General features: G+C 31.3%; 2 protein-coding genes and 1 long non-coding RNA gene across 5 annotated transcripts; 2 read left to right on the top strand and 1 right to left on the bottom strand.

Annotated features, from left to right (window-relative positions):
* Positions 1-11,384: 11,384 nt before the first annotated feature.
* LOC127722240 (uncharacterized) lies at positions 11,385-19,225 on the top strand. Its single transcript, XM_052229137.1, has 8 exons — positions 11,385-11,396; positions 12,901-13,025; positions 13,862-14,013; positions 14,826-14,886; positions 16,242-16,404; positions 16,615-16,741; positions 17,535-17,827; positions 18,957-19,225. The coding sequence occupies exons 1-8, from the start codon at positions 11,385-11,387 to the stop codon at positions 18,987-18,989; spliced, it is 966 nt and encodes a 321-aa protein (XP_052085097.1). The 3' UTR covers positions 18,990-19,225.
* A 5,508-nt stretch (positions 19,226-24,733) lies between these two features.
* LOC127721219 (uncharacterized) lies at positions 24,734-28,981 on the bottom strand. Its single transcript, XR_007991078.1, has 3 exons — positions 28,825-28,981; positions 27,429-27,541; positions 24,734-24,853 (listed from the first exon to the last, which is right to left on the bottom strand). It is a non-coding gene; the product is annotated as an uncharacterized LOC127721219 (long non-coding RNA).
* Positions 28,982-39,863: 10,882 nt separating this feature from the next.
* LOC127721212 (uncharacterized) lies at positions 39,864-57,935 on the top strand. Of its 3 annotated transcripts, none has more exons than XM_052227897.1 (4): positions 39,864-40,198; positions 44,711-44,849; positions 52,530-52,727; positions 55,090-57,935. In XM_052227897.1, exon 4 carries the CDS (start codon positions 56,125-56,127, stop codon positions 57,304-57,306), a length of 1,182 nt encoding a protein of 393 aa, XP_052083857.1. In that variant the 5' UTR covers positions 39,864-40,198; positions 44,711-44,849; positions 52,530-52,727; positions 55,090-56,124; the 3' UTR covers positions 57,307-57,935. The 3 variants fall into 2 exon arrangements, with proteins under 3 accessions (XP_052083857.1, XP_052083858.1, XP_052083859.1); XM_052227899.1 differs by lacking the exon at positions 39,864-40,198 and having other exon boundaries at positions 44,359-44,849.
* The last annotated feature ends 14,154 nt before the right edge of the window (positions 57,936-72,089 follow it).

Genomic DNA, 72,089 nt, shown 5'->3' with positions numbered 1-72,089 from the left:
ATAACAGTACTAGTTCCGCATGACATTTTTGCATTTAGATTTTAACTCATCGGAATCAAACATACTGCTTGCTCATAAGTTACGATACATATTAATTTCAATGTGAGGTAAACTCTTACAGCCATGTATATGTACGTCTGTAAGTCTGCGCTAAAAATAGATACACCGAGAATTTTAGCACGCTGGTGTTAAGAACTGGTAATTATAAGTTTCATAACGATTGAAAATTGGATATCGCTTGATGGTCAACTCGAGTTTTTTAATTTCAATATGATAATAAACGAGCTTTCGGCGAGAATATTATTACTATTTAAATTAGATAACGAGATCTTTTATCAAACGTTAAATAAAAAAATCTGCGAATCGTTGGTCTAAACTTTTGCCATAACACTATGACGTGCCATGTCCTGTTACGGTGCCAAACTTTAACATCAGACATTTTAAAACTTTGTGTACGTTTCTGAATGTGAGAGAATTTGACAAAAAGAAGATTTTTAGGTGAAAAATGGGAGTTGTTTGTTAATTATTGCAGAAATCACATTTTCATCGTCTTAACCTTTGAAAGTCATCAATGGCCTAATGGATAGCCAATGAAAATGGTGTAATATCGTCTCATGATGCTGATTAGGCCAATCAAATTAACGCAGTTTTCGTAACACTTTAACGTGCAGTGTGATACGAGAAATGTCTCTTCATACAAGAAATAGATAACAGGCCATAACCAGAAGAGAATATACAAGCCCAAATTACATTAATAAAAATTTAGCAGTACGTGCAGGAATTCTATGTCAACGTTTTTATCAATTTTCAGTTGGGATCACGTTAACAGCTATGGCAAAGGGAATTCTTGGATCAGACTTATCTGTTGGATCAGGGGCATGGTGCTAGATTTCTGCTTGTATGTCTGATAATGAAAGAACCATATGGATGGCTATTTCAGGAAAAGGATGGGAAATACTTATGTATTTTTCTTGTCTCTGGTTTTACATTCTTCTGGAATATCGACAAAAGTGTGAAATGATCAGATCTAGAAGGGTAATACACAATTTAACATTAGAAAAAATATAGAATGTATCCTCAACCAATAAAAAAAAAACCCAACTATTTAACAAATACAGACCAAGCAATAAAAAAAAAACTTAATTTACGAATACAGACCATAGCAAAAGGCAAGCAAGGTTTCAAAATACACTGCAAATAATAAAAAACAAAAGAAAAAAACAACACTACATTGATAAAAGCATTGCGAAAATTTTACCATGAACACAGGTGTCCAAGACAAATAAGTTGATAATGCTTTACTGGTGCCTTGTCATGCTATATGCTAAAGACAGGAAACATCAAAGTATCGTTTGATAATGCCATTAATAACTACAAAAAGACAAGTTGTAAGACAAAATTACTAATTAGTGTTCACGAAAATTCTGTTTGTCTTTTTGCTTGAATAATTTCTTGTATAACTATTGCTGTTAAAAGGTCTTTATTCTATTTGCAGCAACATTTGCAAGTGGACAGTACAACACCGTTAATTTCAACTTCAAATCGACAAAATGAAGACATCAGATTCATGTATTTATGGTTGATTGAACTGTGTTTGAGATGCTTTGGAACAGTTCGATTTATTATGGCCGCAATAAGAAGGCATACTGGATATAGATCGGTTATTTATTTTGAACATGTAGACACCTATTTAATGCATTTTCAATGTTTCGGCGACAGTGCTCAAGCTTTTCGTTCATGTTTAATATTTTTTTGGCTTCCAATGAACTATTTTTCATGTATATTAAAATGTATAAAACATATGTTTTTAATTGGCATACAATTTGTGTTAGATCCCTACAATTTTCATTATGGTGTTTAATGTCCTTTTTATATATCGGAACTAAATGCAATAAAAATAAAGAAATGTGGAAAGATTGATTATCAAACAACTATCAAACAGAGAACACAGGACGTGGAATGTAGCAAATTTGTGTAACCGGTATTCATCAATGCGCAAATCATATTTGTATAGTAAGCAATAAAAAGTCCCGACAAAATGCAAAGTAGTTCCAGCGAAAAGACCTGTTCTTGATTATGATAAAACAATGACAAAACAATGCTCTTATGTGTTTTGTATGCTTGCTTTGTTTTTAAATGTGCTTATTTTAGTTTTGTTTTGTAAAAAGACGGTATGCAAGCTCAATAGAACTGATGTTTTTTGTCTATAAATAAAGCTTTGGAACCTGAACTTGAAAAAACGAAAAACAAATACGACAGACCAACGATTAGCACTGACTTCTTCTCTTGTGACAGCCACATACAGAATGTGGCGGGGTTAAACATTTTTGTGAGAGCCAAGTCCTCCTTCTTATCTGGGACAATGATGTAACAGCACATAAAAAAGAACAAACTGTAAAATAACTTGGAAAGGAATTGACTGATCAAATTGGCACGAAGCACAAGAAACAATTCACAACAAGACAGTGGACACAAAATATCAATCTAAGAGTACTCGCAGTTTGACAAAGCTACTTTTAAGCAACTAAGAACTAATAATTTAATCATGTTTCCCAGACTAAAATATCAATCAGCACATTCAACACAGCGAGAAAATCCCGCACCCGGCGGCAGGCTTCAGCTGGCCCCTAAATAAAAATTATGTACAAGTTCAGAGAAAATGGACGTCACACTAAACTTCGAAACATATACATGATATAGATGAACCAAAATTAAAAAAACATACAAGACTAACCAAGGCCAGAGGTTCCAGATTTGGGACAGGCGCAAAAATGCGGCGGGGTTAAAAATGTTTTGTGAGATCTCAACCCGCCCCCTATACCTCTAGTCAATGTAGAATAAACAAACACATAGCAATACGCACAGTAAAACGCAGTTTAAAGGAAGTCCGAAAAACTTCATGGGTACCATACTGTACGGAACTGATTTTAAATAAAATTGATTTGAACAGGAATAATTTTACTTATCTTCTTTTTTCTTTTTTTTTTTGTTGAAAGAAAATTAACTACTGTGGACTCATCATTATACATTGGTTACAATTTCTTTTTTATTTTGAAAGTGTATACCACTGTAGGTAAACCACAAATTCAAATCTTCAATTAAAACTAAATTTTCTACAGGCTTAATTGTGTGCAATGTTTGGCAAAACCCTAATATTTAATCTCAAAAGTTGTTTGAACATATCATAAAGAGCATGTTTTCAGTTTATAAATTCAAATTTGATTTAAGATAAATATGCATTTTCTTTCATGTGTATTAGACAAAAAGGTTAGTTCTATAACAATATGTGCTTAAATACAATAAAAAATACGTTCCAGTTTATCAAAACCTGTTTTATTATTACAGAAACATTTATACCTAGCCTTACTATGTGCAGTATATGTAGTGAATGGCGTGGATCCGTCAAGAAAAAATGGTATGTCTATTTCAAATTATACACAATTCTTTAATATATTTACCCTGCTCAAGGTAACGAACAATTAGAGAGCAAACAATTAGTATCTGAATCTGCTGAACACAGTTATATACATGTATATAAGATATAAGATACGAGATTAACACCAACAACACAGCAACCAAACGACTAAATCAATCGGTTACAGGTTCTTAAAGTTGACATCAATATAGAGTATCAACATTTTGTTATTTGTGGATTTCTTTATGATAATTTCTACAAACACCAGAAGAGTAAGCAGATCGGAACGAGTGAAATAAAATCAATGCATTCCGAATGTTCGTTAATGTGACAGCAGCACGATACGTACAGCTTAAAATTTTCCCAGTTTTAGAGAAGCTGATACCGATGGTTGATCGTTAAATGGACATGTCAATTTAAAAGCAGCTTCTCTTAACTCGAAGCGATTTAAATCTGGACTTATGGTATAGACAGTTGTCAATTGTTGAAGACTAAGATACATTAAAATATCCACTCACGATATTCTAGACACGGGAATGATGGGTTAAGCTACACTTTATTTTATCGTGATTAGGGCCTGAGATTGGAAGTTAAATACTTGCTGCGTGTTTGTTATAAGCTGCGTGTTTATTATAAGCATTTCACGGCCTTGAACAATGGGTTTAGATAAAAAGTAAAATATTCTCGTAAACAGCGATTTTCTCCGAATACGCGGTATAAAATCAATCCTGTCTTATAAACTGCCGTCTTCATCCCATCAGACGAATCTCATCTTTTAAAAGTTTGTCTGTGTTGTATTTTCAATGTATGTGTATTGTTTTGTTTTTTGACAGTGTCTACAAGCGAACTTTTATGAAGAATATCACATAAACATACTTAAATAAAAAAATAAGAATCATCGAAGAAATCAGTCTTATAATCTAGTACGCTAGACTCTTACTGTTATAAATAAAAAAAAAAAGACTTAGTCTAATTGTTTTATATTAATATAACACGAATTCCACTCTTTACCAAATTTTGAACATTTTGTCATCCGTTAATAACAAATATATACTCGATACCTTCCACGTATTTTCCTAATCATGCATATATAATATAAATTTATTGATCTCTTTGCCTTAGAACAAAGAAAGATACGCAATATAATGGTCATTAAGTCTGAATCAGCACCTACTAAGACAAAACTACAAGTCATCTGGCCAGGACCAGATTCCTTGGCAGGAATAGAAGATTCAAATACACCCCCAACACAAATATTAAGAAACGGTAAACCAACACCTAGTCCATCAGGAAACACGAGACCAGCACCAACACCAAGTCCAGGACATGGACCTGACTTATCGCCAACACCAAGTCTAGGAAATGGACCTGACTTATCGCCAACACCAAGTCCAGGACATGGAATTGACCTATCACCAACACCGAGTCCATCAGGAGTAACATATCCACCAACACCGAGTCAATCAGGAGTAACATATCCACCAACACCTAGTCCAACAGGAAACTCAGGATTATCTCCAACACCTAGTCCAACAGGAAACTCAGGATTATCTCCAATACCTAGTCCAACAGGAAACTCAGGATTATCTCCAACACATAGTCCAACAGGAGACACAGGACTAGCACCAACACTTAATTCATCAACAACAATAGGATAAGCACCCACACCTTCGCCATTTACATCCATAGTATCAAACGATGCTCCAACATTTAGTCTGAGTACAGAATCAAGATCAGCAAAAGTCACACCGACGAGTGTAAAAATTTCAACGACAGCACAAAATGGAGCTGAGAAAGCTGGATCTTTAAACTATTATCTTGTATTTTATTGCTGTTTGATAGTTTTTGTGAACAATTAAAACACTGAGAAATACTTATACACACGGACATGTATATTTAGTTGGTGTTCAGGTTTTAAATGCTATCATTTTTAGACAGGTTGAATTATTTGTGAATGTGTCACATGATCAGAGGAAGCAGAATAATAGTTCATATAGACCAATATATCTTTCTGCAACATTAACAAGGAGGCCAATTTCACATCTATTGTAAATTAGTTTTTTTTATCGGAATGTTTCAGTTTTGTCTGCAATGCCACTTTTTTTCATTATGCATAACGACATGTACTTGTATTACAAGCATCTTGAAACAGCAGCAACTTTAACGAAATATTCCATGACAATGAATAAATAAATATTTCCACAATCGATAACACATTTTTTTTTAATAACATTATTATTGTGATGTTAGTAATTAAATTTTCTTATCAATCATATAATTATTGCAGAGACTTAAAGAGAGTCATTTATTTCAATAATTTATGATATAAGAATGAACTTTGTATGGTAGCTTTTTGAATGGATATTTATTAGATAAAACATCATTTTGTGTGTTGTCATATCTGTATACAAATGCCATATGGAAAAAACATTTTTTTTATAAAGACTTGATTTTTAGTTTTGTATAATATAAGTATGTTAACCTATTTTCCTGCAAAGAAAATCCTACTAAAGGATGCATGGTATTTCACAAATAAGACAGACACCCAACTACACAAACATATCATCTTTCAAAAGACATCTAGATGTCAACATACGATCTTCATCAGTACACATATATTTATATAATATATCAATCTGTAATAGTTCAATCTTAGTCTAGATAAGATGTAAATACATACAACAACAAGAATGTGTCCATAGTACACGGATGCCTCACTCGCACTATCTTTTTCTATGTTCGGTGGACCGTGAAATTGGGGTCAAAACTTTAATTTGGCATTAAAATTAGAAAGATCATATCATAGGGAACATGTGTACAAAGTGTCAAGTTGATTAGACTTCAACTTCATCAGAAACTACCTTGACCAAAAACTTAAACATGAAGCGGGACAGACGGACGGTCGGACGGACGAACGGACGGACAGACCGAAAAATATAATGCCCCTAGGTGGTTCATAAAAAGTATCAAAGATCTGACATTAACACCAAATTCATAGAAGGAAAACAACAATTGGCTGTTTTTTTCGGAATCTAAAGGACTTATATATACTTTTTGATGTAAGTATTCACATCTTATCTAGACTATAAAGAACACAAATACACATAGAGCGCAAAATACATCTTCAACAGTAGGCAAGTTTTTATACACTTTGTCAAGTTCTAAATCCCCTTACGTCTATGATTATAGTCAAATAGAGTTACCTTATTTTGGAATAAAATGTGACTTAAAAAACCAAAACATTAAGAACCCCCCTCCCCCCCAAAAAAGAAACAATTTTACAGAAAACCTGTATGTATGCAGCGTCATTCACATCAATAAAACAAATAATTCATTTTTTTCTGTTGTTTCTTTTGAATTGTTTTATGCGAGGTAACTTTTACGGAAACAAATTATATATAGCGCGCACAAAGTATCATATTGTGCGCCCAAGGTATTATTTTGTGCGACCAATTTAATAATTATAAGTGTGCACAATATTGTATTTCCTGGAAATATTATTTAATAATTTGTGCGCATAATATATGTTTATTTTCTGAGTAAGTCCCCAATAGGGTTTCGCAAGATTCTGGCCCTTTTGAGAATCCCGTTTTTAAAGTGTTACCAAAGAAACGTGACCTAAAGCTCTGTGCGGTACGGCTTTCAACAAATAAGCAAAACTCGTCGGCTATAAAAGCACTTTTTAAGAACACGTAAAACAAATAAAACGAGAAACCCAATGGCCAGACAAAAACATGACAAAACAAGTAACACAAACATATTTGACAGACAGACAGCAACCAAGCTCTTATTATAGGCATCATGGTTTGGAATAGACACACATATATGATAATGCTTTTGTGATAGGGCGGGGGCATGACGAGTTTTACTTCTTAACGGTTGCATGAATGGCAGATTATTTGTTTTTGTTCCAAATATTTATTATCCACCTTGTGCGTATTTATATCCTGCTAATTGATATGCAGAATTTATTTATTATCATTCTGTTTTGGAAATTTAAAGATTATATCATCACTTAATTTATCAAGAAAATTAAATTGTCGTCATCTAACAGTTTCAAACGACTGAATTTAATATAAACATTTTCTCGTCCTGAATATTCATTGAATAATTGCCACTGGACGTGAATCAAAAACCAATTAATCAATCTAAAAACTAATGACAATTTGTTTTATAAAGTCTTTATAGGTCGTCTTTCATCTACATGTATCGCTAAATAAACTTCACTATACAAACAATACGTATCATTGACTCTAACTCTTTGCGCTTTATTATATACGGATTGTTCTTATGTCCAAGACATCATAGCTGATTACTTTGAATTTGAATGTTGATAGACAGTTACAACAGAACATTCAGTATAATAAAATAACACAAAGATGAGAGGTTCACTGAACAGATTGTTGTCCCTAGAAAATTCTTCAACACATATCCATGATAAATGATAATAATAATAATAATAATGTAAAAAATATTGATTATGTGTCTGTAATAAAAAACACCAATACTTGGCTTTTTTATGTTCACAGAAGTTATTTGATTAATTTCACCTATAATTAAGTCAACAGCAAATTATTAGGGCTGTGAAAATCAACATGTGACCAAAGACACGTGATTAAGCAGAACAGAGACAGCTAGTAATTATCGGTATATTCTTTTATCTAATTAATTTGATTATTAATTTTTATATGATTAATCTTGTTTTTTTCGGTGACCATATGTCGCTGAAATCTTTTTGACATCATAGATTTGATGAAGACAGAGGTAAATAATGTTTTGTTATTTGTTCGTATGAAATATATTTCAAATGTTTATTGTGAGGATTTTCCTTTTTAATATATCAATCTTTTTAAAAGTTTGTAATACATTGATAGTGTATAAATAAAGGAACCAAAAAAACAGCAGAAAAAGAAAAACAGAAAAGGCTGTTTCCTTGTTTTTGAGATATAAATGTAATCAATTGGAATTTTGAGGGAACTTTTCTCTAGATTTTTCGTACATTTAACCTTGGCACTTTTTTTCTTTCAAAATATAAGAAAAAGAACAAGAATTTGATAAGATTGAAAAAGATGCCTTTTTTTACTTGTATGTAATAAAAATTATAAAAAGAAATGTAGGGGTAAAGCGGGCGACTGTTTTAATTACACTATACACCGATAAAACCAGAGGATTCCGAATATCTGACAAAAAGTCAAAAACAAGAGTAGCGACCATCTTTAACATACTTACTGCTGCATTTGCTTAGAAGAAAGTTTTAATTTTGATCAACAGCTATTTTAGAAAATAGTTAAATTAAATTTCTGTAAACAAAAACAAGTGTCATACAACTGTCATAAAAGTGGGAGGTTTACCTGGCTAGAAAGTTTAAACCCGGTTTAACGCCTGTACCAAGTCAGGAATATGGCAGTTATTTTTCACTTTTGAAGACGATGTTAGAATATGTAACAGATGAAACTAAGCAAAATCAACATAATGAAACAAAAGACTACTAGCAGTTATTGACATGCCAACTCCAGACCTCAATTAAACTGATTGAAAGATTATGTCTTAATCATATGAAAATCAGACACAATCCCTCCCGTTATAGGGGTTTAGTATCATACCATCATAAAATATATGAGAAGAACATAACGCGTATCATGCCAACTGGCTTTAGAATAAATGTATTTATTTCCGATGCAAAGACAAAAAAAGTTTATATATAAGCGAAATCAATTTAAAAGCAGATAAATGTATTTTCAATCATTTCATATCATTTTTCTAATGATTTTATTAGTTTGGTCATTTTTCCAATGTAGTATGTGAAGGTAAAGTTATGTTTAGTACTTTTATTTCCAGAAAAATGGGCGGTTTTAAAGGAGGATATATGTTTCTTATCACATTAATAATTGGCGGGGTAAATTCAAATTTTAATCCAAAAGGTATGTACAATGCTAAATTTTGTTATTATTGTTTGTTGATTTTATTGCTAGACTCAAGCTATACCAACCACTCGCTAACAGTCAGTATTCAGATAAACATGTGACTAGAAACATACGATGCAGTCCGGTAATTCCGCCCACATAAGGCTTTGATCGTATGTATTTCTGCTTAAATATATACAAATTGTATCAAATTTAACATAAATCTATTCACTGACATCTTAATTTTGAGAATTTTATCTCATTTCCCCAAAAATATCTGAAATAAATTTAAAAATCAACAAAACAAGTGGGTCATCTGTGTTTTTATCGGAAATGTGTTTGTCCGGTAAATCCGCCCATGCGCAGTAAATGTGTATGTAGGGCCAGTTTATTACATAATTATGAAAGGAAAGTGGTGATTTATTTATAGACCACTTATAAAGGGATTACAGACAATCGAAAAAAGAAAAAGAATTTCAAGTCAGAAATAATTTTGTAAGCAATAATATGATTATCAATTAAAATTAGCTTTAGGAATTGTACTATAGATATCACTCGATATTTTCTTAATAAAGGATTTTTCTTTAAAGTTGACATACAGTGAGGATGAGTACAGTTCCTATGAATAAAAAAGCAGACGAAATATTCACGGAAGTGACAATTACGGAGGTAAATGGAAGTGGGCGGGTTTACCAGACGGGCGGAATTACCGGACACTACTGTAAATGTTGCAACTTTGAAAACGTGATATGACATTTTTTTTCATATGAAATGTACGCATTTTATGTTAAGCAACAAAAATCGTCTCTACAGAAACAGGCGCGTATGAAAATCCAGAAAAAAATGGGAACCAAAAAAGATCTTACAGTTTAATGGGGAGATTTTTTAAATTTTTTTCAGTGACTGTACACGAATGCAGCAAATCTAAAGTGACACTTGAAGTAGAAAGGGCTGCTGAAGGAGGAATCATTTATATTCAAGGTCAAGGGTCAGCATGTCTTCAGACGACAACTTTTACTTCCCGCCATTACGAATTCCATTTTGACATATGCAATATTACATATGTAAGTCTTACCTACAATACAAATTAGGGAAAGGAGACTGTATAAAAACACCATTGCGTTTGACTAGCTGCTTAAAGTTTAATATATATATAAAGTGCACCACTTCGCATCAAAAGATTCCACCGTACCATTCGGAGATCGAAGCTGGATCTCCTGGCACAGTCATTTTAAGACACTTCTCCTTTTAGCGTTCATGTAAAATACTTAAATAATCATTTAGTTTTTAGAATATTTGAATTAATTTTTCAAAGGTAAGTAAAAATACAATCTCACTATGCGTTTATCCTAAACATTACGCATTAAAAATGTGTAGATACATGAAATACTCTTCAGACGCAATTTGCCGGTTTAGAACTTAAAGAACTATGGATGATTTCATAGTTTGTATCCCATGAAAATTGTTCACGACGTTGTTATTCGTTGATTGATTGATTGTTGGTTGCTAAACGTCCATTGGCAAACGTTTCATGCATGTTCTGGACGAGAACAAATTAAAAAAAAACAACAATAGTTAAGTCCTATCAGAGAGGCCGTCCGGGATGAAGGTGGGGAAAATTTAGACTGCCACTGGAACATGAGGGTATATTGGATAGGGACAGAAATATAGCATTGCAATAGGCCACCTACAGACTTCTCAAAGAGTTGTTACGACAGATTTTAGCGTGCATAGAGCATGACACACATTTTACACGAGGCATCAGATTTAACATCCCATTCTTACCTGACGGAACTGCGTACTTGTACATCCCGCACAGCCAAACGGACGCCCAACTTTAGCAAGGGATGTAGTACCGGCCGAAAGAAGACCTGTAGTTACCATATTTATATTCCCCTGTCACCTTTGGGGGTTGTTTATCATTGGCTAATCACAACGTTTTGGGTTTTCTGTTTTGAAATATTACCCTGAGTGCCTTATATAATGAAACGGTGAATTAATTGCTGTTGAATTTAGATGAATTATCATTCCTTTGTTGGCGAGATAAAACGTCTGTTTACTTTGCAATGGTAGCAATGGTATATCTCAAAACCCCATTATTCTCTGTTCTTTATAATATTCTTTTGGACTATTTTTCTCTATTCTTTATTTTTTGTCCAATATTTCTTTATTTTTTGGCCAATTTTTCTCTATTCTTTACTATTTGGACCCTTTTTCTGTAACGTAGGTTCTTAATTCTCAGCCATACCCTTTACTAGTGTGTTATATGGAATATCAAGTGTCAATAGTATTAAAATTTATGCAAAGCGAAATTAACTTAGAAACATACAAATACGTCATCTATCGTTATGACAAACATAGTTTCATATTTTTCATGTCGGGGCCTTTTAAAGCCGATCATACGGTATGGGTTTTTCTCATTGTTGAAGGCCGTACGGTTGCCTACAATTGCTTACATCCACTTCATTTGAACTTTGGTGGATAGTTGTCTCATTGGCAATCATACCACATCTCCTTATTTTTATATACACAAATATTAAATGTCATGCACAGAAATATAGTGATAAACTTTTTGTTTGGATATATATCAGGCCAGTTAAAACATGATTGCTATAGCATTAACACATGTACGGCATATGTGCACGGAGTATCCATTCATAATTGCGTCATTGATGACAATCAATTTGCAGTACACCTTTGCATCAGAATTGCTTCATTTTTGACAACCAATTTGCAGTACACCTTTGCATGATATGTTTTCGAATCTTGCGTATTCCTTTAGATTATTGTGTCTCTTTTATTTTCTAGATGAAAATATGTAGTTATATAGAAAATATTGAACAGATCCATATTTTGCTCTGTGGTCTCTCGAATGCGAGAGGTCTTGAGTTCGATCCCTACCTGGACAAAAAAAGAAAGAAAAACGGTCTAAGCGAGTCGATCTCGTGTAAAGCAGGGTTCATACGCATATACATATCCTATTATCATAATATTGCCACGAATATGCATGCGATACTTGCCGCTGGAAAATAATAAATCAATAAAAATGTCACCCTTGTGATAGCAAAAAGGTTCTTATTTAACTTTTGAGTTTTCATGTTTCATTCTCCTTTTTTCAATTTTTTTTAATAAAAACGTTACATGTGTCCTACAGAGTGAATAATCAGTCAACTTTGAATGATAAATTTATCTATATTGATGCACGAAGAATGAACTATTTTATTCCAATTTTTCAAATACCAAAAAGGATAAACTGCCCAGTAGTCAGCACTTCAGTTTTGACATGAATTATCATTGATATGGTCACACTAATGTTCATTATAAATTAATTTAAAAAAAAAAAAAACTTTATTTAAATAATAAGGATATTCGATCCCAGAAATAATTACATTAGCTTTATTTGGCAAAACTTGTCGGAATTTTGGTTCCTCAATGCACTTCAACTTCACACTGTTTTTGTATTCTTTTTATTCGAGCGTCACTGGTGAGTCTTTTGTAGACAAAACGCGCGTCTTGGGTACAACATTTTTTGATATCTTTGCTGAGTTTAATATTAACACCTAGTTAATTGTTGTTTTGTAGGGTACAGTATTCCGTGTGATTGTCCAGAAATATCCTACAATCCAGACCGGATATGACAAAGTTATTCCGGTCACGTGTTTAGTCGATCTAGCAGAAATAGCAGTAATCGAAGAGGTTCACCCAAAGTGAGTTTTCTACAAATAACAAAACAATGTGTAACAGATTTTACATAGCCGACTATACGGTATGGATTTTCTTATTGTTGAAGGCCACAAGGTTACCTATAATTGCTTACATCTACTTCATTTGAACTTTGGTAGAAATTTGTCTTAATTGCAATCATACCACATCTCCTTATTTTTATATTTACATTTATATTCAACTTGCAATGAAATATAATATACGAACCTTTGTATGCTTCTGCATGACGGATATGAATGTGAAGTGCAGGTCATGTTTAACATTTGTCATTCCGCGGCCTTTTAAAGCTTGTTATGCGCAATCGGTTTTGCTCATTGTCGAAGGCCGTAAAGTGACATAAAGTTGCTAACTTCTATGCCATTTGATCTCGGATGGCGGGTTTTCTCATTGGCAGTCATACTACATCTTCTTGTTTTTATATTTTAATTTGAGTAATGACTTACAAAGGGTATGTGAATTGCAGTCTTCTGAGTGATCCCCACATGCCATAGTTTTTCCCAATTTGAATGCATATGATGCGTGTTAATGTGTTACTTGGTTATTTGAAAGTTAATTTGTAAACGTCCAGTGGCAAACATTTCATAGATACTTAGGACGACGAGTGTTTCTTTGATGTATTCAATATTGTTGATTGACGTCCAGTGGCAAATATTTCATTATATCTAAGACGGGTGCTACTTGAATAATTATGATTAACTTATCGTGCAGTGGCAAATATTTCATGTATATTCAGTACGACGGGCGATGATTAAGTAATGTTTTTTTTATGATAAAATGCAAATAAATCGGAATACCCTGGATTCATGTATTACTATTCCAGAAAGGACGATGACATTGGTGTTAATATTACTACAAAACCTGTCGCAAATCTACGAGTTTATACCAGCAGTAAAAATGACATTAGCGGAGGCGGTGTAGTCAATCTCAACGACTCAATTGCAATGACAATTACACTGGCAGATGACTTTACGGGTATGTACTACATCGACTTAAATATTAAGTTTTTAGGAAGTTCGCTACTCCTGTTTTGGCATAGTGTAAGATATTCGGAGTCCTCTGGTTTTATCCATGTAGTGCTGATCAATAGTTTGCCCGCTAACCCCTACTTTCCTTTTCATAATTTTATTACATATAGTTTAAAAAGTCATATTTGAAAATCTGATAAAATTGTTGTTATTTTTTGATAGTTTTTGAAAGAAAAAAGGTGCCAATGTTAAATGTATGAACAATCTAGAGAGAATCATTTCCCGCCAATTTTTAAATGGTTCATATCTCAAAAACAAGGTGACGGACCCTTCGTTTTTTTTCTCCGTTATTTATATCAAAGTATTTTAAAGAGCTTGTTTTTTTTTCAAACAGAATAGAGAACATCCTTCAATTCAATGTGGTTATTTAGTGGATAAGTTAAAACGACGGTAGTTGACTGTTGTTGGGTTATTCTCATGTGTGTGCATTATTTAGCAACAGTCACTGCTTTGTACGAATTCTGATACTCTAATACTCGCAAACTATCTGAGATACTATTTCAAATGAAACCTAATACGAACATTGGTCAAATGAAAGCTTAACCTTTTTTTCTTTTTTTGTGTTTAAGTTATACTGCTTCTTTTCAACGAAAAGGATTTTCAAAATGAATTTTAAAGTTAGATTATTATTTACTTTTGATGCACAATAACCTATTGAGGAGTAAAACATGTTTTATTACGTATATAAGAATGTTATATACATTAGTACCTTAAGTTTCAGCTTTTACAATCATTTTGTTCTTCATTTAACCATTTTAGACACGTATGATATAAAAGCAATAGAGTGCACTGCCGCTATGGTTAATATAATAGAAAACGGGTGAGTACATATTCAAGGGAATCAACTCCCCAATGCTTACCTTTCCGAAACACTCATCGTCTTTTGAGCTGCTGTCGATGTTGTCTTTGATCTCTCGAATCATGACATTATACTAGGTATTCATACCTACCTCATATAAAATATCAATACATTAATTGGTAAGGGTCTTTATTTGTAGGTGAGTAAGGAAAGGAGAGATTCTCCATTTTTTAAGGTTTTCGTGCTATTTTTTTTTAATTTCTTTGCCCATACGTCTTTTATTTTTTATTATGTATATTATAGCTCCCCATTATACTCTATTCCTTATTTTTTGGCTGCCCATTTTCTCTATTTTTTATTTTTTGGCTGCCAATTTTCTCTATTTTTTATTTTTTGGCTGCCCATTTTTTCTATTTTTTATTTTGTGGCTGCCCATTTTCTCTATTTTGTATTTTTTGGCTGCCCATTTTCTCTATTTTTTATTTTTTGGCTGCCCATTTTCTCTATTTTTTTTTATTTTTTTTGCCTATTATTCTTTATTCTGTCAAACTAATCTAGACATCCATTATATTTGGTAGATAAACAAATCAATAAATGAATAAGATTTGCACTTTTAATACAATTGGAAATACGCATAGCAATTTACGTCAATAAGACAGCAACCAAACGATACAAATACTATAACATTTTGTTCATTGTTGAAGGCCGTACGGTGACCTATAGATGTTAGTTTCTGTGTCATTTGGTCTCTTGTGGAGAGTTGTCTCATTGGCAGACAAACCACATCTTATTTTTATTGTCAATAGCATTAACTTATGTTTCTACAAGTAAGTTGTTTTCGTAGGCTTAAAATCATAGAAATGAATAACAGAAAAGTGAGTAAATTAACCTCACATTTTGATACAAGCGTTTATCGTGGTCATACAGTTAAATCATGATTGTTAAACTTAATATTTACATCTCCTTTATATGTAAATAAGTGATCAATTTCACGATTGGTTCTGACTTTTTTGTTCTATATGGCTTTCTTTAAAATTTGTTTTACGATCTATTATCCAATCTGCAGCCTGAATTTAGTCATTTAAATTGAGTATGGAAATGGAGAATGTGTCAAAAAGACAATAACCCGACCAAAGATCAGAAAACAGCCGAAGGCCACCGATGGGTCTTCAACACAGCAAGAAAATCCAGCACCCGTAGGCGGGCTTCGGCTAGACCCTTAACAAAAATGTTAATCACTATACAATATAAAAAAGAAGATGTGGTATGATTACCAATGAGACAACTCTCCACAAGAGACCAAATGACAAAATTCATTTTTTGTTCTCTTTTTTCTATGTCATACCATATATTTTGATATTTTTCCTGTATTGTAGCTGCTCTGTCGACATGGAACTATTTCCAAATTTTCAACATTTATCCGATGGAAAGTTGACGTCAAATTTTCAAGCATTCCAACCAACTGATTTGACAGGAAAAGAGGAAGTAGATGTCGCTTTTTCTTGTCGTCTGGCTGTATGTAAAGGGAAATGTGATAACGTAAGTCGTAATTTGAAATAACCCTAGAATAACCGTTTCAATTCAATAAAGAAAAGAAATTCGTACACCCATCATGAAAGCGTATTTTGACTTTCTTCAACAGAATATAAAAAAAAAACAGTTCTACCTAGTTATGAAAGTATATACATTTAATGATATGAATTGCACGCATCACATACTAGTATGAGGCATATATATATTTATTTGCAGACTGTCTGTGACAAGAATATAGGTCGTGGGAGAAAAAGGAGAGATACAAAGGACAACAAAATTGACGAAATTACATGCGGAACGTCTATAAAAGTGGCAAACCGCCAGAAAAATTACAACCTGCAAGGTAATGTATTCCTTTTCTTTTAATTCAATTGCTATGTTTTGCATTTGATTATCATAATTAAGTAGTTTTGTTAATTATTAACAATAGAATACATTTCATAATCAATCAAAGTTATTAATCAATTTTACTATGTAAATCATAATAAAACTCATAAAAGGATAAAGCTGATGTCCAGTAACAATCAAAGGTCCTTTTTACCAAAAGGGTACTTGGCTAAGATGTGAACGGGACTTTTTACTACTTTTTGTTTCTATAAATATTTTAATGTGTTCAAGATAGGAAAAACCAAGAGAACTGTTTCGAACTAATTTTTACATGTTTATGTCTAAAGAAAATAAAACAATTCACGGACTTGTATAATTTTTCAAATTTTATTTTGATCTAAATGTATTATTCCTTTTCTCTGTTTGATCTATTTTTCTTTTTGATTAGTATAAAATGCACCCTTCAGAGTGCATGTTGATCTGTGTCCTTATTGGTATGTCTTTATTTTGGAGGAGTGAACGGTTGCCGCACGTAATTATATATGTATTATATTTTATTATAACCAATTAGAAATATAGCATGAATCTAGGGCAATATGTAAGGTCATGTCAAACCAGACACCGTATTTGTACAGACATTGCACCCTTTGCCAAATAGGTCTAGCTCTTCCCGGGTCTTAATGTATTTTATTTTCAGAGGAGTGAGCTGTGGCCGCAAGAGGTTATATATATATTCTATTTCATTATATCCTTATTTAAGTATAGCAGGAACGCAGAGAAAAGATAAAATTTATATATAATTATTTCAGAAAGTCCTGTCGAACCAGATACCGTATGTGTACAGACATTGTCAGCATACTTTGGTCTGACTCTTGCCGGAATCCTGTTTTGTTTGTCATGGATGCTATCAGGATATCTGCTTCGACAACGACTCGTAGACAACTCTGAAAATAAGAGAATGAACGTTGCTAGGGCTGTTGGCAGACGGCTGACTTCTATGTTGAACCTCCCGACCGGATATGACCTTAAAGAATCTAAGAGATTTGTTACTATACCTAGCTCTACTGACTCTACGCCTCCACAAAGAAGAAAGTCGGTTACGGTATGTTTTATATAGCGATAGTATTATTTATTTGAATAGGGGTTTCCACCTGTTTACTCTCATAACCGTTGTCATTTAGAAAGTGTTTTTTGAATTGTTTTATCCGTTGTTAAATTTTGGTAAACCAACAACCTTACTTCAAAAACTAAACAATCTCTATCGCATACAGCATTTGTTTCTCATTTGTTCAAGGTAAAGTATTAAACGTTAGTGAAATTTATCAGTAATAAACGTTTAATAAAAATGTCATTTAATTGACAAAAACATGTGCATGTTATTACATTAACGTCAAAAGTAAAATAAAAAAAATACCGAACTCCGAGGAAAATTCAAAACGGAAAGTCTATAATCAAATGACAAAATCAAAAGCTCAAACACATTAAACGAATGGATAACAACTGTCATATTTCTGACTTGGTACAGACATTTCCTTATGTAGAAAATGATGGACTAAACCTGGTTTTATAGCTAGCAAAACCATCTCACTTGTATGACAGTCGCATAAAATTCCATTATATTGACAACAATGTGTGAACAAAACAAACACACATAGTAGGTACAAATGTCAAAAATAGGGGTAAGGTAGACTACCAATATCGTGAAAGACTGTTTGTTGCCTTCTTGAAGTTTTTGGGTTATTTTTGTCTTTGGGTGGTTACTGTCTCATTGACGTACATTTCACATTTTCTTTATTCCTTTTTATGGGTTTTACATTTTTGACCAATAATTTGGAGTATAAACTGTGTAAAAGAACCCAGGAACTTTAAAAGACAAATGTCAGTGTAACAGTTTACCGAGATCAAACATACAATATTGTAAATTTTATGTTTAATATATATATACTGTAAATTTAGATATTATTGCGAGGTTTTTATTAATGAGAATAATGCGATTGGCTGGGTATCGCAATAAAAAATACTCGCTTTCTGATATCTGATGCATATATCTGTATGCAGCTTTTCTAGAAATCACCGAAATTAATCTCGCATTTATTATAAATAAGAAGATGGGATATGAGTGCCAATGAGACAACTCTCCATCAATTTATGTCCACTCTTCAAAAATCACAATAATAAATGCACGCAATAATTTCAGAATTTACAGTAATGTAATATTTGTTTACTTTCAGGCCACCAAGATTGATATTAAATCCGAAGATTGACGACGCCGTATTCACCATCGCCTCGTGTTTTTTGTGTGTGTAGAAAACATTTATAGTATTAAAACTGGAACAAGTACTGTCTGACTGATACTTTGTCAAAAATATGTACATTAATTGTCTTGATCATTATGGAACGTTCAAGATATCAGGGTTTGTGTTAAGGTAGATGGGGGTCTAAATTAAAATCCATAATTTTTTTTAATAATATGCCAAAATGGAGTTTATATTATTCTTTTTTTTCAAAAAAAAAAAAATAAAAAGTATGGGTCACCAGGCTTTTTTTTCACACTACATTTAGTTCAAAATTGTCACTTTGTATAGATTGTGCATGTAAAACCCAATTTTGTGTGATAAAAAGAAATCGTCATAGTCCGTCGTCGTTAACGTTTAAAAAAATCTTCTCCTCTGAAACTATTGGGCCAAATTTGACGAAAATTCGCCACGACCTTCAATAGGGTATCTTGTTTAAAATATGCATGATGACCCTGTCTACCAAACAATATGGCTGAAATGGTTAAAAATAGAACATAATGGTAACATTCAAGTTTTGTCTATTATCTTAAAAACCGCTGTAGATAGAGAAAATCTGACAAAATAGAAATGCTCTAAATGATGTGATCTTCGTATTGTTTATTTCATCAAAACTGTCAGACGACTTCTTATTGGAGTTATTGCCCTTAAATGACGAAATTTAGCAATGTTTTATATTTTTGCCTATTATATTGAAACTTATAAAAGATAGAGAGAAAAGTAGATAGAGAAAACTAAAAACAGAAAAAAATTATCAACAAAAAGAGATACATTCTATTTTAGTCCACATTGTTAGAGAGTGTCCATTGTTGAATATTATTATTTTCATTAATTATCAAGGAAACGTTCAACTGAAATATTGGTTTATATGTAAAAGTCAATATAATTATTTTTAAACGTTTAATTTATTGTTCTATCTTATGGTTTCTTGTTTTTCATTAGAGACGGAAAAACGAAATAACTGATGCATTTTTCATACTTAACACTTTGACTTAACGTATGTATTGGTTGTATACTGTAGTGCATTAATAAAAGGCGACGAAACAGGATTCAAATTGAATTATCTACCTTTTAACCAGAAAAAAAAAATCTGAACATGTAAACCTTAGTCAGGAGCCTATTGTTCAGTGGTTGTCGTTTGTTGGCGTGGTTCAAAGATGTTTCTCATTTCTCGTTTTTTATATAGATTAGACCGTTTGTTTTCCTGTTGGAATTGTTTTACACTAGTCATTTTGGAGCCTTTTATAGCTGGCTGTTCGGTGTGAGCCAAGGCTCCGTGTTGAAGGCCATACTTTTACCTATAATTGTTAACTTTTCATACATTGTGACTTGGATGGAGAGTTGTCTCATTGGCACTCATACCACATCTTCTTATTTATAATAACTCTAACGAGAAAATCCGCAATTGCTACAGGACAAGAAAAAAGGAATAAAACGTTTGGAACCATATACATTGAAAACAATTATAAACACATATATTTTGAATTAGAATAAAACAAAGATCCATTGAGACAATTATCCAGAAGAGTTCGCATGACCTGGGTTTTTAAGTAATTTAGGTTACTCTACGGTTTTCGATCATTAGGAAAACCTATACCATAGATTGAGCTTTAAAAGGCCCCGACATGACAAAAGTGTAACAATTCATACAATAAAGGCTGTTAAGACTGTTCCTACATTTTTTATACTTCGTGTGTATTGCCATATCATAGGTAATACACATTAAATATAAACAATTCAAACATAATTCTATTTCTTTGTCCTATCTGTTTAATATGCAGACATATACTTTTTATTCCTGATGTACATTAATGATATTGTCAATTACATATATCTGTCAATCATCGTGTTTTACATTTCTTTGTTACTTGTCATTTAAAGGGTTATGAAGTTTCTTTAACCTACATTTTGTCTAGCTAATAACGTTGAATTATTCATTTAGTCTACTCCAAATAATTGTTGATACACGTAGTATTTGAAAAGAAAATTCGTAGTAGATTTCAATATACATGATGATCACTGTTTTCATGCCGAAGGTATGCGGTTCTCTCCGGTCACTCCAGTTCATCCACCAAAACAAAAAGACAAAACTGGCCGCCGCATAATAATCAATAGGGCTGAAAGTGACGTTAAGCATGAAAAATAAATCAATAAATCAATCTATACATGTAACTGTATATTGTACACAGATAGGTATTTTCACACTCTTTTAACCCATCATGCCTGATATGAATCAATGAAATGATTTGTTTTCAATTCCTTCCGTTGGTTCATACTGTCGAGCGTTTGATTTTGCCAGGTTTTATTGAATTCCTCCTTTTTTGAATTTATCATGGAGCTCGGTATTTTTGTTAATATTTTTTTTCCTCCAAACGTTCACTTATATAAAAAAAAAGATTGCCAATGAGACAACTCTCTACAAGAGACCAAATGACACAGAAATTAACTGATATAGGTCACCGTACGGCCGTCAACAATGAGCAAAGCCCATACCGTATAGTCAGCTATAAAAGGCCCCGAAATCACAAATGTAAAATAATTCAAACGGGATAACTAATGGCCTAATTAATGTACAAAAATGACCGAAAAAAAAATATGTAACACAGCAACAGTTAACGACAAACACTTAATTACAGGCTCCTGATTTGTTTTTATCCTACAACTAAGTCCTAACACTATCACGTGGGGTCCATATGTTTGTTTGCTGGATCATAACAAAAAGTTAAAAGCATTATGATGCAACAACTGGGAGACAGTATTACCTCTCAGATCTATTCTAACCTCATTACATGTCAGAGATAGCTGATAAACATCATTGAGGACATACTGTTTTGGAAACTTCTGCTAAAAAGAAAAAATTTACCTACATTTGTTTGTAATAGATAATTGAGATCAGAGGTTTTTCATTTTGAATTTAATTAAAAGTAAAATCAAATACACCGAAAGAAAAGGATATTTAATATTAATCAATTAATAAAAATATTGCACATAATTATATATTTCGTTACTACAATGTATGTCATTAGAACACGCTCTAAACATCCTGTCATTGCTACATGGCAAAGTCCAAAATGTCCATATGTTAACTACCCAAAGAAAGAAAACCGTCTAATTGTTACAAAATTATTATAAAATACACGTTTAAAAAAATCAACATTGTGATTCATCTTAACCAAAAAAAAAGGGAAATGTATTGTAAAATACCTTAGAGTCTTTTCTTTTATACAAACGTACGAAAAAAGCATTTTTTTCAAACCTGACAGATTTTGTTCTTCTAAAAGACACTATCAGATTTAATGAAAACTTAAAATCAGTTTCATTAAAAGTCTCATATCGAAACTTACTTCCAAATGTGAATAAAACATTCCAATGAATAGAGTAATAATTCATAAATAGCCACGAAGCCATTGCATGTTGTCTCGGCGAAGACTACTATATAGTGACGATACAAAACCATATGTTTAAAATCAAGTACATGTTACGGAAAGGCCATATCCTATCTATTTTGTGGTTATTAACAAGACAATGATTAATGATTACATGTTTGATATATAAAGGAAGACCCAGATCAAACACTTATTATTACAAACGATGAGCGAACGGTATTTTTTAACATTTCTGTCTTTGTATCACATATCAATTTGAGGTCCTTGTCGCTGTCCGCATTAACGCAATGTCAAGTTCTATAAAAATCATACCACATTTCCTTTTTTTCTTGTAAGAAAACCAAGTTTTTTGTTAAAAAACTAAACGTTATAGTGTAAGGACTTAGTTTCCGGATAAAAAAAATATTTATTTTCATTGTCGAAAAAATAATAGTGTACTCGCTACAAAACAAGAGTACAACTCTGTAGGAGTCGCATTTCGTCTTAATGTAAGGCTGTTACATTAACTGATATATTTTATTCATAATATAATTGTTGAACAAATACTGTCTACATCAGTCACAACTATGTAATAAAATTGTCGGCCGTGTCATTTCAGCTCCCGTTATATCAGGGGCTGACATTAGCGGTATGTAGTGATATTTAAGTTTTGTTTTGTGCTCCTTTTAAAGCAAATTTTGACTCCCTTGGACGAAGTATCAAATGTTATATTGATTCCTGCGGCTGCGAAGGCGGCGAAATGTCAACATTTTGTTAAAGTTTGTAATTAGTTCAGTTTTAGGGGAACTTGTAATGGTATGAACATTCTATTTGGAATGCAGTTGAAGTAGGATATGCATGTCTAATTTTCATAGAGATTGTACTAGTTATGGTTCATTGACCTATGAATTTTAAAAATTGAGAATGAATATTGGGAATTTGTCAAAGAGACAACAACCCGACCAAAGAGTAAAACAAACCAGCCGCAGGCCACCAATGGGTCCTCAACACAGCGAGAAAATCCCGCACCCGGAGACGGACTTCAGCTGGCCACTAAACAAAAATGTGTACTAGTTCATTTAAAATGGACAGCACACTAAACTCCTAAACTAAAATTAAAAAGCATAAAAAACTAACAAAGGCCAGAGGCTCCTGACTTGAGACAGGCGCTAAAATGCGACGGGGTTAAACAGGTATCCCAGCAAACACAAAAACATCTTTAAAATGTTTTTAAAATGTTGTGTCTAATGTCATGAAAATATCACAAAAAAACGTGAGAAAAACATTAAATGTATGGTAGAATATATATCGCTAAAACGTTGAAATATCATGATAATGTGAAAAACAATGGCGTATAAAACATTTTGATAATCTTTTAAAAAATATTTTCTAGAAATATTTTCTGAACGTTTGAAAAACATCATGAACATCAAATAATGTTATAAAAATGTTTTTTGGATGTTTTCTTGCAAGTGAGACTGTGCCTAAAAAATGTTTTCAAAATGTTTTAAGAAGATGTTTTTGGTTGATATCTAGATCATATCAATATAAAAATTTCTGTACTTTTGATTGAGTTTCCTGCTTTTTTAAATAACAAATCATTAGTTAAATTAATTTATACACAGTGATTAATTCTATATACAAACAAGAATAAATCAGTTGTTTTGCTAAGCATATGAAATTCACAATTCAAAGTCTCTAAAAATTAGAAGTATCTACAAATTTTGACACATCCAAAATGGCATACACAACTCATCATGGTCAAGCCACTTACCAAATATGAAGTCATTCTGTTCATCAGCATTACTAATTAAAGTAATGAAAAATTTGAGAACATTCAACATTTTGAAATACAATGTATAAGCAAACAGGAAACAGGACTGAGGTGCCAGATATAAAAATGTTCACACATCACAGTTCATCACTATGAAGCAGCTCATTAAATATGAACTCATCTTTATCAGCAGTTCTGGGAAAAACAGTGATGAACATATTTGTTGGACAAAATCCGACAACTATAGGTGGACAGACGACAGACAGTGCAAGAAAGCCCACATTCCAACCACAATGATATAATGTTTAGTTTTTCACTCTCAACTTTTATTACCTATCTCTTATACACATCATGCATATGTCAACCTGAACATGCATGACATATATGCCATTGGACATTATACAAACATTATACACATTTTTAAGTTCACGTTACATTGACTAAAACTTGTGTCCCAAATTCAGATTTTTCAATACAACTTCTCTTTCTAAACTCAAACTTAACACTTCTAATAGGGTTACATCTTAAGTCAATAATCATTGATAATTGGCTGAAGAGATGAGAACAAAACACCATTTTACATCAACTATTTGATTTATTTAAGAATACATTGAAAAAGTCAACCAATTGTCTTATTCAAAATCACTTGGAATGTCTTGCAGTGTCTTATATCTTTTTCTTGCTGTGCCATGCTTCTGAAAAAAAAATTAATCTTACATTCATATATAAACTTCTTGCACATTCCTTTATTATAGAACGATTCACGTTGCCTGAAGGAAATACATCCCCTCCCCTTTAAAGTTTTGAAACACATAACGATGATAGTCTGTCGGAAGGGGACGATAAATGGCTGACCGTGTTAAGAGAGAGCAATATGCCAAGTTGAACTTCATTTAGTTATTAAAAAAAAACACATAAAAAACTTTAGACTAGATATGTGTCCAGTCAAGAGTCTTATTTCATTATACTCGTTGATTGTTGTCTATCATATTTTTTTTCTTTTATTGTTTTGTATAAATCAGGCTGTTGTTTTTCTTGTTGTTTTTTAGTTTTCATTAAATGCATTGTATCATGTAGGGGCCTTTAAAAGCCCTGCTACATAATGTCATTAAACATCTTATTGTCCTTTTTAAGTGTTAAACTCTGTAGAGTGACATAGTTTATAACTTGTCATTTGTATCTAAGGGCATATGATACAGTCCTAGAAGTATACTATAGGGACATAATAACTTATCGAAGTGTTACGCATTGTTTTCGCAAAGATGATAATAATATAACTTAACTTCCGAGAAACACACAGATGTCATTAAATGAGTTGTTTATATGTATTTGAAATACTCCAAAGGAAAGCAAATATGTTGTTTATGAAAGCACAATGCTGGACTAAAAGATTAATTTAAATAAACAACTTGTTTCTATTTTGTCACAAAAAAAATAATTCATTCAAATATCCAGATATCTTTTCTGTATTGTATGCCCTTAATCTTGAATGTAATGCATTGTTTATGCTAAATATTTGAATTAAATATGGAATAACAGTAATTCTGTATGAAAATCTTACTTCAAAAAAAAAAAAATTCTCCTGAAAGGTTGTAGACATTCCAAAGAACCTGCGCCAATTCCAAATTGTAAACCTGCATATTGAACTTGTCCCTTGTGGCTTTTCTTTTAGCTCCTGTTAAAAAATAAAAGATACATTGTATACATACATTGTGTGTATGAAGCAATAAATATAAATTCAAGCAACAGTTTATATTATCTTGCTTGTACTGAAGTCTTACATAGTCTTTGTACTGTTCATTAAGCTGTTAAGGGAAATTTAATTTACTGTTTTGCAAATAAATACATACACTGATTTTACTAGAAAAAAAAATCTCCATATTCATCTCATCTTTATCAGCAGTTCTGGGAAAAACAGTGATGAACATATTTGTTGGACAAAATCCGACAACTATAGGTGGACAGACGACAGACAGTGCAAGAAAGCCCACATTCCAACCACAATGATATAATGTTTAGTTTTTCACTCTCAACTTTTATTACCTATCTCTCAAACACATCATGCATATGTCAACCTGAACATGCATGACATATATGCCATTGGACATTATACAAACATTATACACATTTTTAAGTTCACGTTACATTGACTAAAACTTGTGTCCCAAATTCAGATTTTTCAATACAACTTCTCTTTCTAAACTCAAACGTAACACTTCTAATAGGGTTACATCTTAAGTCAATAATCATTGATAATTGGCTGAAGAGATGAGAACAAAACACCATTTTACATCAACTATTTGATTTATTTAAGAATACATTGAAAAAGTCAATCAATTTTCTTATTCAAAATCACTTGGAATGTCTTGCAGTGTCTTATATCTTTTTCTTGCTGTGCCAGGCTTCTGAAAAAAAAATTAATCTTACATTCATATATAAACTTCTTGCACATTCCTTTATTATAGAACGATTCACGTTGCCTGAAGGAAATACATCCCCTCCCCTTTAAAATTTTGAAACAAATAACGATGATAGTCTGTCGGAAGGGGACGATAAATGGCTGACCGTGTTAAGAGAGAGCAATATGCCAAGTTGAACTTCATTTAGTTATTAAAAAAAAACACATAAAAAACTTTAGACTAGATATGTGTCCAGTCAAGAGTCTTATTTCATTATACTCGTTGATTGTTGTCTATCATATTTTTTTTCTTTTATTGTTTTGTATAAATCAGGCTGTTGTTTTTCTTGTTGTTTTTTAGTTTTCATTAAATGCATTGTATCATGTAGGGGCCTTTAAAAGCCCTGCTACATAATGTCATTAAACATCTTATTGTCCTTTTTAAGTGTTAAACTCTGTAGAGTGACATAGTTTATAACTTGTCATTTGTATCTAAGGGCATATGATACAGTCCTAGAAGTATACTATAGGGACATAATAACTTATCGAAGTGTTACGCATTGTTTTCGCAAAGATGATAATAATATAACTTAACTTCCGAGGACACACAGATGTCATTAAATGAGCTGTTTATATGTATTTGAAATACTTCAAAGGAAAGCAAATATGTTGTTTATGAAAGCACACTGCTGGACTAAAAGATTAATTTAAATAAACAACTTGTTTCTATTTTGTCACAAAAAAAATAATTCATTCAAATATCCAGATATCTTTTCTGTATTGTATGCCCTTAATCTTGAATGTAATGCATTGTTTATGCTAAATATTTGAATTAAATATGGAATAACAGTAATTCTGTATGAAAATCTTACTTCAAAAAAAAAAAATTCTCCTGAAAGGTTGTAGACATTCCAAAGAACCTGCGCCAATTCCAAATTGTAAACCTGCATATTGAACTTGTCCCTTGTGGCTTTTCTTTTAGCTCCTGTTAAAAAATAAAAGATACATTGTACACATACATTGTGTGTATGAAGCAATAAATATAAATTCAAGCAACAGTTTATATTATCTTGCTTGTACTGAAGTCTTACATAGTCTTTGTACTGTTCATTAAGCTGTTAAGGGAAATTTAATTTACTGTTTTGCAAATAAATACATACACTGATTTTACTAGAAAAAAAAATCTCCATATTCAAATGGTGCTTATTTTAGTGTTATTGTAACTTGTTTGTGTGCCTCGGAAACAAGGTATTGAGTCATTCTTATTGCAATAGTTGTTGTTGGTTTAAGTCTGTCAAATTTCTTTTTCATAATGTGTATTTAATGTAGGCAGTTAGTTGTTTTGTTTCAATAGTGTTGAGAAAAATTTAACATTTGTTTGTCAAGGCTTCAAAGTGGACTATATGGGATTGGTTTTCTCAGTTTTGAAAGCTGTACGGTGACCTATAATTTCTTTTATCCAAGTCATTTAAATTCTGGTGGATAGCTGTCTCATACACCTTATCGCTATTTCAGTATTTTGAAAGCCGTACAGTGACCTATAATTTCTTTTATCCAAGTCATTTAAATTCTGGTGGATAGCTGTCTCATACTCCTTATCGCTATTTCGGTATTTTGAAATCTGTCCCGCTTGAACTTTTTACGTCAGCATACGTCATACAATAATACACCTTATCGCTATTCCCGCTTGACCCGAGAATCTATCCTGCTTGAACTTTTGACGTCAAACAACAATCACTTTTCCATTGTGGCATCAGATATTTTTTATGATGACGTCAAAATTTTAGGGGAACTTGTGACAGTTATGTGATGTCCAGTAATGGCGAACAAATAGCGATAAGGTGTATTAATTTCAATTGTGGTGTCAAATATTTTCAAATATGACGTCAACATTTTACGGGAACTTTTGTGATGTCCATGACCAGTAATTGCGGACAAATAGCGATAAGGTGTATTGCCAATCAAACACACAAGCCACATTTCCTTATAATTTTTTTATATCAATGAACAAATTAATAATTGGTGTACGTAGATGCCTGAACAGTGGCGGATTTAGGGGCCCCGACCCCCTTATGGAGCTACTTATATGATAAATGTATAGACTATTTACAAGTATCACTCCAAACGTTTGCTTGCCTTGGGCAGGGGCCCCTCTTTTTTCAAAACCTTGATCCGCACCTCCAGAAACAGATGTAATTTGGTTCCGATTATGATTGAACACACACAATGAATGCACAAGTTTCATCTTAACAGATTAATCATTCTTACCAAGTGAGTATATATCGCGTAACAAACAATTTTCTTGGCTCTCTTTGTTGATATCCTGTCTTCGTTTCGAAATTCAAATTTCAAAATCATTTCCGGTGATAAAACAAAAGTCGATTCCGGAAAAGGTCGGTTTTCCGTAAGGCATATAAACGATACGAACATTGAACTTAGTATAGTTACAGTTTTCATTTCTTAATTTCTAAAATATACACGAACGAAATGAATAAACATTAAAGAAAGGTGATTGTTTATTAATACATTATTGCTTAATTTAATGTTGACTCTTTTGAATTTTTATATAAGAAGGAATAAAATCTGACTTCAAGGATCTTCAAGATATCAATTAAGGATTTCAACCATAGTATCTTGCTTGTCATGATATTGATGAAATGTAGTACTATATCTTATCCTGAAAAAACGAACTAATTCCACAAAACGTTGTTTGTGGGGTTTTGAACATGTTGAATAAAGTTTAAATAAAATGTTATTTTTATATCGGTAAAATGATGAATAAAATATCAGTAAGACTATTAAGTAATGTGTATGTCAGAATATTTTATAGAAAACATTTAGCTGATATTTTTCAGATGTTTTATGTAAAACATTTTAATTTTACGTTATAAAACATTTTATGAAAATAGCAAAACTATATTTTCTGTAAAACATTTTTTTGCAGAATGTTTTTTGGATATTTGGAAAAATATTTACTTTAAATGTTGTTAAAATATAAAATACCAATTGAAGAAAATATCATTTTTTTTATATTATAAAATATCTACGGGATATTTTAGAACAATGTTTGAGAACATGAATAAAAGATATTAGCAAATAATATTTTGTTAATGTTTAAATGATATCTTATTGAAATGTTTTGTTAGAGACGTCCATATGACATTTAAAAAATGTTTTTAAAATGTTGTGTGTTTGCTGGGATGCATTTCTAACATGGTAAAGTTTATGATTATGTCATATCATTGGCACATTTCATTTCTAACGAGATTTGTTAGTCACGTCCCCCTCAATCATGTTGAATAACCTTTGAAAATTTTGCATCGTCTATATGTGAACCTTTTGTGATAAAATCAATTTCAGGCAGGGGGGGGATTAATGGTTAGGCAATGCTATGTGTCATGGTGTTGTGTTAGTCTATGCACTTCTCATTTAGAGATTGTTTGACCCCAACCACTCTGTTCATTGATATGACTTTGTGCATAGTTTGCAAGTTAATAAAGTTATAATTATGTCAGTTTATGTAAACTCACTTTTGGAAGGTCAATAATTTTTGGTATGCAGATGAATTAACTTTGGCTTATCTCGGTTCCAAGAAGATTTTTTTTAGCCCAAAACCTTCAATCATTTTCATCGACTTGGATGTTTTGAATCGTAGTTATGTTAAGGTGTTGCCATACAGCGATCAACATCTGCATTCTAACATCACAACCACATATTCGTAATGTTTTTGCCAATTTTGCATTGTTCTTCATCCGCCCCGTCCCCCCAAAAAATCAATTTCTATCAAATCATTCAGATCAACATTTATAAATCAAGGGACTACTAGTATGCAAACTGTACAATGAGGACAAAGATAATAAAAACACATTAAAGAAAAACAGATAATACCATGGCTAAAAGAATGAAAAGTAAACAGTCAAACAACAATCACCAAGTGACAATACGATGTTTACTTAACAGTTCTATATTGCGATACATTGCCTACGTGTTGATTCGTTTGTGGCGGATAATGGATGCATACCAGGAAACAATACTTTGTCATGCTTCGTATGTTCGATACCCTCATTTTGTCAATTCTTTACCCATATGTGTATATTTTAAGTTGATACATAAAAAATTCTTAAATCGGAAAACTACTGACTTCTCTAATTCATTGCTAACAATAAGCATTTCAATGGATTAAATATTCCATTTAGTTTAAATGGCCAGTGTGTGTATAATTATGTTATTATTTCTTTGCATGTCTGTATGATGAGGGCCTTTGTGGTGAATGCCTGCATCATACTGCATATTACTTTGTTCATGTTCGAGCTAACTTTTCACAACTGAATTGTCACTTCCAGTTTGTTTGATATACAAAAAAGAGGCAAACGATATCAAGGGAACATTCAAAACTCATAAGTCAAAAGAATATGACAACGCCAAAGCAAAAAAAAAAAAAAATCGAAAGGCGACAAAAAGACAAACAAATTCCAAGAGAAATACAGTGAGTACTTAAGACTGGGCATAACATCATTACTTTCAATCCGTGACATGGTATATTAGATTTCGTATCTCATTCACCCTATCTCTATATCTTGGTACTTTATTCATGACAGTAGCAATAAATTAATTGCATGTTTTAAATGCGGTACATGTATCTGTTATCTGATAATAAAGATGTAAGAAACAGGATGAGGTAAACTTTACTAAAAGAAAGAAAGCTAATTAGCTACTGCATAAAACGCTGTTGCTTTGTAAAGTTATAAATTTAATATAGAAAAATGAAAAGATGGCATATTTGGTAAATATTTCCGTAACTTTTTATATACCGACTCTTTTAGGTTTACAGCTACCAAGAACATTTAGTTTTATTCAGCAAACATGAGAAAATAACACGAGCTCCATTAAAATGTCTCAAATGTATAGGATCAGGTCCTATAACAGAATAATGACTACATGTATTTATGTTTTCGTTTTAAGTAATGCTCTTCATGATGAAATGATAACACATTTTGTTTTGCTGTAGCTGTCAAGGCTTATTTTAGAATAAAAGCGGTGTATTTTTCAATTTTCTTTCAAATATCTACTTTCAGAAACTTGTAGGTAATAATGTACCGATAAAATATATAAAAGCCAGCAACAGACGACTACAACTGAAATTGGTTAACTTTGATATTTCATGTTTCTCCAAAACGCTACATTTAAAATTTTGCAGGCACTATTTATTCCAAGAAAATTTTGAAAAAACTATTTGTCTTTTCTCCTTACATATGCTACATTTGCGTAATTCATTGGTCTTAATTCCTTTTAAAAGGAAAGAGTTATAGTTCTTTTCCTGGTTACGATTGTTTACCTGCCTTTAATTAAGTTGACCGAGGGGATATTTGAACATGATTAGAGGGTCAAAAGTCCTAATTCTATTGAAAATTATTCTACAAAATTTCGGTTCAGTATGAAAATGTGATATTACTGCAAATGAGACAACTATACACCAGAGGTGGATGACAAAAATGTGAAACAGTAACTATATCTGGACGGGCATAAGTGAAAAATCATTTCTTCCATTTTCTAGTTATGTCAGAAAAAATTGAGTTTATCCCTATCTTCCCTCAAGTGAGTAATTTTCAAAGCCTCCTGAATATGACTAAAACGACTGTGTATTTGTATTCCTAAGAATCTATGTACTCAAGTTTGCCTACAAATTGCCGGGTAGATGAATAAGGAGGGTATGAGGGGTATGACTATGGCGACATCAAATACAATCGACGAATATGGATGTAGTTTCATGAACATAGATCAACTGGAGCATTGGTCAAGATGAGAAAATAAAAAGAATAGGATACAGGTATGCAATATTTAAATTCAAATTTCAGATGAATGTGAAAAACCTTGTGCAATTATTTGCTTAACAACCGAAAATATAAACCTGCGTCGGCGTGTTTTTTTCTGTGAACATAAAATGTTTTAGAACCATCTATAAATATGTTTACATTAACCAAATCTAAATACGGAATGCAAGTAGTTTTAAAAGAGTTTTCCGATTTTTGTTATAGTAGCTAATGTTTTCAGCAAATATCTGCCGTACGTCAATGCGTAAATGTTGTGTTTTATGCTATTATACAGAAGTTATGCAAATTGAAAAAGCATCTCTGTTAGATCCATTGGCAACGTAATGCGTTTTGGCAACCCATCATTTGCTGATTTTTAACTAAATGCATTTATAATTACTTAGTAATCACAAATATCAAAACTGCATAATATTTGTTCAACCATGCCGAAGTAATTTCAACATGCCGTTAAATGCTATTGTTATGATACTAGTTTTGAGCGAAGAAAACGTGTTGTCAAAAGATTAATTCTTACTAAAAATTCTTTGATAACCAATTAGTGAAGAAGAACCTTAGATACTGATATCGATATATCACGGGCAGTATGTATTACGTTTGTTTGTGATTAAACAAATTTAAACGCCTATTCAAAAAAATGAATACAGTACCTTAGCTGCAATCGGATATTAAAACACCTCTCAAGTGTTAGTCGTTTTTCTTATTCAATTTTCCGCATTGAAATTAGAATAAGTTAACGGAAAATTAACGTTGAAAAAAGGAAAAGAACGAAAATACCAAACTCCGTAGACAATTCAAAACGGAAAGTCCGTAATAAATTGGCAAAATCAAAAGCTCAAACAAATTAAACATGTTAAACGAACGGATAACAACTATCATATTCCCGACTTAGTACAGGCATTTTCTTATGTAGAAAATGGTGGATTAAACCTGGTTTTATAGCTAACTAAAGCTCTCACTTGTATGACAGTCGAATAAAATTCCATTATATTGACAGTATTGAAGAGTATACTAGTATCATCTTTTATAAATCCCTTAGTATTAAGTAAAGAGAGATGTTACACACTGATGTGTAAAAGTAAGATATACTACAATGACATGCGTTTTGTACTGCTGTTAATTAAATAAAATGATATTAAATCATTCTGTTTAGGATCATCAAAAGTATTGTCTTTGGTCTTCTATTTTAAAAATAAAAAGCACACTTTATAAATTTCATGCGTATGAACCGCTTTTCTGGATTCATCTCCATCAGGAACGCTAAAAACAGTATATTTGAAAGCTAAGGATGTATTCGAACCGACACAGTCATAGTTATAGCGCTATATAACCGAAAGGGATCTAAAAATAATAACTAAATCCTTATTAATTATCTACTAATGTTCTATTGTTTTGAATTATAATAAGAGAGGTAAAACACCAAGGAGGAATTTGAAAATCATTATTCCATTAACGTGAGGTAAGCCGATTGCACCTATATTGACATCTTTTTACCAACATTTATTTATAATCCAGGCAAAAGATTCTATTCTGTGTTTATTTGGTAGGCGTTTCTTTATTTACTATATAGTTCGACCAATTTAATTTAAAATCCATATTGAATCATAGAAAAATGGATTTCAACCGACCTCCAAACGCTTCGAGATTCTGTAATGAGGAATTCCCAAATTGCACCTATGCTTGAATTCACATCTGTAAAAATTTAATAACTGATGTATTGTTTTTTTTTCTTCAAATATTAAGAACAATTTGACAATAACCCATGCTTACTATCAATTAATAAGAAACGGATGCCTGTAACATATTTTAATTACTAATTAATAAACAATTACCTTTTGTTGACGTTTCCGAAGATTTTAGTATTTGGAGTGAATACTATATCTGTTGTGTATACTTTTTGTGAATGTTTAAATAAATTTAGCTATGTCGAAAGACGTTCATTATGTCAAATTAGGAAAATACAAATTGTTCAGTCTCTAACAAAACTTGTAAGATTTCTGTTGCTATATTTGATCATTGGGAGCAATTTGGGTACTCGGTGCAATTTGGGTACTCGGTGCAATTTGGGTACTGTGACGTTTAAACAGACAATACTATTGCAAAAAAGAAAAAAAAAAACCCCAAAACGAAAGGACAAACAATAATAACAAACATTAAAATAAAAATTAAGAACTGAGAAACACAAGTTACAACAAAGAAATAGGCCAGCCAACGTCAACTTGTTTAGCCATATATTCCATATTGCTTTTATTTAAGTTTTTTTTACTAAAAGGGTCAAAATTTAACACTACAAAATACTTTCAATCTTAAAATAGATTTTGACATGAATACTGGTAAGGAGTTCTATAGTAGACCATATATTTGATGGGTAACCTTCAATAAAGGGTTAATATTATATTTGTTTATGGCATTAAAATGACACTTAGTGCATTATATAAAAAAGAAGATGTGGTATGATTGTCAATGAGACAACTCTCCACAAGAGACCAAATGACACAGAAATTAACAACTTTAGGTCACCGTACGGCCTTCAACGTACTTAGTGCATTATGTTGGCCTTGAGACGAATTACTTGTAATAGATAGTGGTATCTATAATTTACACATTATCAGTCATTGAAGTGATGATTGTCTTATAAATGTGCAAAAAATATGTAAATCAATTCAGTAAGGAGAAACCAATATATTTTATCTGTCGTTACGTCTTTTAGTTTTGATGTTGTGTTCTATAAGCAGTGACTTTAAAGAAAGTAATAGGCAATCGATTGATAATTGGATAGGTATACGAAAAAAAATCCAACAAAATAAATATGTAACGGTGTAGAAAAAACAAGATATATATGTGTTTGTATTTCAATTTTAACACTGGGAATTATCAGATGAAATATACAATGTAATCACTAGTAGCTTAATTGGTAGGAATAGAATGCTTTGTAGTTTGGCAAATTGGTAAACTCCAATTTGTCACGAATTACTTTTTAGAGGACAAATGCTGAGTTGGTCAGCAAAAGACATACGGAATGAACAAGAATTACTCAGGAAGATATTGATTTAATTTTTTTTATATTCTGATAAAATTGATATTTCAAATTGTCGAAAAACATTATAATTCTTGAAAGTTATTACAATACATGACCTCAAATACTATTGAAACTCCTGCGAGTGTGTTCTGTTTGATCGTTCGTCAAATCGTCCATTTGGGTTTTAAACCTTTCTATTAACTTACCCGAAAAGAAAATAAAAAGATAAACAGACAAAACAGTATAATGCTGATCTATACCAAATACTAATGGATCTCGAAAAGTTTATAAACTCTAACATTTCTTTTTTCCAAATTGATTAAGTCGTTATACGCATGCGGAAAATTAAAGCACTAAAACAACTAGCACGTGTAATTTATCTTATTATCCTATTGGAGTTAATATATTGTATTTATTATAAAGTGACACCTCGAAATGCAATTAAATACGATTACGGTCGAATGGAATGCACCTGACACGAGTTTAGGTTAATAATTGCAATCAGATTGTTGGCAGGTTAATGATACAGATGTTGGACTACTCGGCAATCAAGGCCCGTTAACTTAAGAAATATAACCCACAATTTGGAACACCTTAAGCGAGTTTTATCTTCATAATACTTACCACTGGCACTCGAAACACAATATAAATTACCCAATTGAACACAAAGTATTAAGATAAGGTTAATAACATATTCATTTAAATGGACAGAAATTTATATATGAATCAGCAATCAGCAACAATTAAAATAAAATCCTTGCATAAGAAATAGTGACAGAAGCATCGCAAAAAAGATGATGACAATTATGTTTTCCTACACTAAAAACATTTTATTAATTCATTTTAACCACCGGTATGGGACCATTGTGAATCTTTTGTTTGACAATCATTCGCTCCTCCTTAGTAAGTTTGACGGAATTCAAGAAACGCTGCAGGTATTAATATGGATGACTTCCACTCCCGATTGCACCTTTGCACGTTTCGTATTCATTTTTAATTCAAGCAGCCAATATAATGACGATAAAACTTAGGAAAGTGTCAAAGTGACAACAAGCCGATCAAAGAGCAGTATAAAACTTTTGACCTTAATTTATTTCTACGAAATGTGTTAGCCGAATGGTTATTTATTGAAAACACAACTTTAAAGTTCTTCCGTAAATCGGGTGTATGGATATGTTCGCTGTTTTCACTCAAACAGTTGTGGCTAATTTTTATTTATATCGTGCATATTAATTTTGTCATAATGAGATTCATTGTTTAAATGGCTAGGAGCAATATGGGTGCATAAGTCTTAGGTTAAATTCAGTACATAACAAAAACATTATCTTGACACCTGAAACAGATCAACATACACAGGCACCAGAAATAAACAATGTTATGACAAGTTTGGAAAGAATCATATTTATCTTATATTAGACAGACTATTGTCAGTAATTAGACATAATACTTGATAGTAGATCACTTAAATAACATGAACGGTACCAAATTTTCTGCATCAGATGCAAATTTGGACAATCAATGTCTTTCCAGTGATGCTCGAGGCCAAAATATTTGAAAACCCATAGCTTATAAAACAATTGAAGAGCTATAAACCAAACAAAAGACACAAAAGTATAGCCGAAGCCGGGCAAGGAATCAGAGTTTTGAATGACCGAGATACATTTTTTAATTTGTGAATAATTTTCAAAATTTTGTTGCAGCAAATTTAAAAACACAAGTTTCTTTGTTTTAATTCAAGTGATGTTACTAAACATTCTTAAGTTTGGTACTAAATAAAGAGGGAACTATCGTATAATTTAGTTTGTTTACACTACCAATTATACAATAAGGGTAATTGCTTTCTTCTTCATTCAAATGACTGATATGATATTCATTATCAATACAAACTGTGCATTAATCGATTAGATGCAAGTTTCATTCTGGTGTGTTTTGTTTTAGTCCTTTCATAATTAGAACAACAAAAAAAAAATCTAATATGACTACTGCAAAACATGCTTGGTTAACTTTGCCATGGATTATGCCAAGCAATGAATTCAACGCGAAAAAGAAGAATATCGGCTGAGATTTGAAATTAAAAAAAGGTCTTTTTTCTACATCTTTTGTAAAGTCAAAACTGTAGCTTAACACCTGTCCTATCTCGATGACGAATATTTTGTAATCTCTACACAACAGATCTTAAACAATATTTTCTTTCCTATAAATCATTAAATATAAACTGCGTGAAAAAGGAATTCTGTTTCGACAAATTTCTTTGTAACCCAACAAATTATCACATTATAATTACAAAAAAGGTCTTTCTTCTTTCTACTGGATACCCGAAATTACACAAATGAACTTTCTACTTTTAGTGTTGTGTATACTAAAAATCTTTAAGGCTGCATTCAGTCTAAATCTCTTTCCTCTGCCCCCAAAAAACCCCAAATATCTAATTTTGTTTAAATATATATGTAACACTAATGTTCATATACCAACTAACTTGTTGAAATCCACATTGTTTTTCTTTGTTGATAGTTATCAAAGGTACCAGGCTTATAATTTGATACGCCAGACGCGCGTTTTGTCTACATAAGACTCATCAGTGACGCCCAGGTCAAAATATTTAAAAAGCCAAACAAGTATAAAGTTGAAGAGCATTGAGGACTCACAATTCCAAAAAGTTGTGCCAAATACAGCTAAGGTAATCTTTGCCTGGGATAAGAAAATCCTTAGTATTTCGAATAATTCATACTTTTACAAACAGTAAATTTATAAAAATGATCATATAATTGATATTCAAGTCAACACCAAAGTGCTGACTACTAGACTGGTGATACCCTCGGGGAAACGTCCTCCAGTAGTGGCATCGACCCAGTGGTGTTAATAGTTATCAAAGGTACCAGGCTTATAATTTGATACGCCAGACGCGCGATTCGTCTACAAAAGACTCATCAGTGACGCTCAGATCAAAATAGTTAAAAAGCCAAACAAGTATAAAATTGAAAAGCATTAAGGACCCAAAATTCCAAAAAGTTGTGCCAAATACGGCTAAGGTAATCTATGCTTGGGATAAGAAAATCCTTAGTATTTCGAATAATTCATACTTTTGCAAACAGTAAATTTATAAAAATGACCATATAATTGATATTCAAGTCAACACCAAAGTGCTGACTACTGGGCTGGTGATACCCTTGGGGGCGAAACGTCCCCCCGGCAGTGGCATCGACATAGTTGTCTGTTTTATAGTGATTATTGTTATAACACAATATGTGTGCTGTACCCCAATTTTTTACAATTTTACCTTTAATGTCTGTTTGTTTTGCTCGCACATTATTGTCAATAAAGTAAAATTTTATGCAACAGCCCTACAAGTGTGAGGTTTGGATAATTATATTTTCTTCATTAGGCAATGTCTGAACTCAGTCAGGAATATGACAGTTGTTTTCTATTCGTTTGATGTGTTTGATGGTTTGTTTTTGTCGTTTGTTAAGGGACTTTCCGTTTTGAATTTTCTGTATTTTTGTTATTTTACTTTCTACTTGAAGAGAGACAGCAACAATTTTGTGAATAAGAAAAGCCATAACATTAAAATATTTTCAGTGTTAAAAGCCGAGATTATTGGAAAAAATTACAATTGACAAATATTTCTTTTTTTCGTAAATTTTTGAAGATATTGTTAGCATTATAGGATTGTATTATCTGGTTTAAAATATACAAGAATTTTGGCGTTGGTGGTCACGAAGTCTAAAGTACATCTAACAATGCACATTGCAATACCATCTCAAACGAAAGAAACGATATTTACACATATTCACATTCCAAGAAATTATTTATTATATATTTTAATTACTATTTACATTAAGCGGTACTGATACATGAAGGTACAGGAACATGATCAGTTTAATAAAATGGCATGATCTACCTACCTATTGATGCTTCAAAATAATGAGATGACTGTTTAAACATTTATTGACCTAAATTAAAGTTTTTGTCTAAAAAGTGTTTGTCGATTAATTCAAAAACTGTAATATATAGGCAAAAGCCGTTGAGTGCAGTTTTACGACATGCTATTACTATCGGAATCTTTAATCATACACAAATATGATGCATCTCAACGAGAGTGTAATATAAAGCATTGAAGTTTGGAAAAAGTAATGCAATGCATCTCAACGCAAAAGGTCACATACGTTCATACAAAGTTAATGTATGTGCTTTATTGTTTTGCTTGAACAAATATGAAATGTGATAGGTGCAGATTGGTTTTGGTAAATGCATATTTGTTTACGGTCGTATGTCAGAAGAGTGGGTCTCTTAAGATCTTACAAATGAACAAAGAAATGTTTATACTTGTTATGTTGATAATGTTTTCTTTAATTTACTCATGTTCAGTCATTTGAGTAATAATTGTATTATGTAATAGTAAAACACTGATGTTATTCCTGAAGGACAAACTAGTGATTAAATCTTTCGTTAAGCTTAATTAGTTTGGTTATCGTATGCAACAACAGTGAAAAATAAGACAGTCGATTGGTAATTTAATTAGTAAAACAAAGTAGATATTTATGCTACGCGTGGAGTGTTAGTTGTTAAAAGATTAAGAATACGGTCGCTTATCTTACTTATAGATAGTTAAAGGGCTGTCCAGTGTGGATGACTAGTTTCAACGTTTGGCAACTTATGATATGAGCTTACAAGCTAGATAATATAAAACCAACAAATGGCTGACGAGTATATAGGCTGTTACATATATAAGCTGTTCACTTGTTTGTGTTTTAAATTCACTTTGGAAATAATGGGATAATATATACAATACAGTTTGGTAAGTAGGGTGTACAACTTATTGAATAAATTATAGTTTGAAGAACCGGTTTCTCTAGTGTGTCATGAACTGGTGTTATTTTTATCTTTGTGTCAAGTGTGATTAAATGTGGATTGAAAGGATTAAAGGTATTATTAGGGAGTCAATTATTACTATGTACGTCTATTTGGCTATGAGCCATTTTACTAAACAGCAGAGCGTCCATCGTATGGTTTAAGAAGTTACATGTTTAATTTAAAAATATATATTGCGACTACTCCATCAATATATACTAAAATGCAACAGTTTTCCGAAGTTTTTTTTAACAAGATTTGTATTTACGATTCACGAAACGCAAGGGAACATTTTGCTTTAAATTTTTGTCAACAATAAGAAATAGTACGACAATCATTTTGTACAAACCGATGACATGTTTTCACCAGGTAAAGGATTATTTAAAAAGAAGGATATATTCTTGAAGCAGTTCTTCTTGGCTCAGAGTAGCTAGCTCGGGTCGAGTACCGGAGATATTTGCTTGAACTCTCCGTAGGTGATTAATTGGGAAGCAGCATATACCAAAAAAAAGTATATATTTAATGTCCTTATTATTTTACTGAAAACAACTAAATAACATGGCACAGTTATTGATCAAATTATTAAACTAAGAGTATGAAACTAATGGATTCAGAAGGTAACTTAAGACTTATGGAATATTTTTACTGAAAATGGCGAAGGATATTAACCTGAGCTCCAAGGAAAGTTCAAAACGGAATCTCCCTTAACAATTGCAAAATCAAAAGCTCAAATACATAAAACAAATGTTGCATTGTGTTGTCGATTTTCTATTTTAGTTTTGTTGCAATTAAAAAATGATTGTGAAAACTATTTTGTTAAAACAAATTGAATTCAAATACAAGACAGACAGGTTGAAACAATTTTGCAATGAATTTAAACTAAGTCAAACATCAACATATTTGCAGCGTTTAACACTGGCATTATAGGAAGCAATTCTGAATTATTTTGAAACTATTCTTTTTTGTAACACTTTGATTTAAAAATCATTATCACCATGTATACATGTACAAATACAAATATACAAATAGTAGACATGTATGCACCACCAATTCATTTTTCATATAATTTTTACTTCATTCAAATATAGATAGCGTGTACAATCAATGCTATCTTTATTTTCCGTAATTCTAAATCGTTTACTTCAAACACTGATTCTATAATTGATTTGGTTACATGATTGATCCGAAAAAAAGATATTTAGCAAAGTAAGCTGTTCAGTCGTTTGATTCTGATCAATTGAATTTTAGGTAATTAAATATTTCCGGATATGCTTAACGTGAAATGAATTCTGAGTAATTGGCTGTAAATATTCATAAATTGATTTAATGTATTAATTTTTCGCACTAAGTACACACAATTCTAATCAAATGATTATTTAAACTTCATGCAATGGTTTGCAGAATAAATAACTAGACGAATATAAGATGGACATTCACTTGTTTAAAACATGTGATAGATTGGAATGTTTATTTTTCATCACAATCTATAAGAGAAGACAGATTGGACAATTTGCCATTCTGGATGGAATCATTACAGTTTTTATTCAAAGAAGTGTACATTTTTCGATTGTTGCTAAATTGCCTTCGTAAATTTTACTGATGCCATCACAAGTTGGTTGACCGTTATGGAATATCCGTTTCATAAATGATAGCTGATATGTTACTTATATCGTAGCTACTATCCCGTTCCATTTTCACAAATTACCGGGTTTGTACTAACATGAGGAACACATTAGGTGCCACATGTGGAGCAGGATCTGCTTACCCTTCCGGAGCACCTGAGATCACCGAAGGTTTTGGTAGGGTTCGTGTTGCTTAGTCTTTATTTTTCAATGTCGTGTTTTATGTACTATTGTTTGTTTATTTGTCTTTTTTCTTTAGTTTATTTTCGATTTACGAGTTTGAATGTCCCTCTGGTATCTTTCGCCCCTCTTTTGCTAAGATCAAGAAGATGGTCTTCATTTTGATATTAAAACAGGCTACCCAATATTCTATAATAGAATTCAGGAAGTGGTGGTTTTAGCCCAAAATAATTAGATATTTATGTATGGATATATACGATAGGTTTAACATAGAGACAGTTATAGCATATATATAAAAAAGAAGATGTGGTATGATTGCCAATGAGGCAACTCTACAAGAGACCAAGTGACACATACATTAACAACTACATGTATATGTCATCATCCGGCATTCAACAATGAGCAAAACCCTTACTGCAAAGTCATATACATGTTTTATATACAGATTTTTAAGTAAAAAAAAGTAAAAGAAAGGTATCAGGAATTCAACCAGGCATTACTTATGCCTCATGATCAATTGGAATATATATGTCTTTACTTTCAAGAAATAATATTGTGTCGCTTGACCTATGACAATCTTTCGCTCGTATGATTGAACTGCGATACTAAACTGTGCCCGATCTTTTTCGCCTCTGTTATCAAACATATGCCATAATAGTTAGGTTTTTGATATCACTGATGCCTGTTTGGCATGATTGAATGACAACGTTTGGTACTGTTAATGGTATAACTGGGTTAATTTTATTAGTCCTTTAAGGTATCACCAGCTAGTAGGCAGTATTTTGCTACTGGCATGAATACATTGTTTGATTCAAATTTGCTATTCTAAAATTGTGTAAATCATTTCGAATAAAGAAATATATCTCTCTAATGCAAAGCTCTGAGTTCTTGTCCGGATTTCGGTTAAACAAATCTGCAATATTTTTATTAGATTATCGGATTTCAAATTAAGTTTCCTCTAGCCTAACGAAAGAGGCATACACTTAAAAACTGCGCATCTGATGCAGAAAAAAAATGGTACTGATAATATTATTGCTACCACTGGTTCGATACATCTGTAAATGGACTGTTTGTCCACAATGGTATCACCAGCTTAATAACACTAATACAAATGTATTTATAACTTTATTTAAAGAAAAAGACTCCATTGGCCATGTTAGCATTCACGTATCTACCTTGAGGCTCTGTTAAGGGCATACGATACAGTTACAGGGGAGGTAATGACGTTGCTAACGTAAAATGTTATTTTCGCGACGTATAACTGTGGGAAAGATGCATTTTTCGACGTTTTTTTTTTATGATTTAAACTGATTTAACCTTAAAACCGGTACATGGACCCATCTTTTTTAAAATGGCATTAGATTTTATAACGTATGAAGATTATTTGTACCAATTTTAATGAAAAAGTCAACATAGACATTTTTTAATTTGATAAATATACTGCAAAAATGGCGTTTTTTCCCTAAAATCAAGAAACTTTGTTAAAAATTGATTATTTCCAAAGAAACATACATATTAAGAGCATATTTATGAAAAGGAGAGTTTCATCATGTTTCTACAAAAATCCGCTTGTGTGTATCTGTTGAAATAAAAAAGTTAGGTGTGTTTATCCAAAGAATAGAATTGTCCAAAAAACCGAAATTTTGAGTAAATGTCTAAAATTTCTACCAATCTTATCTTTTAAAGTAGCAAATGCAGGTATATTTTTTATTACATATTTGAATTGCTTAGGTGAAAAATAGCTTGTATGCACATTTTCGTAAAATAATCATCATGGGATCGAAACTGTATTGTATGCCCTTAACATTCAGGTATCTACCGTGAGGTCCCACCTTAGTAGTCAAGATTTCGGTACTGGAATGACAAAAAAGGTTATTGTTTGATTGAAATTTGATTCAATAGAATTTTGTAATCATTTTTAATACTTAGGAATATGTCTCACTGGCATGCTATACTGAAGATTCTTTTAGTTTTTTCAATTCTGCCACGTTTGTATAAGTTGTTTTGTTATTTAAGTGTTTGGGTCCCGAGCATCACTGATATCAAGAGAGCGTATCTGGTGCAGTCATTAGTCTGAAACTATTGTGTTGGCCTTCAAATCAGTTGAGAAGCCAGACAATAAATAATTTCAAAATCATGTCCAGACTTTTATTCAATTTTTACTAATCATTTCGGTTATTTCAGAACTGTTCAGACAAGTGTAGTAAATTAAGTACTGTACAGTAGTTTTTCATACAATAAAATACTGGTAAATAACTATTGTAACAGTGTGAAAATATACTGAACAAATCTTTATTGATTGCAAATGACTTATCTGAATTACTGAATCAATCGCATTGGAAAAGTCTGAATATAGACAAAAAGAAGACTGCAAAGATCTTTAGAATTTGTTTTTTCAGAATTAAATGGTATCAAGCAAATAATTATACACAGCTGTCAGTGATTTTGTTTTGATGCCTGTCAGTGCATTTACTATGTACCAATTAGTTACCTGTATTTTCTAGTTTTTTGCCATCTGTTAGTAAAAATGGTCCACCAATTAAGTATGTACAGTTGGTTCCGATACATTTAAATTCATTATGAATATATGTGTGTGAATGTCTCGTTAAATTGAATAGATACTTTGCTTAATGTTAATTTTAATATATATATTTTAGATTGTAGTCATGTCTAAAAGAAAACATGCCGAGGTAATCAAATCAGGCAAAAGTAAAGCACAGAGGACAGATTCTCAATCAACTATGTCCCCAGAAGAAGAAAATGTTGCAATAGCAAGCAATATGTTAATGCATACAGGTGAGCTGACAGTTAAATTCCATGACTGAAATGTTTCTAAAATTTGATAAAAAACCACATGCGTTGCATTTTGTAACTCCTACACAGGCAATTTTTTCCAACGTGTGTTTAATGTTTGTGCTCATCACGTGAGAACTACGTTATTCCCACGTGTTTATCACACTGGTTACACGTTTATATCACGTGAATTTTACACACACAAGATTTTCACGCGATAATCACGTTTTAATTTACTCATGTGATATTCACGTTTAACGTTATTTTCACATGTAAATTTTTTAACGTGATTATAACGTGTAAATATTGTGTTAATTTCACACGTAAATTTTTAAACGTGATTTTAACGTGTAAATATTATGTTAATTACACATTTAGATTTTTTCACATTATTTTTACGTGTAAAAGTTGTGTTATTTTCAAGTCTTTTTTTTTTCAAATGATTGTGATGAGAATTTCAAATTAATATCATATGAATTACATATATGTAAGTGCAAGTTGTTTTTGCATTGACTATGTTGGATGTTCATGTGTTAAGTGAATACTTAAGGTAATGCATCTGTCATGCCATGTATAAATTTTACCTTTAAGTACAACATTAAAATTCACAAATTGCAAAAAGTGAAAAAGTAAGTGTATTGTATGTTGTTTACTGTACAATATTATTCCTTCGCATTGGTTATTCTGAATTAACAGACTAATTAGAAATATACATTGTGCTTTGTTATGCTCTAAATGATGGAGTCTTTTTCTTTATTTCCTGTTCTATTTTATAAAATTTTCCTTTACTTCAAGTTCACAATGGTTTTCATCAGAATCACCAGAGGTATATTCTGTAACAAGTCTTTTAAACTGAAATAAAACTCATCTCATGTTCTGATATCTTCTTTTCAGCCTTGTCGTTATAATGATTTACTGCTGCAGACACATATTTCCTCGTTTTATTCATAGAAGATATGTTTCACTCAATGTCAATTTTCCCTGCAAACATCAGAAAAGTAGTAAGAACATAGAAATTGTAATAATAGCTTATCAATTTTGTCGTTGAAATCTACTGGTACTTACCATGCTCTAAATAGAAGATGTAAAATTGCATCATATACATGTTTTAGTTTATGATTATTTTATTTGAACAATTGACTAAAATAGGATCAGACACAAGTTTTACTTCTGCATACATACAAAATTATTCAGTTCTAACATGAGTATGAGTTAACCAATTTGAAAATAAAATGCAAGGCTCAACTTGATATGCCTGACCTCAGAGCTTGAACCTTGAAGTTGGAACAAGAATGGACACAACATTCATGCTTGATAAAGACAATGACATATCTGAATTAAGATTATAATGAATTATACGACACAGTATAGGTTTTGGATACAGAATGAATGTGATCTAAGAAATTAAAAATTTGAAATTGAACATTTATGGTTACCTATTATGGTCCAATTTCCAAAAACTTAATACATATTACATTCAGATTACATTCAGCATATCAAAAGAACCCCAAGAGTACATTTTTTATGAAATCAAACGAAGTTTAATATTTGACCCTCTGGACCGCAATATGGACCAATCTGATAACGAGGCCAAAAATCTAAATACGCAGTTAGATTCAGCTTATAAAAAAGAACCCCCAATAATGCAATTTTTGTTGAAATCAAACAAAGTTTACTTTTGGACCCTTTGGATCTTAATGGGTACCAATTTAAAAACGGGGCACAAAATTAAAATTCTAACTTAACAGTTAGATATGTCATATCATAGAACCAATAAATAATTAAATTTTATATGTCTTCAGTTTAAATTTGTACCCTAGGGACCTCAATGTGGACCCATTTTAAAAATCATCAGTCGGAATCATATGTCATCTATGTACTTGCAATATGGGTCATCCAATTTTTCATCTATTAACAAAACATCAAACCCAAATCCAATTGAGGCTTTTTATGAATTTATAGGGACAGCAATATCCAAAATCTCCCTTACACAATCTGTACATTTTTAGTTTTAATGAAATCGTCGTTTCTTTTTTCTCTTTGTCATTCTATAAGTATGTATACTATCCTTCAAATTATGCATATCAAATGAACAACTACATGTATAAATTTGAGAATATTTGATGAGTAATTTTTAGATTAACATCAATTCTGCTGTTTAGAGCAATTTTGAAAATAAAATAAGAAAAACAAAATAAATAATCAATATTTTTTTTTAAATCCAGGTATTGTGAAATGAAAGAGTTTTTTTTAGATTGAGTAAAAATAGTTACTAGAATTCTTTACCGACTGCATACAAATATCCCTGTTGCCAGGATTGTTTATGAAATTGAAAAATCAAGAACTTGGACAACTATTTTGATTGTTTATATTTTATTATTAATAATGTATTATGTTTATAGCAATTTTTAGCCATACATTAAGTGTTAAGTTTTAAGACTGAACAACATGAAATAGGCAGACATCAGTATGAACAAATGTTGAATGAAATTATAAGAATAATAATATTCTATCATCTTTCTATGCTTTATGTAATTAAATAATAAGATTAGTGGCACTTAAGATTCCTTACTTGGTTCTCTCTGAAAATAAAGTGGGAGTATTTTATATATGTATATATATATGGTATGACCAGTGTCAAATGATAAAAAATATCTGGAAATCTTATTGTTGTTTTACTTTACCCAAGTCATTAGTAAGCATTCACTTATTAGAGACATGGTAAAGATTTATGGGTTATTTGTTGAACAGTGACTTTAATTCCAAACTTTGTTTTGTTTTCAGTACACTATTTAAATAGCAATTTCGAAAAAAGTTGAAATTGTCTACTGAATGCAGCAAAACTGACTTATTTTCTTCAATGTATGAAATAAGAAGATGTGGTATGATTGCCAATAAGACTAAATGACATAGAAGTTGTTGTTTTACAAGACCATATTCCAGACTTTCATTGAAGTTAGTGCATGGTTAATCCTATTGATGATTCTATTTGCTAATTCTTATGTGAAAACATTTCATCATTCCTCACTTTTGCTTTTATTTCAAGTTTATATCTATATTCAATATTAATCATCTTGTTTTTGTATTACATGGAGCACACATACCACTGTCACCTGGAAACATCAGAAATACACAATACACATTCAGCAAAAGTCAAATATAAATTCATAGGCAAACCTTATTCAATTTTGAAAGCTATTAATACATCAATAACATTTAAAAAAAATAATTTACGTACTTTAAAAGCTGTCCTTCATGCTGTTTGAAAATTCGTTAAAGTCAATATGAGTTACATACATTTATTTTTCATGTAACTATATTATATACTATACATACACAAATGACTTCTTGACAGTCTAATTGTATTGTGAATTTGTATTTAAATTATATGTATCTATGCTAATCAATGTTTTTTTTCCTTATAAATGTATTATCTATATGCCCATTATGGTCCCTCGAATATATATGTTCTATAAGACATGGACAATGAAGAAAATACTGTCTTTAAAGTCATATCTAATCTGCATAATATTTAAGTTTCTACATTGACATTTTTATGTAAATATAAATATTTCAATTAAAATATTATAATAGTTATCAAGCAAATAATTGCCATCTCATTTACACATAAATTGAGTGTTAACATTTTAAATGAATAAAGTAACTAATAAAATTGAGAATGGAATGGGGAATGTGTCAAAGAGACAACAACCACCCGACCATAGAGTAGACAAAATAGAATACATTCTATATTTATATTTAAGGGAACGACCATTTAACTTCAATGTGGGGTCGAGGAGGGGTAATGACTTTTTCCACAAAAAAAAAAAAAAAAAAAAATCTTATCCCCAATTTAATGGTTGAAAATATTGTTGTCAAGCAAATGACAAAAAATATTTTGAATCCAAATTTTCCCCATACCTTATAGTGTTAAATTATGAAAAAAAAAAATTGATTGATCGGCGGTGGGATACATCGATTATGAATAAACAAAGAAAGCTCATTCTTCACAAATATTGTTGGTCACAATTGGCAGAAACAGTTGATACTAACGTTCGAATAAATATATTTCATTAATTTGATTAAGGAAACGCAAAACAATGTCTCGGAGAAAGAATGTTATAATTATAGCCTTGATTTTTTTTCCAAACTTTCAAGATACAAATAGTTTTTAATAGTAATAAAATTTTTCATACACCACCCACACAAATTAATAATTGGTGTCCTAAAGGGAAAGACATGTTTTTTCAAAGTTAGATATTAACTTTTTTCTTTGTTATTTGAGCATGAATTTTCTAAATCACTTTGGTTTCTTTTTACAAATTGTATTATTTCCAATAGTTTTTGACTAAGTTTATGAAAAAATACCAGCCAACACACAGGCAAAACTATGTATGTGCATTAACAAACTAATGGGAGCCTTATACTTAAATCATATTTAAGTTTACCAGGTAGTCATCTGAGATCTATATTTAGGGAGCAACCATTTAACTTCAAGGGGGAGGGTTATGGTTTTTTGTTTAGGTCCTGAACATTTGTTTTAGTTTTTAAACTTAAGTGACTGCTGCATAATATCTAGTAAAGCAATTGTTTACTAAGACACGCGTCAGAGATCTTATATGCAGTATTCTAAAATTATCCGTTGTCAATTGTTTTTGCGATTGTGAGTGTTTCAGAAAAAAAAAAAATATATATATATACCTAAAAATGTACAGCACAACACCGATATTAGTAAAGGAAACAGTAACTACAAGTACCAATAAATATTTATACATAATAGAACAGACCTTAAACATGTTAAAGGTAATGCTTTTCTATGTTTTTCTACTTGAATACAATTTAAAATAACGCAATTCACACAAGTCATCAGAATTTAAGCAGTGCAATTTTGAAGAACTTAAAATCAAACAAATTCAAATTAATCATTTAACAGTAAAACTAAAAGTAGAACATTGCGCGTCTGATGCGCTTCTGTCGGTTTACTTCACCAAGAACGCTTAAATTCAAACATTTGAGGCCAAGGATTTATATATGCGTGAAACATTATTAACATTTAAACAAAAAGAACATAAAAAGGATAACCAAGTTCATATAAATTAATTTTTGTAAGAGGTAATAAAGAAGTATAGATTTAAATTATGTCAAAAGAAGCATTGTGTCGACATTAATCGATCTTGTAGACTAATAAAACTTCTGTCAGGATATTTCGATATAAATATAGTGGCAAACACTTTTGATTGTGTAACTTAATTAAACGGACTATTAAACGTCGTCGATGATTTTCTGATCTTATAAATTTATTTGTTAAATGTCCTTGTTTTTTCTTACAAATACGATTGATTTTATGAATAACAACTTATTGTTCACTTTTATTTTTATTATATACTCATACAGTATACCAAAAAAATCTAAATTAAAGTGTACACTTCCTATGTACCCAAATCGCATGCATTTAAAACCTTATACCTGAATATAAATGGCAGAAGTTGATAATAATAGTTTGAATTCACTGTATGAACGAAAAGGGGAATATGAATGAAGAACATAGTGTTTCCCCTTACCATGGATGAACCTGATAAGTCGTTCATCTTAACCGTGATTTTTAAGTTAACCTTCTTTGTAAATAAGTGTGAAAGATTTAACACCAGCTTACTATTTCTAAATACAATTACTGATATTCTGATTTGATTGGCGCAGGCATACATTACATTTGTATGTGATCAATAATGAAGTTTGAATACAAAATGATGTAATGCCACAAATGATATTGAATTTTAAACCACAAATAAATAACAAATAAACCACAAATAAATAACAAATAAACCACAAATAAATAACAAATACAGGCTGTTTATTTTATGGACCAGAATAATGAATTAATCTACCCAAAATGAAAAACAAATCAATATGCAGCCCAATAGTTACATGTTTAATACACCTTTGCGTGTAACCTTAGACGTTACTGTTCTGGCGGTCAGTCAGTAGTGGTCAATTTGTCACCGACTATAAATTAATCAGTCTATGATTTACATCACCAATCCGGCGCGGTTATAATTAGAATATTTGATCCCAATCTTCCCTTTTCTGTACGGTTCATTAAGCTCAGTTTTTCGTTTTCTGTGTAGTGTTTTGTGGACTTGTGTGTCGTTTCGTCATTTTTATTTCTTATTTCGTCGTTAGATTCTTTTAGTCAAGTTCAAATTTTATTGTATTACGGATTTCTTATGTCGTTTCATATTGCAGCAAGCTCCCCAAAATAATCGAGATTCGTGTCAATGAATAATATAATGTTTCATCTCAGATCATTCAGACTACACATACCGCCAATAATGTTGGCAGTTGCCAATGTTTATATCGATATATTATTATTTCACTTCTTTATCTCTTAATCGATATCTATGACAGAGGAAACGAGTGATTTTTTTTCTTTCTCTGTGAATAATGTTACGTTGGCACATTGAGTGTATATGTCCAATTGTTCGATATGTCAGTGTTTGAACTGAAGTTTCAGAATTAAATCAAACATGGTTTTAAATATAATTTTGTAGTCGTTTCGTAATTATGAACTTAACTTTTGACATGATCATATGTTTGCAATTTCATATTATGAGAAATATAATGTATTTTTTTCATTTTATTTTTAAGCGGTTTTTCTGAATGTTAAATGCCTTTTTATAAACACAAAGTGAAAGAAACACTGTTTATACATGATCATAGTAGATTCATGTATGGTTGTCTGATCTGAAAATTTACTGATTTTGTTCTATTCCTTATCGTTATATTGAATGAGTCTAGGTTATTATATCTGAAATCAATTAATTTGATTATAATATTCAAAATGGATTTACCAGATTTAATTATCGATATATCTGTTGATTCTTATATAAAAATCAACATTTAATTTTATATGGGAAATATTGGTTATATATAATATTATAATGATAAAAGAAAATATTTAACTGGTACGTTGTTCAATGACTTTGTAAATGATTAAATTCCAAATAAATACAATACAAAGACACTTCTTCCTACTTCGTAACTTTATAACAACATATAGAAAAACAAACGTAATCTAATTTTTATAGCATACCAATGTAACTATTCATATCAAGGTTTATTTTTGTAAAACACTTTGAGGAGGTATTGTTAAAGATTTTGAGCTTTACACAAATCATGCCTCTGCTACGCTTTTTTACTAAAAAAAAAAAATACATAAAAAAGCCGGCAAGCTTTTTACAATTGTTTTCCGACTATGAGACAGATTACCATGACGTTTAACAGCAATTATAGCATGTATAAGAACGAGTCTTCTTGTACATTTTATGTGTTTAGATTTAATCCCATAACATTTTTAGTTCTAACTATGAAATAAATATAGATATAATATTTCAAGAACTCTGCACACCAATCTTCGGTATTAATAACATAAAAGAATAATCGGCAACTTACTTTTAATACCATTAAAGAACAACATGCCTCATTTTTTTAAGATATTACAATGACTTCTTCAAAATTGATTGATAAAATATTGCTGACTGAATGCCCATAGAAGTCAGATATACCATGAATCCTTCACGATTAATTCATATTAATTCAAACATTACTTTATCTTAAAATATTTAAGAATACTGTTGTTTGCATGGCATTTCATAGTTGTGCTCAAACACAATATTTTTTTTTCAGCTTCACCCAAAACAATGTATTCAGACGAGGTAGATAATGGCATTTGGTTGTTTGACGTCCTTAACACTATTGGGGTGAATGAAGTTTACAGGAAGGTGCGTCAACAACAAGGCATAATTGGCGAGATTCTTGAAAGTTTCCAAGAACCAATTACCACTTTAAACATGGGAAGCACATTTGAAGGCACAGATTCACCGGGTGAGACCTTACATCGTAGAACTTATCTATTTAGTATATTAAATCAAATTAAAAAAAAATATTACTTAAATAATCCAACACTAATATAAGGCTTTAAAAAACAACAACAAGAATCCTTAGTTAATACTATGACTTTTAGACTTTGTCAATGCCGAATCAACTGATGAAGTAGCTGGTTTTGTTTTTTTTTGAGAAAGAAATAGACATTTTCCAGAACTTTCCCTCTCTAACTTTCACAAGATAAAACGGAAGAAGAAATCATAAAATTTCCATTTCTAGGATGAGAAGCAAACTAAAATTATTCGGAAAGAGTTTTTTTTTTTTTAATCTTTGTTTCAGTCGATAAAGCATACAACATTTGTTCTAGCAGTATGACGCAAGTACTACACGGAACTTTGGGAAATTTCAAATTCTTCATTCATAACCATGCGCTCAACGTTCAGTACACTCCTTGCAGTCCAATTATTACCACATCTACGTTTTAGACCTCAGCTGCAGAAGTAAATGTCCCAACTATGTATTGGCTACCTTATCTTAGGTACACAAACACCTAGTCAGTTAACTCGTCATCTTGGCTGATGTGTACAAATTCTTCTACAAATCTTTCTATTATATGAAAATAATGGAGTTAATTGTTCTTAATGAGTAAATAATAGTTTTGGTATTTTATATAAATAACACGCATTTGATATAGTCATTACAAACAGGTTGACGCTTATATCTATTCCACGCTCATCATACCACTTCCACAAAATCTTATCAAACATACGTTGCATTTGTTAATCAAATTGTTCTTTTAAAATCCGACATCTTATTTATTTCTAGCAATTCACAATAAAACCTTTTCTGTACTATGTATTGGCTTTTGGTTTAATTCTTAGCTAATACAAATTAAAGAAATTATTATTAATGTTTGTAATAAAACATATGACAATAATAGAATTAACTATTTTTGGAGTGTAAAAAAATTCAATGCTTTGAATGTTTTAAATAAATCACGTGCTTTTGAAAATCCTTTTGATTCTGCTGACAGTTTTGACTTTCAACTCTTTATCAGTAAATTAAAACTCAACTTATTTATTGTTATATACATACACATATGCACATTCACGGTTTTACAATCTGTCGACTCCTGATTTTTGGCATTCCATAAGGTCGTGTGTTTTTCGTCCTTTCTAAATCAATCGGATGCGTTTGATGTGTACTGATTGATATTTTAGTCTTAGATACATGATTGTTGTATTAGTTGATATTGGCTTTGAACTAGCTGTCAGTATCTGCGAGTACTCTAAGATCTCTACTAATATTTTTTGTTTTTGGTGTATGGATGTATGAATACCCTGTCACGTCTGGTTTGTGTTTTTGTTACTTGTTTTTCTGCAATGTATCGATTTGATCAGTTTAGTCCTTTTCAACTGATTTTTGATAATTTTTCATATATTGTGCTGTTACAAAACTGTTCCAGGTTATGGGGAGTGATAGGCACCCTCAAAAATATTGAACCCCGCCGCATTCTTTATATGCCTGTCCAAAGTCTGGAACATATAATTCAGTGGTTTTCTTTTGTTTCTGTATATCAGTTTGTTTTTCGTTGATTGTTTTAAATATGAATCAGGCTGTTAGTTTTTTTCGTTTAAATTGTTTTATATTTGTAATTTCGAGGCCATTTTCAGCTGACTATGGGTCTGGTAATTGTTTAAAGCCATACTTTGATCTATAATTGTTAACTTCTATATCATTTTGGTCACTGTTGAAAAGTTGTCTCATATGCAATCATACAACATCTTCTTATGTTTATCAAAAGACGGTAGATATTCTCAATAAGCGTATTGAAATTAGATGAGATGACTAAAGATGTCAATTTTTCTTCCTACATAATTTGTGAGTTCGACATGTATAGTCTATTGAATGCTTGTGTTGCGTCCATTGATAAACATCAGAGTTGTCTGTATGATATTTGTGACGGTAGCATTTACCTTTGCGAATTGAAAGACACTAATTAATAATCGAAAGGCAATTTATAATTACAGAATCAAAATATCAAATGACTTAAACTTTATCAATAACGATATTAAACTTGATGTTTCATTCATTTTTTACACAACGAACTTATCAATTTAGATTTCAATATTTATACATATTTGTATCTCATAATTGGATGTTAAAGAGTCGAATTACGAATTAATTGTGATATTGGCTATACAACGCTCAGGAGCCTTAACAGTATTGTTGAAGTTCCTTAAGTTAAATTATTTGTAGACTATTGCATGCTTTAGTAACGACTGGGATCAGCAGAAGCAGTTTTTTTCCAGAATATTGACCGTCTATTGAATGTTATAACACCGCATTTATATATTTTAAGGTGAGCCAAGTGACATGGATGTCATGAGATGTGACGAAAGTTTTTCTGTAATCGAAGACATGGCAAATGCTACAGAAAAAGATGGAATTTTGAGTACGTTATTAATCGTAAGAGAATTACATACCCCTCCTGGATACGTAAAACTACAACTCGTTAATGGAGAAACACTATACACATCTAAACACTGGACTATGTTAAGTCGTAAACGTAATATGAATGTATTCAAGATTGACAGAGAGGAAAGAATAGTTTTATCTGACCATTTGTTGTCAGGAAATCCGGAAGTATTTAAAAGAACTAAAAACAAACCTGCTGATGTAACGGTTGGTAAATTTGCTCATCTCAAAACAGATATTGTTTTTTCTTATCGATGCAAATCATGGCCAACAATTGCAAATGAATGGCTTTATCGTTACAGATTGTATGGATGGCCTTCAAAAGATACAATTGAAGAGTTGAAGTCACTTGGATTCTTTGTTGTCAGAAAAGGCCACCCGTTCTCGCCGGAAAATGATTTAGAATGGAGAATATCTTTATCGCTGCAAGAACGGCAACTTATGTTTAATCTTACAGATGTACAACATAAGTGTTACGTTGTCCTTAAAATGCTAAACCGAGATGTTATAAACTTTGACTGTATAACTACGTACCATTGGAAAACATGTCTATTCTATGCAATAGAGGAGAATAACGGAAATATTTGGGAAAAAAAAACTTCTATGGTATTGCATAAAGTTGTGTATCAGAAAAATGGTGAAATGGATCAAATGTGGATTTTGTCCTAACTATTTTATTCCTGGAGAAAACCTTTTTGATGGTAGGTTGAACAACAATTTGCGATTAAAATCAGAAAAATGTTTAAATGAAATCTTAAATGTCGGATTTGATTCTTTGCTTTCAGTAAGAAAAAACAAAATATGTGACTTTGTCAGGTCACGGGGATCTCTAGAATGCTTTTAACGGCTTCATGCAAACAGTACAGCAGTCCTCGAAATAGCGTTACGCAACTCACGTACATGTATAATCCAAGATGCCATGTCCTTTTTTAATCACGGAATACTTGAACATTACAGTTTCAAAGCCGATTACAATACATTAAATTTCATAAGGTCTATTTGGCTTACGCTAGACGGTTTTCAACATACTTCTGCTAACATTATTAGTGGACACACAGAACGAGACACACACAATTCTCTATCATTATTGTTACCAAGTATCTACACGTGTTTGGCTAGTAATATTTCTGCAGTTGCCATTCAAAATCCGAATCCCCAAATACGATATTTCCTTCTTCTTGGATCCTTCGTGTACTTTATGAAAGGTAATTTACCAGGACGCCTTAAGTTCATATCAGTACTGTACGCTGCTGAGTTGTATAACGACTGTGAATGGTGGATAGATCAACTTGACGAAGAGTACATAAAGTATAATCCGTCTCTTTGTAAGTGTAGATACATTTTGATTGATCAAAAATTAGCAATTACTGATATTATTAAAACATCGCCGCTAGAAGTTTCAAACTGTGTTTCTTTTCTTCCGACAGAAATTCTTATTGCCCCGGATGCCATTAAGTATGAAATCTTCAGGTATGTCGGTATTTTTCAAAACGAACAAGAAAAAAAAGACAAATTTGGTCGTTGGCAGTATAGGGCTGTTGTTGACAGCAATATTTACTTTTTCTTACTAAAGTATTTAATAAAAAGAAAACTCGAAAGGGTCCAAGCGCGTGAAGACGCTAAACATAATATCCGAATCTTGGCGGAAGGACTAAATGTGAGACATCGTGATGTAGCTTTTAATGTGTTGGCTTGGATTTTTCACTCTGATTTTGACACATATACAGCCCTTAGTTATGCAACAGAATCATGGCGAGCAATGCTTTCAGCGGGTATATCTCACGCGATGTCAGAAGACACTTTGAAAATGAAAAGTAAACAGTACCAATATAATGCAGCAAAGATTCATGCGTTGGTTATAATATACAAAACGTGGTTTGCAAGGATTCCGTCCGACGTCTACTTTTGCTTTCAGTGCTTTTGTAAAAGCGATATTAAACTAAAAAAATGCAGCAGATGTAAAGTATCGACATATTGTGATAAACAATGCCAAAGAAAAAACTGGAAGATTCATAAAAAAACTTGTAAAATGGCCAGAAAGCATCATATTTTATTTTCGACAAGTGTTTTACCGTTCACATTCAATGAGCGAATATCTTAGCCGGAATATGTTGATATTAATATTTGACATTATCATATACATTGATCAGTACTAAACATATACTTCAAAGCCAGAATAATGTGCTACTAAGTTTTATCCATATGTATTTCACTCGAAATTTTAAAGTTCATTTATGTGAATTTCAAATGAAATATTTACGCCAGAAAATATACATGGTGTCTGAATTAGACCAAAATTACATTTTGTGAACTATATTTCCTTGTGATAAATGTATCACATCCTCCTATGAACATAACAGCTTACCTCAAAAATTTGTATGAATACATTAAGGTGTAAATGTTACGCCACATTGTGTGATCAAGTTAATGTATACTTCAAGTATGAAAATCACGTTCAATTAACACGAATCAATGTTTATGTGAATTATTTTATGATTTATTCCTGTAAATCAAAAAAAGAAGAATGTAAATGGGTAATGTTCCTGTCGTTATACTTTTTGTAGCGCATTATGAATTCACAAAAGTTTTACTATTTCTGTTTTTTTTTTTTTTTTTTTTGCAATAGTGTATATTTTGAACTTTCAAATTGTGTCATTGTGGTATACAGTAGTGTCTCAAGATGTCCATCCTGGGCGTATATATCATGATAAAAAATGTATACTTGAATTATCTCCCTTTTATTTGCATTGCATGCCATTATAGATACTACACGCACAAATAATATTCATTCTTTATTTCATGTACAGTTATATTTTTTGTTGTTTAAAGAAAAAAAGGAAGGAGTTGCGGTTACTAGGATTAAAACATGTTACATCCACAAACACGTGATGACCTTATATTAAAATGGTGATCGGATGATTCCAACTCCACCACTTGGAACGCATGGTTATCTAGTTCTTGCAGGAAAATATATTTCTCGTAAATCACACTGTACGGAGTGTAATACGAAAAAGGGATACGAAAATCTGTGTTATTTTGATTGGCTTAGCCAGCATCACACGACGATAATACGTCATTTCCATTTGCTATACGTAAGGTCGTCGATGACTTTCAAAAGTTAAGACGATGTACATTTCGTCCATGACAACGGACATATGTGATTTCTTTAATAATATAAAAACACTCAAATATTTCACCTGAAAATCCTTCTTTTTGTTAAATCGTATTACGTATGAAGCATACAAAAAGTCTAACAATATGTCTGATGTTAAAGTTTGACACCGGCATAGGACATTTGACGTCATATTAGAGTGTACAAAAGACTAGATCAGCATTTCGCGGAATTTTGACATTGTTTACCATTAAAGAAATAGGTTTAACAACTTGTGAAAATTAGATAAGGCTTGCTTGTTATTATATTGAAATTTAATAACTCGAGTTGATATCAAGCGATATCCCATTCTCACTCGTGAAACCTATAATTATATGATGTGCTTTTCTGTTTTAGTAATAAATGTAAGTAAGTGTCGTTCACTATAGAATGGACAATATCAAAATCATTGTCAAAGTGAGGGATATGAATAATATATACACGAAAGAAAAAAAAAAGATCATGGGTTGAACGATTTTTTCTATATAAACTGATTACTGAACGTTGTGTGTTGGTAAATTTAATATATGCGGTATAATATTTCTGTTTCTATTTCTAGAACCAGCGTTTTACCAGTCCAGTAGTCAAGACTTCTGTGTTGACTTGAGTCATTGATCATTGATATGTTCATAATTATAAATTAACTGTTTACAAAACTGTTTCGAATACTTAAGCTTTTTTACCTCAGGAATAAATTACCTTAGCTGTATTTGGCAAAACTTTTAGTAATTTGTGGTCCTCAATGCTCTTCAACGTCGTACTTTATTTGGCCTGTTTTACATTTTTGACTCGAGCCTCACTGATGAGTCTTTTGTATATGAAACGCGCGTCTAGCGCAAATATAAATTTCAATCCTGGTATCTATGATGAGTCTATTTAGTTAATGATAAAACAAATATAAGGCTTTAGCTCGTCCATCCACTGATGGTACTCGTCAATTTGTTGCTGATCAACTTCTTCATAATTAAGAGCTGAAAAAGTCGTTATTTTCGTGTTGCGTTGATCGATTTTAAAAATAAAAGACAAACGTCTTCTATCTTGTCGCTGTGATCGTCTTCACCATCTCCACATTTAGAAACATATCCAAATTGGTGTTTGGTCTACATAAGATCAGTGGCGCTCTTAGCAAAACAGTTTGAAGGCCCATTAAAATATGATGTTGAAGAGCATTAAAACGGAAAACTTCAAAAAGTGAACCATAAATTTACAATAAGAAATGGTCCCTTCTCAAATGAATAAGTATATATCGATCAATCATACCTCTGACATACCTGTCAACCATTTAGAATCCACTGACTTCCATACGTCTGAAAGTAGCAATGACTTTGTGCAATAAAAATGAAATATAGCAAAAAAACAACATCCAAACTATATGCCATGCATTCCAAATACTGTGCACACATACACATGCAGATCCCACACTGATTGTACTGTATGTACAATATAATTACCAGTTTTAATGTTATTACATCAGCATATACACATCCAATGTCAAGTTAGGTACCCCACCGTTAATATAATTAGTATACTAGACACCATTCATTGTGGAGGAACCCCAAGATGACTGGGGGTACTTATATGTTCACTCGTAGTGCCGTTCTGACTGGCAGACAAAAACCCGTGTGATAGTTGGTTTCCATTTTGTTGTGCGTGATGCATCACGTCACGTCATAATGGAAACGTTAAATCTGATGCCTTATTTGTTAAGAGAATACAAGGCTCTCTGTCAATTAGGATCCCTTGATACAACTCGTTGACTGGTTCGTATCTGTACTAGGCTTGTTTCAAGGCGAAATTTCTGTCCTTATCAAATTTACCCTTTGTGTCTTGAAAACATAGATGTAAATTAAGTTTTATTCTACATTGAATTTTCGAACGGTCCCTTAAACTTACAGCGTTGTATTTTTTAATCGTTACCGACCGTGCAAGACCCTCAAGACCCTCAAGGTAGTCAAGGTCGTTACAAAAAACACCTCTTTGTCGTTTATCGTACAAATTGATTATTTAAAAGCATATTTAAATAATTTTTCGATCTATTTTATATGTTTATTTTGTTAGGCAGCTATACATTTATTATGCAGGTCCGTTGTTAAAACGCTTAAGCCTTAACGGTTGTTCTCGTGATACGTCCTAACAATATCGGTATGCCGTTGTACCCTGTTACTCATACCAGTTTATCAGAGAGTCTTGTACAAAAAAATCAAACAACCATATCACCCCTTATGAAATTAATCTTTTTTATGTCTTATGATATTCATTTGTCTTTTTTGCTTGATATTCAAGGTAACAACAAAAGAGTGTTTACTAAATTTCGTGTAGATGAAATCGATATTTGATTTACTTGCATGATATCTTTGACAAACTTAGACCGTGGCATATTATTATGTCCAAAATATATTATAAACAAATTAGTAAAGGTAGTTTGTATTTTTAATAAAAGCCATAAACCTTGATTCTATAATGAGAACGTTTTGTTTGCCAAAATCGCTCTTAATTACATCGAAGTAAGTTTTAATCGCAACAACGTTGTGCAATCAGTCCCGGCGTTCCCGATTACGCTGCCAAGTTCAGTTGTATAGGCATTTTTTATCCAAAGCAACGGTATTCATCATCATTTTATTAAGTTTGTAACTCGGTGAATAACTATAATATTTGCCAAAACTTCATGAAATATTAGAAACTTGGACAGAAACTGATTCATAATCAAGAAATAGCATCTCAAAAGTATTCTGTTAAATTACTTTTACAAATGTACGGAAACAAAAAAAAGAAAAATTGAAGAACTTGCAAATCTGTCCGACATTAGGCCTGAAATGTTTCATGTAGACTACAGCTTGAGCATAGTTTTATTTTTAAAAGGCCCCGACATGACAAAATGTGAAACACTTATGATAAAGTTAACTATATAAGAATAATGACATTTGGTGATGCCAATGAACAACTATCCACCGTAGTTGAAATAACGGAGATAAAAGCAATAAATGATAACCGTACATCCTTCAGCAATGCAAAATCCATACCGTATAGTCAGCTATAAAAAGCCCTGGAATGAAAATGTTAAACTCGTTAAATCTATTAAATAGTTAAGAGGTATATCAGTTCCCTTCAAATTGAAAACTAGTTGTAGTGTAGATTTTATTAGTTACGTGGAGAGAGGATAAACAGAATGTCTTTGGGCCCTTCATTTAGTGGTTTTGACAAATTCGTCAGTCATTACAACCTGAAGAAAAATACGAGGTGTTTAAAAGGCAAACCTGACTTTATGGTTTCCCTCTTCATACAAAGTCAACGAAATTGATAACTCATTGGTAATGTTGACTTCCTATTTTTCGATTCTTTTAAGTCATGCTACTTTGTACTTTTAATGCCGAAATAAAACACATGCATGTCATTATACTATTACAACACAAATATATATTTCGTTGACACATTTTTATGGAAATAATTAAGAATATCAGAGCACGGATGATAATTTTTGTGTAATCATAACCACATTTACTCGGGTTAGCTTAGACACTTATCAGAACATATTTAGAAAGTGTACATTTAGAGCTGTTTCGTGCAAATTCTTGTCATATCTATCGTATGTGTCTCAATAGACCATTACGTTGTAGTATTTCCTTTTATAGGAAGTACAGCAGCCCGTGTTAAAGCATAAAATTGCATGATTCCTTTATCAATAGATAAGTTACCGTTGTTTATTCTCTTGCTTATATTTACTACGGTACATATGATGATTGACTTGCTTGTTTGTATTTTACCTCCCCTTTTGGAGCGGGGCAATATCGCAACCACCCTGTTTATATGTCCGTCCGGTCGTTCAAGAAATGTTTTTGTTGCTATTCTCAGAAACTACTTTCCATAATGACTTCTTCTTTAGTCAGCAGCTTGAAATAAATTAGTTGTAAGGTGTGAAAGCTTTTCTAGTCAGTCCGATACATGATCCATGTGTGCCAATAATTCATTTTGCTTTCTCAATTATGATGTACAAGCGGGAACACGCTTTGCACGTCAATGGGTGCGTTCATCCTTTGGTATATCATACTGGGTTTATTAAACATGTAACTGTGTCTTTTTAACTAACAGGTCTCCTTCACACACATTTTTTTCCACTGGGTTAAATTTAAAATATAAACCCTACAACTCCGCATTTTTTTAATAATCTATTCAAAGTCATGAACAGTATGAGGCGTTGTCTCTTTTTAGTTTTTTTTTTGTTATTTTGATGAAAATCTCTGTTAAATTTATCCGTACAATTCTCCACAGGATCAAGAGTTTCCCCAATGGTATAGATACTATATATTGATGTAATACATTGATATCTGAACATGTAATAGGGGTTTCTTGTGTAGTTAGGCTTTTGTTTCATTGCATATTACTATTAACTTATCTTTCTATTCATTTCCTATTTGTTTTAACATTTCAAAATAATATGTGGACTTCATTATGAATGAATAAATAAAACAATTCTTGTGATATGACCGGTGTTTGTAGCCGTTTATGAAATTCGCTCAACCGGATTTATGACGTCAGCGAATTTACTGCAAATGAAACTCCATCTAAAGCTACGTCGCGAAATGCTAACTTTACTATTTGAAACATCATGAAGCGTCATTAACAACTTCGCGACAACAACACGAAAAGTTTAGAAAACATCATATGCCCCTGCTACTGTATCATATGCCCTTAATCTATATGGATTTCGGTGGTTTTTTCCTGAGTCCAGATATTCCGTAATATGATTGATTGATTCGTGTTTATCTCCCATGATTATTTTATCAAAAATTTTGTAGATAAATATTCATTAAGGTTTTCAAATAAGAAAAGCAGAACGATTGTTTGATATCTAAAATAAAATTCTCAATCGCTTCAAATTCTTGTGACTATGTAGTTGTTTTATTTGTTTGTTTCAATTCGTCAATTCTTTGTTTTGGTTTATCTTTTATTTGCAATACTTATTCCGTTGTGTAATACATTTATTGGTTAATCTCACACTCTATAAAGATCTGGAAAAAAAAATTAGAAGGGAAATTACAAATATTTTGTATGAGGTAAAAGAGGGACAAAAGATACCAGAGGGACAGTCAAACTCATAGATCGAAAATAAACTGACTACGCCATGGGGGAAATTTTATAATCTTGTATTTTTTTTTATAACAAATACAACCTTGCAGTGTAGTGAATAATAATATGTTCAGTGAAGAGGGGCTAATGATACCAGAGGGACATTCAAACTCATATGTCAAAAATAAAGAGACAACGCCATTGTAATGACCTCTATTAGTCCAGAATAAATTAAGATACCAACTTACTCAAATAATAATGACATGTAGGCTAAACAGCGACGATCAACAATCCAAAATAAACGAAACGAAATTACGATGTATTATTTATGTTTTACTTTTACCATGAAGCGAGTTACACGATTAGAGGACTACATAAAGTGTTCTAATTTATTGATAAAACGATTCTGACAAGGTTACACATATGAAATTGTTTTGCTCTACAACGTGTGACATTATAAGATAGTGCTATGCAACAATGTACAGTACTTAATATAAATATTGTCACGTTCAAATTTGTAAAGAATATAAACAAAAGAAATAATTCATTTCTATGTGGTCTGTTGGTTTACCAAACTATTTCGTATTAGATTTTAATACAAATTAAGGCACGATGTAATACAAATCGCCAATTTTACCTAGCAACAGTTCAATTCTTGAAGAGTATGATTCAAGTATATGCCGAACTTCAAATTATAATTATATAAATATTCCTACACAAATCATTTGTAACATAGAATATTGTTCCAAATTTAACTGAATCAATGTATAATACGATAAATTATAGGGACCTTGTTATGGAATACTTATTTAGCATTATTCTGACCAGCTACATCTTACATAACCTACTTAAAATGAAATTATGCCTTATCTAATCAATGAATTATTCTGCCGAACTTGAATGCCTTTAAGTTCTATTTATTTTTGTTTATAACATTTTCTATTTATAACATAATTATTTAAATCACGTCTACGTCTCAGAGGAGACTACAATTTCTGAAATCCTAAACTTCGATTGAATAAATACAAAGTCATAACACAAGGAAAGAGTTGCTTTCTAAATTACAAAGAACATAAAAATCTCTGCATACAATATTACACGTGTCCTTGAGATGTTATCTTATTTGCTTTCCTTTAAAGACAACATCAACCGACAAATGTTTGTTTTTACAAAACACAATTTGAGCATTGTAAAATTCTAAAGATCATGACGGATCATGATGTTGAACAGTATAAACAAGAAGATTTAAATCGAATGCAATCTAATTACAGAAACGTTTTGACATTACACATAGACATATACGTAAAGACTTGTAAGGAAATGGGAAGACTTTGATTAATTTTCTTCAACTAGATATTTTAATTCAAGATAGGCTGCGAACAAATTAAGATGAAATGCTATTAAATTTCATTTACCTCACTCGTGTAATAATCAATAATTGCTAATACACAAACTTGAATATGACAACAAAGAACGACAACTCTTAATAATACTTACTTTATACTTCGTAATGTTATGTAACAAACCCAATATTCACTGCAAATAACATGGTTTTCTAAATATGTTTTTTGCGGACCGATAGATATTTTCCGCATAGGGATAAAAGCTATCATTATAGACAAAACTTGAGGCATTTAAATGGATTGAAATTACTCACGAAATAATATGGTGTTATTTGATTAGATAACTGCGTTGAACGAATATATTTTTACATATGATTATGCTGTATTTCCTCTGTAATGAATGCTATATATTGTTCTGTTTATATAAATATGTGCAAACGAAAAATTCTGATGAACAGGCACATTGAAATTGAAAATGAGAAAAAAAACATAACATGAATTAAAGAACCAAGATTATTGATCTATTTAAGAACGGTCAATGGAACTAAGCACCAGGGGTTTTTGTGTTAAGAGTTTGAAATTTACGATAACATATATAATTTTGTTTTCCATATTCAAGATCTACCATTACCAATGAAACGTTTTTTTATGAAATTATATCTGAATATTTTGTATTCCCTAAAATGTAACTAAAAGACTGTACTTAAAGTTAGACAAATGTAAAAGAATAAGGATTCCTCAATGCACATCAAAAGGAGACTATGACTGCGACCTTACGTGTCGAAACAATATGCAAATGCAGTATTCAAATGCAACTGAAAAAGTGTTCTATGTAATGTTAAATGTTTGATCTTTTAAATTTTCCGCCTTATTTCAACTCTCATAAATGATAACAACTTTAGGCAAGTAAAAAAAAACACAGTTTTACACCGGGTGTAAAGAGTCTGTAATTGTCATTATCACTTATCATAACAACATCTCTTTGTAATCAGATATGTCACTTTTAGTTTGTTAGCATGGTAACCTTTGACATTAAATTAAAGAAGTATTTAACGGCAATTAGGTCCTTTGTAATGATGATAGCCTTTCAAACCATTGACTTGTGAAAGTAGTTAGATTGAAGTAAAGATATGATTTTCTTTCTTATCAAATAACATCCTAAATATATCGAAAAATGTTAATCATGTGAATGGAGTATAATAGATGTGATTTTTTTGTGTCGTGAAAGTATGCAAACAACCTACAATCTAACCATGTTCCCCTCCCCAGTCGATTGTTTCTTTTTTATCACATTTGAAATACTGTAAACTAAAAAATGAATGCGTGCATTCACTATTGGATTTTTGAAGAATGGGTTATTGCGATGTCAGTATAATTTTCTTGCATACATATACATATGTCATATTTCAGAATCCGAGTATTTATTAATGCGATAGCTATCCACTTGCATTATTCGCAATAATTTATGAATGTTCAGTTAACATGGTTAATAGAAATAACCTTCCGTCTCAAACATTTTCTGATAAAACAGTAATCAGATTTAAGCACAAACGTATACATATATAAACCGTTATGTACATGTCTCCTACAACGGGTACGTCTTTAATGGTAATTTTGATCTCTTTTACATCTGAAAAGTTTGACCCTAAACATGGAAACACTTATTTAGAGTTTAAGTTAATATTGGGATATCTTCTTTATGTACATTTAGTATAGTTCACATATTTGTGTTACACTCAATCCAGGACTATGAAGTACCCTTTTTCTTCAAATTGGTTTGTAAGGGTAAGTAACAACAGATTAACAGGTTGTCCATATACTGAACAATTTCTCAATCGAAAAAAAAGTTATGATTGTCAATGATTTGATAGAGCGTCCAATGATCAGCCATCAAACTCATTCAGCTGAAGGTCAATCTACATTAACGGTTAACAAAGAACGATGAACATTTTTACTGGTATTTATATAGATGATGTTATCGGTAGATTTAAATCAAGTTAAATACAATTTTTATATACATATGCACATGAATGGCTCTACAATATTTAAGTACCTGTATCCTGTCATTACACAATGTCATTTTTTTCTCTGATTGATGTTAGATGTGTGCTGATTGGTTTTGTTATCGTAGATGTATGATTTGTTTATTAATTATTATTGGCTTTGAACTAGCTATCAGTAACTGCAAATACTCTCAGATCTTTACTTAGTGTCTAATTGTGTATGTATGTCTTGGAACTTCATAGAAAGATGAATGTGTTGTTGAAATTTTATACACCACTTACGATTACTTGTCGTAATAAAATCGATATCACTGTTTTGGTGTTTCATCTTACTCTGAATTTACAGATGTTTGATTTAATTGCTTTGTCAAGATCCATGTATGAAATGTACATTAGATGAAAGATGAGCATAAGAAAACATACCAAAGAATACACAGCCACTGGGTAATTTATTATATATATCAATATTATTTTTCTTAGCACTCATTTAGGTTTTCCTAAGAAAGAAAGAAAAATATTCAGTATTTAAAGCTACAATTACATTTAGTTTTATTGAAAAAAAATACACTCCAGTTTCCCCCAAAAAAGAGATAACAATAATCAATGGACATAAAAATTATCAAAATCTAAACTAAAATAAACTGACCATTTTTCTGGTTTTCTTTTATAAAATCTATCAAAATGACTCGTCAAAGTGTTTTAAATCTATGTAAACTTCATAAAATTCCGAAAGCTCAATTTGACCCTGGTACCTCCATAAGCATGAAAACCACATGGATTGTCAAATAAATGATGATATACATAACTTAGCTTTTTATCCGAATGACGCAGCTACATAAGTTTAACCATTTAACGAGGCGATTTGTGTGATTTTATATGCATTCCATCAAGTAGGTTAAAACAAACATGGAGAAAAAAGAAGATAATGATGGTGAATTCATACATGAAATATGTGTCCTGGGTGTATAACTTTCTTATACGACATATACTTACATGTTGTAATGTTTTGTTGATTATATAATTTTCAATGCCCCGTATCAATATAAAAAATTAAAATCACAGAAATACCGAACTTCAAGAGAAATTCAAAATGCAGAAATAAAATGTTGAAACACATCATTCGAATAGCAGATAGCTGTCACATTTCTGACTTGGTACAGGCATTTTCTTGTGTAGAAAATGATGAAATAAATCTGGTTGCATAGTTAGCTTAACCCTCATTTTAAACGGTTTCTGTTAAAGTAATACAAATAACGGCCTCGCAATCCAAATAAACAGATTAGTTCAAAGAAAGATCACTCTTTTTTTTTAGGCGACACTATCACCAAACCAGTATACAGTTATCCATAATACATCTCTTACTACATAGCAATAACATGCGTGTATTCAACTAAATTAAGTTTCCATTGATCGTTTTGCCACATGTCTATATTGTTATGAATAGACACAACTATTACTACAGAAAATCATTTGAAAATTCCACTGAATCGGTGCACGTATATCATTAAGCATGTTCGATTGTCTTGGATGATTTCCATAGTGTGCATGTATGATTCCCGAATATGTATAATAAAAGAGAAGGGAATATACCAGAGAAAAAAAATTAAAGTCATATGTCGAAAATAAACTGACAAGCAATAAATCTTAAAGGTTAAACTATGAAAAAACCACTGATTTCCTATTATATTATATACTCTACATAACTATATCCGTATTACGAAACCTTGTTACTCATACCAGTTTATCACCTGATCGTGTAAAAGAAAATAAAACAACTATACCGGAAGTAATGTAATCGAACCTGATAAAGTGTTTAGATATCATAATGTGCCTTTTGCTAGGAAAAAAGGTAACAACAAGAGACTATTTACCAAATTTTGTAGATGGAATTTGTTTTTTTGTAATAATAGAGGATAACACTAGTTAAATAATATTTGTCTTAAATAACTGTCAGTGTTATTTAAGACAAATATAATTTAACTAGTAATATCCTCTATTATTACAAAAAAATAAAATATACCAACTTACTCAGATTATGAAAATATGTAGACTAAACAGCGTTTATTTAAAAAAAAATACAAAACAAAACAACGACTAAAAGTTAAGTTTTATTATCACCATGAAGCGTTGTTCGACGACTAGAGGACTACATTAAGTATTCCAAGTTATTGATAAAACAAACAATTTTTGGAAGATAACACATGGTCGGGTTGGTGTCTCTTGGACACATTCCCCATTTCCATTCTCAATTTTATATGTATACATTGTCTTGTTCTACAATGTGTGACATTATAAGATAGTGATATGCAACAATGCACAATATTTCATATAGAACATTTACAAATGATCGTTTGTGAATATTTAGATATAGATCCTTTTTTTGGTCTGGTTGTTTTCCAACCATCTCGCATTAGATTTAGTATATGTAATATATAGCAAACATGTCAATGACACGGTGTTTAACCCCCCCCCCCCCCCCCCTCCAATAAAAAAATAAAGATTTTATCGTTAGATCAATCCCATAAGTGTATTATTGAAGAAGGACGAAAGATTCCAGAGGGACAGTCAAACTCATATATCGGAAATAAACTGACAACGCCATGGTGAAGTCTATGCAAAATTTCAAATTATGGTTTTTATTGCCGAGCTCATATCGGTAACATAGAATATTTTGTTAAAAACTAAACTGATTCAATATACAATACGACGAGCTATAGGAACCTTGTTATATATGGAATATCAATTCAACAATATCCTTACCAGCTACATCGTACATAACCTACTTAAAATGAAATAAAGTCTTATCTAACGAAGGAATTATCCTACCGAACTGAAATGCTTTCCAGAAATCATTATTTATATTTTAAACATTTTCTATTTCTAACATGATTATTCAAATCATGTCTACGCCTAAGAAGAGCTAGAATTTTGTGAAATCCTAATTTTAGATTAAATAAATAAAAAGCAATAACATGAGTAAAGAGTTGCTTTCTAAATTACAAAGAACATAAAAAAAATCTGCATACAATATTACACGTGTCCTTGTGATGTGATCTTATTTGCTTTCGTTTAAAGACAACATCAAAAGACTATTAGATCATTGTAAAGTTCTATAGATCATGACGGATCATGATGTTGAACAGTATAAACAGGAGGATTTAAATCGAACGCAATCTACAGAAACGTTTTAATATTACACATAGACGAATACGTAATGACTTGTTAGGAAATGGGTAGACTTTGATTTATTTTCTTCAACTAGATATTTTTACTCAAGATAGGCTGCAAACAAGTTTAGATGAAATGCTATAAGATTTCTTTAACCTCACTCGTCTAATATTTGCTAATAAACAAACCTGAATATGACAACAAAGAACGACAACTCTTGCTAACACTTACTTAATACTTCGTAATATTATGCAACAAACCTAATATTCACTGCAAATGACATGTTTTTCTAAATGTGTTTTTGCAGACCGATAGATATATTCCGCATAAGGATAAAAGCTATCATTATACACAAAAATTGTGGCATTTATATAGATTGAAAATATCTCACTAAACAAAAAGTAAAATCACAAAAATATTGAACTCAGAGGAAATTTCAAAACAGAAAGTCTCTAATCAAATGGCAAAATCAAAAGCTTAAACACATCAAACGAATGTTGAAGGATAACTGCGTTGAACGAAATACATATGATTTTGCTTTATTTCCTCTGTAATTAATGCTTTATATTGTTTTGTTCATATTGATATTTGTAAACGAAAAATTCTGATGAACAGGCACATTGAAATTGAAAATGAGAAAAAAAAAACATGAATAACACAAGAACCAAGATGATCGATCTATTTAAGAACGGTCAATGGAACAAAACACCAGGGTTTTTTTTGTATAACCAGCTTGAAATTTAAGACAATGCATATAATTTTGTATTCCATATTTAAGATCTACCATTACCAATAAAACGTTTTTTATGAAATGATATCTGAATATTTAGTATTCCATAAATTGTAACTAAAAGACTGTACTTAATGTTAGACAAATATAGAAGTATAAGCATTTATCAAGGCACATAAAAAAAAGACTATGACTGCGACCTTACGTGTCGAAACAATATGCAAATGCAGTATTCAAATGCAACTGAAAATGTGTTTTTATGTAATGCTAAATATTTTATCTTTTAACTTTTCCGCCTTATTTCAACTCTCATAAATGATAACAACTTTAGGTTAATAAAAATTTACATCGGGTGTAACGAGTCTACTATTGTCATCATCACGTATCATAACAACATCTCCTTGTTATATGATATGTCACTTTAAGTTTGTTAGCATGATAATCTTTGAAATTAGATTAAAAAAGTATTTAACGGCTATAAGGTCCATTGTATTAATAATAGCTTTTCAACCCATTCACTTGTTAACGTAGTTAGATTGAAGTAAAGATATCATTTTCCTTCTTATCAAATAACATCATAAATATATCGAACAATGTTAATCATGTGAATGGAGTATAATCGATGTGATTTTTGTCTCTTGTGAAAGTATGCAAACAACCTACAACCTAACCATGTATCCCTCCCCATTCGGTTGTTTTTTTTTTATCACATTTCAGATACTGTAAACTTAAAAATAAATGCATGCATTTACTATTTGATTTTTGAAGAATGGGTTATTGCGATTTCAGTATAAATTTCTTGCATACATATACATATGTGAGATTTCAAAATTCGAGTTTGTATTAATGCGATAGCTATCCACTTGCATTATTCGCAATAAGTTAATGAATGTACTGTGAACATGGTTAATAGAAATAACATTTCTCCTACAACTGGTACGTCTTTAATTGAAATTTTGAACTTTTTACATGAGAAAAGTCTGACCCTAAACATGGAAACACTTGTTTAGAGTTAAAGTTAATTTTGGGATGGATATCTTCTTTCTGTAAATTTAGTATAGTTCACATATTTGTGTAACACTCAATCCAGGACTATGATGTACCCTTTTTCTTCAAATTGTTTTGTAAGGGTAAGTAACAACAGATTAACAGGTTGACCATAGACTGAACAACTACTCAATCGAAAAAAAAAACGTTATGATTGTCAATGATTTGATAGAGCGTCCACTGATCAGCCATCAAACTCATTCAGCTGAAGGTCAATCTACATTAACGGTAAACGATGAACATCTTTACTGGTATTTATATATATTATGTTATCGGTAGATTTAAATCAAGCTAAATACAATTTTTATATACATATGCACATGAATGGCTCTACAATATTTAAATACCTGTATCCTGTCATTACACAATGTAATTTTT

The sequence above is a fragment of the Mytilus californianus genome, unplaced genomic scaffold (assembly GCF_021869535.1).
Source record: "Mytilus californianus isolate M0D057914Y unplaced genomic scaffold, xbMytCali1.0.p SCAF_12, whole genome shotgun sequence".
NCBI lineage: Eukaryota > Metazoa > Mollusca > Bivalvia > Mytilida > Mytilidae > Mytilus > Mytilus californianus.
The sequence above is the reverse complement of the archived record's forward strand: the minus strand, read 5'-3'. Positions and strand labels throughout refer to the sequence as shown.

What these genes read in the sequence shown, in the direction of transcription:
- LOC127722240 (XM_052229137.1), top strand. An exon ending in GTTAATATAATAGAAAACGG is followed by an intron (nt 14,887 to 16,241) that starts GTGAGTACATAT and finishes CCTGTATTGTAG; the next exon opens with CTGCTCTGTCGACATGGAAC. An exon ending in GTAAAGGGAAATGTGATAAC is followed by an intron (nt 16,405 to 16,614) that starts GTAAGTCGTAAT and finishes ATTTATTTGCAG; the next exon opens with ACTGTCTGTGACAAGAATAT.
- LOC127721212 (XM_052227897.1), top strand. Translation starts at nt 56,125, where the DNA reads ATGTCCTTTTTTAATCACGGAATACTTGAACATTACAGTTTCAAAGCC.